General features: G+C 42.3%; 2 protein-coding genes across 2 annotated transcripts; both read right to left on the bottom strand.

The window, feature by feature from the left end:
- Positions 1-8,328: 8,328 nt before the first annotated feature.
- LOC142651779 (olfactory receptor 6B9-like) lies at positions 8,329-10,225 on the bottom strand. Its single transcript, XM_075826904.1, has 2 exons — positions 9,426-10,225; positions 8,329-8,476 (listed from the first exon to the last, which is right to left on the bottom strand). The coding sequence occupies exons 1-2, from the start codon at positions 10,223-10,225 to the stop codon at positions 8,329-8,331; spliced, it is 948 nt and encodes a 315-aa protein (XP_075683019.1).
- Positions 10,226-26,864: 16,639 nt separating this feature from the next.
- On the bottom strand, positions 26,865-45,156 carry LOC142651712 (olfactory receptor 2AP1-like). The gene is made up of 2 exons (XM_075826776.1): positions 45,093-45,156; positions 26,865-27,823 (listed from the first exon to the last, which is right to left on the bottom strand). The coding sequence occupies exons 1-2, from the start codon at positions 45,154-45,156 to the stop codon at positions 26,865-26,867; spliced, it is 1,023 nt and encodes a 340-aa protein (XP_075682891.1).
- Between the last annotated feature and the right edge of the window lie 26,933 nt (positions 45,157-72,089).

Below are 72,089 nucleotides of genomic sequence, written 5' to 3'. Positions count from 1 at the left end.
TATTGCTGGTGATTCCATTTAGGATGTGGGGGCATATGTAAGCTGGGCAGAGTACATCAGGGGCATAGTCAGGTGGTATAATAATTGGGTTAAAAAAAAACAGTAAAATAATCCATAGATGTGTGTTACGCTGTGAAGAATCCTTTATGCACAGGCCAGTGTCGCACTGATAAATGTCCTTACTTATCCCCTTTTGGTCCACACTCTGCACCTTTGCAGTTTGGGAAATTTTGCTGAGCAGTGTTGTCCTGCTATAATACGGACGCCCTCGCTTCCATCAGAAATGTTTGGGCCCTCCCCTTCCTGGTACCCTAATTTTAGGGCCTTGATAAATCGCCTCTTGAAACAGAAGAAATGTTCCCCTCGGGCCTGCACAACTGCATATTTTTTTTTTTCCTGACTTATTTGAGCCTTAACTAATTTTATTTTTTCATAGACGTAGTGGTATGGGCGATGTTTTTTTGCGGGACGAGCTGTAGTTTTATTGGTACCATTGGGGTACATGCGACTTTTTGATCACTTTTTATCCTATTTTTTGGGAGGCGAGGTGACCAATAAAATTGCAATTCTGGCATAGTTTTTTAGTTTTTTTATACAGCGTTCACCATGCGTTGTAAACTACATGTTAACTTTATTCTGCGGGTCAGTCCAATTCCGGCAATACCACATTTTGCACAGTAAAATTACTTTTGTAAAAATATTATATTTTTTCTGTCGCCATGTTGTGAGAACCATGACGTTTTCATTTTAAAAAAAATCATCGACAAAGCTGTATGGGGGCTTTTTTTTTTTTGCGAGCCCAGCTATAGTTTATATAGGTACCATTCTTGGATACATGTGACTTTTTGTTCCAATATGTGTAGGGTAAAGTGACCAAAAAACAGAAATTGTGGTATTGTTTTTTACGTTTTTTTTTTTTTTACGCTGTTCACCACGTGGAATGAATAACATAATATTTTTATAGTTCAGGCCATTACGGTCGTGGCGATACCAAATATGTATGGTTTATTATTTTTTTTTCAATAATAAAGGACTTGAAAATGGAAAAGGGCGATTGTGTTTTATTTTATTAATTGAAACTTTTATTCTAAGTTTTAAAACTTTTTTTTACACTATTTTTATACTCTTTTTTTTTTATACTTTTTTTCAAGTCCCACTAGGGGACTTGAAGGTCCATCTGTCTGATTTTTGTTTCTAATACATTGCACTACCTATGTTGTGCAATAAATTAGATCTGTCAGTCATTCACTGACAGCAAGCCAATTAGGCTTCGCCTTCCGGCGGGGCCTAATCGGCTTCCGTAATGGGAGAGCAGGAGGCCATTGTTAGGCCTTCTGTTGCCATAGAAGCAGTCGGCAGCCCTGATTGCATGGCGGGGCTGCCGATCTGCTAGCAACCTCGATGCAGCAATCACTTTCAAATGCTGCATCTAAGGGGTTAATGGCAGGAATCAGAGCTAGCTCTGGTTCCTGCTATTAAAGGTGGTTCTCAGCTGTAACATACAGCTAGCTGACATCCACTGTTAATGACGCCAGCTCAGCTCCTGAGCCGGCACCATCTTGCCGTCAGCTACAGAAGCCTTTCAGACTCCGCCTATGGGCGGGACCTGAACGGCTTCCATGCTAGGCAGACCGGTAAGCCAGTATTAGGCCTCCGGTTGCCATTGCAGCCACCGAAACCCCTGCAGTTTGATTGCTGGGGAGCCGATGAGCTGCAAACAATTTAAATACATCAATCGCTTTTGACCGCTGCATTTAAGGGGTTAATGGCGGGGATCAAAGCTAATTGTTGTCCCCGCCATTACAGCTGGATGTGAGCTGTAATACACCGCTGACATCCGGCAATGATGGCGCCGACTCAGTTTAAGAGCCGGTGTCCACCATTTGTCGTGTTGATAATGCGGGAAGCACTAGCTTTCCATGTCATATCTATACGGCAAATTTCGGGAAAGGGTTAAAAGATGGGAGCCTATAGCTGACGAATGCCACAGTATAGCATCCGTCAAAGGCATCTATTGAATGGATATGTCATGAGTTTTCTCAATACTCTCTCTTTTCATGACATATACGTTAAACGGATGCCATTATAGTCTATGGGTGATATATGCCACCAGGAACGGATTATAATGAGGGCAATCTGGGCACGTGCCCAGGGCACGAGGCTGGAAGGGGGCCCAGTTTGCACCTGTTCTCCCAAACCGGTTGTTACAATTCCAGCCGGTTCAGATAACCGGAGTGAAGCAGGACCTCTCACCTAATTGTATCTGCGTCCTTTGGATGTGGATACAATTGATTACTAACGCACTACCGAGACGGGAACTATTCGTTCCTGCCTCGCCATTCGGCGCTTTAACAATGACGCAGTCGGCACGATGATGTCATCACACCAACTGTGCCGTTACGCCGGATGACGCTGCCTGGTGTCTGACCAGTACTGTGTTGCTGGAGGATGGCGTGGGAACAAAGAAAGGTGAGAATTTTTTTTTTCTGTGGGCATCATTGGGGGCAATATCTACAGGGGGCATTGTGACTGGCATTATCTACAGGGGGCATTGTGACTGGTGCTATCTACTGGCACTATCTACAGGGGGTATTGTGACTGGTTTTATCTTAGGAGGGCATTGTGACTGGCACTATCTACAGGGGGCATTGTGACTGGCGCTATCTATAGGGGGCATTGTGACTGGTCTTATCTACAGGTGGAATTGTGACTGGCGCTGTCTACAGGTGGCATTGTGACTGGCTTTATCTACAGGGGGCATTGTGACTGGCACTATCTACAGTGGCATTGTTACTGGCGCTATCTACAGGGGGTATTGTGACTGGCACTATCTACAGGGGCATTATGACTGGCGCTATCTACAGGGGCATTGTGACTGGCGCTATCTACAGGGGGTATTGTGACTGGTGCTATCTACGGGGGTATTTTTAGTGTGTGTGGTGTTTTACTTTACAGTGTTTGACACAATTTACTTCATGGGGACAGAGTATGGTGCTATTATATTCAGGAGTGAAGTGTGTGATACTATTATATTCAGGGGCGCAATGTGTGATACTATTATATTCAGGGGCATAGAGTGTGGCAACATGAATTTTATCTTTATTTATAGGCGGAAATGTTGGAAAAGTGAGGAGCCGAAGACATCTGAGTGGCAAACTGCAAAAAAGGGTCATGGCTGGGAGAAGTCATCATAGGATTTGGACCGGATGGAGAAGAAAAGAGAAATAATATAAAAAAAATGTTTATTCTCCCTGTGACTGATCAGTACTGTAGTAACTGTATGATCTGCAGCAAGATTACGGATGGTAGCGTTCTTTTTTGGAAACAACAACCCCCAGCGTATCCTAACCATTGTTCAGGCTATACTGGGGGCTGCCGTTTTAAGTCGTACACACTTATATGGTAGAGGTTAAACGGAATTTGCAAAGGATCTCTGTAATAAGCTGTATTTGTGCTGGAGCTGTATATATGTACCAAAAAAAATCACTGAAAAAGAACTATATTAGTTTAAAATCACTGAATTTGGCCAAACTTACTCATAAAGGCAGGACGCAGACAAACCACAATGCTACATACGGGAGATTACACAGGTGCAATATACTCATATACATTTGTATATATATATGTAGTGAGCTTTATTCTGGTGCTGTATATATGTAATGAGCTTGTTTCTGGTGCTGTATATATGTAATGAGCTTTGTTCTGGTATTGTATTTATGTACTGAGCTTGGTTCTGGGGCTGTATATATGTACTGAGCTTAGTTCTGGGGCTGTATATATGTACTGAAATTTGTTTTGGTGCTAAATTTATGTACTGGGCCTGGTTCTCGTGTTGTACATTAGTGTTAAAAAAAATAGCAGTGACTTTAAAAAAGCAAATAAAGTGTAAAATCATTATAAAACTTTTATTTGCCTAAGTGCAAATGCACTGGAAATTCTACACATTCAATTTCAAATTAAAACAATAACATTTATCCAGTTTGTGTTAATCCTTTACAGAAAGTAAAGAAACATGAATATTAGGCTGTTCAAAAAGCATAGCAGTGGCAGCATTTTTCTTTAAAAACTAAAAAAATGTAATGTATAAATGAAAAACAAAATTTGATTTTGCTTTACCAAAATAATATTTAGTGGCATAACCATTGTTTCTGAGAACTGCTTGACATCTGTGTTGCGTAGACTAGACCAACTTCTGCCACCTCTGAACAGAATTTTTTATGTCACCCCACAAGTTCTCTACGGGATCGAGGTCAGGGGATTGGGCTGGCCACGCCATTACCTCAATCCTGTTTGTCTGTAACCAAGATGTTGAGCGCTTACTGGTGTGTTTTGGGTCATTGTTGTGTTGAAACACACAGTTCAAGGGCAATTATTCTTCGGCATAGGGCAACAATATATTTTGATATATTCAAACTAATCTATTATCCCTTGTATGCAATAAATAGGCCCAAAATCATGGTATGACAAACATCCCCATATCTTGATTTTTGCTCTACCATGCTCTACGTCTGACATACTGTCTGCAGCCCCTAGACCCAAAAAGAACAATTTTGATTTCATCAGTCCACAAAATAATGTGCCATTTCTCTTTGGGCCAGTCAATATGTTCCTTGGCAAATTTTAACCTATTCAGGACATGACTTTTGTTTAACAACGGGACTTTGTAGGGAGTTCTTGCTGGTAACTTGGCTTCACTTAATTATCTTCTGATTGTAGCAGTACTCACTGGTAACTTCACATCTTCATTGATCTTTCTGGAGGTGATCATTGGCTGAACCTTTGCCATTTTGGCTATTCTTCGATCCATTAGAACAGTAGTTCCCCGCTTCCCTACGCATCTTTCAGGTTTTGGTTGCCACGTTAAGGCATTTGAGATCATTTTAGCTGAGCAGCCTGTAATTTGCTGCACTTTTTCATATGTTTTTCCCTCTCCAATTAACTTTTTAATTAAAGTACGTTTTTATCAGAACAATGTCTGGAACGACCCATTTTCTCCAGTATTTCAGAGGGGAATGCACTATATTCAACATGTGCAACATTTGCCACCTTCCTGCCTTAAATAACGGCCAAACTTGACAGCTGTTATTCCACGGAATTAAGTACTTCACCAATTTAACCCCTCACTGCTATTATTTTGAACAAGCCCCTTTCAATTAATCATTCAATTATTCAGAATGAGCAGCATGCATGTCCTGACTGTTGGCTCTGTTTTTCTTTCTACTACTTTACTACACTTAGGGATCATTCAGACGAACGTGTATTACGTCACACGGACTCATGTATTTCAATGGGGCCGTTCACACGACCATTGTTTTACAGAGCAGCACGGTGGCTTAGTGGTTAGCACTATTGCCTTGCATTGCTGTGGTCCAATCCAACCAAAGGTCTTCATCTGCCTGGCGCTTGTATGTTCCCCCCCTTGTTTGCGTGGGTTTCCTCTGGGTTCTCTGGTTTCCTCCCAAAAACATACCAATAGGGAATTTAGATTGTGAGTCCCAATGGGGACAGTAAGTGAGTACTTTTGTACAGTGCTGTGGAATATGTTGGCGCTATGTAAGTAACAGAAAAAAATAACAAAATAATGGTCCTTGAAAAAATAGGACATGTCCTATTCTAGGACATGACTTTATTCTATGAGGAGTCCGTGACGTGTCCCCCACAGGTGCACCACGGACGTGGAAATTACTACCAAAGAATCCGCATGAAGACCGGAGGCTGCAGCACATGTAATAAAGCAGCTGCTACCGCCCAAGGTGAAGAGATACCGCCAACCAGTCATGACATCTACATTGCGAAAATCGCTCAAAAATCACACAATTTGAACGTGATTCCAAGAATCGCAGCAAAAATGCCATGGTATTACCACGATTTTGAAAATTGCGGCACAAAACGCAAACAAATCCCTAAGCCATTGACAGGCTTAACTTTTGGAGGACAATTAGGGTATGTTCACACAGGGCGGATGCGCTGTGTAAAAGCACACAGCGTATTCACTCTGGTGGCCGCAGGGTATTCCGGTCGAAAAAACGCACCAAATTGTGGGCCTGTTCACATTATGTTTCCCTTCTATTTGGTCTTTCCATTCATCTATTCCGTCAGAGGAACGGATGAGCGGAAAGACAAATGTAAAGTATCGTTTCTGTTTGCATTACCATAATTTTTTCGGTTTCAGTTTGGTTTGCCTCATTTTTTGATGGAAACAATAGCGTAGTGTGCTGCGCTATTCTTTCCATCAAAAAAACGGAAACCTATCGGAACGGATGCAAACTGAAACAAACGGAAGCAAAAAAAATACCATTGAAATCAATAGTAATGCAAACGGAAACTATACTTTACGTTTGTCTTTCCGTTCATCTATTCCTCTGATGGAACAAATGTACGGAACGACTAAATGGAAGACAGACGTAATGTGAACAGGCCCTTAGCTTCCTTGAATTACAAAGGGGTTAATCTGTGGCAGAAATCCTAGTTTAAGATGCAAGTTTCTGCCACAGGTTTTCAAAAAAAAAATCAAAGGCTGACTTTGCCTGTGGCAAATCCGTGCTATGTGAACATGGTCTACGGCCATGTTTATATGTTCAAAACCCCAAGAACGATGAGAAAATCAGGGCAGGCTGCAGATTTTTACATCCACAACACACCTTTTATATTGCAGAATTGCTGCAGAGTTTCACAGCAGATTTCACTCTTTACATTGCATTTGCAACAAATTTGTGGCAAAGTTTGCGTGTGACGCGTGGATTTTGTCAGCCATTTGTAGCGGATTTACAACATACTCACAGCAAAATCCGCTGCCCATGACTCTGTGTACTATATCTGTCAGCAGTTACTGTAGTAACTGGGACCTATGTCGTGTTACTACAGTAACTCCTCGCTTCTAAATTGGGTCCTCTTCGGCTCCAGGCAAAGTGCTGGGTCCTGACGCCATTCAGTGTCAGTAAATTGTATACTTGACGGACATAACGTCCTAAAGCTGTATGATGTGAGAACCCAGGACTGCGCCGGAGCTGAAGAGGACCCTACAGGAGCGAGGAAGGTAAGTATATGGATACTGCTGAGCCACCGTATATAAGCCTCTTTTGTGATAATGTCTACTCAGCAGCTGTAGCTAAGCCCCTCATGTGATACTATATACTGAGCCACTGTATCTAAGCCTCTCGTGTAACACTGTCTGCTGAGCTGCTGTATCTAAGTCTCTCATGTGTGATACTGTATGTTGAGCTGCTGTATCTAACCCTATTATGTTTGCTACTGCCACCTAAACCACTGTACCTAATCCTATCCTGTGGCATAGCTGTTGTTGGTTTTTTTGGGGGGGGGGGGCAAAACATATGTCTTGAAGCTTGTACCCCTGATCTTTTAAGACCCTTACATTGTCTCTAGCTGCTAGTGCTGCATGGATTTGTCACTTTAGAGACCCAGAGGTGTAGCTTAATATAATGGGTGGGCCTCTGCCATCCGCCATGAAAAGAAGTTGTGTGGGGGCTGGGGGGGGCGCAAGCTGAGCTTTTGCACCCGGGCCCATGAGCCATTAGCTACAGCCCTGTATCCACGGGATAGGTCATCAGTATATGACCGGTTGGGGTTTGACACCCGGACCATGCACCAATCCGCTACTCTGACTGCCTCCGGTCACAGGATAGTGGCGGATTTGCAGTATTCTAGTGAATAGGAGCAGATTTTCAGTTCTGCAGCAAAGCCGCTATGCAATGTATGGAGCCATATGCTTCTGCCTCCGTATACTGCATAACATCTGGTGCCCGGGGCATCCTCAGCTACTGATCGGTGCGTGGTCTGGGTGTCGGAAACCCCACGATCATATACTGATGACCTATCCTGTGGATAGGTCATCAGTTGTCTGTGCCCAGACAACCCCTTTAAGTACTATATGGCCTGGCTGCAGCAGTTGTGTGGTCTAAATTTTTTTTTGTACATTTTCACGGCAACATGTATTGTACTAGAAAACTGGAAAAAAATATTTGTGGGGTAAAATGTGAAAAAAACAGCGATTCCTCCATTTTTTTGGGGATCTGTTTTTACGGAATACAGCGTGCAGTAAAAATGGCATGTTAACTTTATTCTGTGAGTCAATATGGTTACAGCAATACCAAATTTATATTTGTTTTCATTTACCGGATTGACTGAATGTAACTATGTTCTTGGTACATTATTTTAAAATTTGGGGCCCCTTTTGTAATTTTGCCCAGGGCCACATTTTGCCTAAATCCAGCCCTGCTGGGATCTCAAGCTACAGCTCTGGTTATATGCCCTTTAAACTATAATACATTTTGTATCTAATTTAAATTCTGAACTTTGAATTTCCAACTGCTAATAGGATTGGTAAAATAATTTGACTAAAGCTAAATGTTTTTTGACTGACTCTTTCACCTCTTTATTCCGCAAGCAATATATGATTGGGTTAAGAATGGGTGTAACCACAACATAAAAGACTGACACCACTCGATTAAGAGTAAATGTAAATCCCACTTTGGGCGGGTTCACACATGGCGGAATTTCACTTAAATTCCGCTGCGGACACTCCGCAGCGTTAATCCGCAGCGGAGCCGTTTCTCCATTGACTTTCACTTTAATTTAGCAGTGTTCGTTTACACGATGCGTACAATTCCGCTGCGGAGCATAGGCTGCGGAGCGGAATTTGGTGTCCGCAGCATGCTCTGTCTGTTGCGGAGCAGTGGCGGACTGGTTGCGGACTCATGGCGGAATTTCTCCATTGACTTCAATGGAGAGTCAAAATTCCGCAATGAAGTCCGCAGATCTTATGTGTGCTGCGGAGCATATTGTTTTTACTACCATGACATTTCTTCATTCTGGCTGGACCTATGTATTTCTAGGTCTACAGCCAGACTGAGGAAGTCAATGGGGCTCCCGTAATGACGGGAGCGTTGCTAGGAGACGTCTGTAAATAGTCACTGTCCAGGGTGCTGAAAGAGTTACGCGATCGGCAGTAACTGTTTCTGCACCCGGGACAGTGACTACCGATCTCAATATACATGTATCTGTAAAAAAAAATATAAGTTCATACTTACCGAGAACTCCCTGCGTCTGTCTCCAGTCCGGCCTCCCAGGATGACGTTTCAGTGTAAGTGACGGCTGCAGCCAATCACAGGCTGCAGCGGTCACATGGACTGGAGCGTCATCCAGGGAGGTCGGGCTGGATGCCGAAAGAGGGACGCGTCACCAAGACAACGGGCGGTAAGTATGAATTTCTTTGACTTTCACTAGGGAAAGTGCTGTCCCTTCTCTCTATCCTGCACTGAATAGGGAGAAGGGAAGCACTTTTCCTGCAGTCCGCAGCGGCCAGTCCGCATCAATTTTCTGCACATTTTGTGCAGATCCGCAGCCGTAATCCGCAACCCGGATTAGGTGCGGCATTGATGCGGACAGTTGCGGAGGAATTCCGCCATGTGTGGTCATGCCCTTTTGGTCTTACATACATAAAAATAACAGTTCCATAATAGATAATAACAACAGTTAAATGAGACCCACAAGTGGAAAATGCTTTGCCTCGACCTTTAGTTGTAGGGATTTTTAAAACTGTCATAATAATATAGATATAAGACAAAAGAGTTACAGTGAACGATGTTACAATTATTAGAGAAGCACATATAAAATCTAAAAGGTCATTTAAGGAAGTATCCACGCAGGAAATCTTTAAAAGTGGAGGCGCATCACAAAAGAAATGATTAATACTATTACTGCAAAATGGAAGCTGAGAGATGAGCAAAATTGGAGGAAAAGTGGTTGTAAAACCAACAATCCAGGAACATATGCTAAGATTATTACACAAGGATATGGTCATCAGAGACGGATATTGTAAAGGATGACAGATTGCCAAATAACGGTCAAAAGCCATAACACCAAGTAGAAAACATTCTGTGGAACTGAGGAAGAAGAAAAAGAACAGCTGAGTTATGCAGCCAGTAAATGAAATTAAGCGTCCATGAAAAGTTATCGTAGCTAAAATCTTGGGGACTGTCACAGTTACATAACAGACTTCAAGAAATGAGAAATTGCGGAGAAAAATATACATAGGTGTTTGAAGACATCTTTCTTTCCAGGTAATTATCATTATCATAAAGTTGCTCAAAAGTGTTAATAAATAAGAAACCATGAGTAAAGTAAAGAAGAGATATTGTAGACCTGAAGATCCAGGAAAACCCACAATCATGAATGTCATCATTAGGCTTTCATTATTTTCCACCATCCTTACTTATGAACTATATAATAGAAGATAATGAATTTTAATACACCTGGCTTGTCTATGTCAATATGGAGGATGATAAAGACAAATATTAATATCTTACATATAAAGAAAACATTAATGTTAGATGCCCACAATTCCCTATTGTTTTTGCTGTAGTACAGGTCATATACATAGAAAAGTTAAAAGCTATCGACTCCTTTGGTAATATTTTTACATACAGTACTGTATTTTAGTAGGTACCTGAAGTTAAAAGTTGCGCTAAGTTTCAAGCTGTAATCTTCATTCCCATTCATTTTCAGACGCCCTGATATGCAGTTTACAACATGCTCCTAGTTTCAGACTTTTCTCACGTGAGCATGTCCCTGCCAGTAATACATGCTGGATGTGAGGTTTGTATGTCCAGGATGCTGCTGCTTTCACTAGTGTTTTTTTATTTTATTTTATTTAGTTTTTTATTTTGAAAAACGATACATTTTGATCAAGTTATGCCCAATTTTAGACTTATGCTAATTACTTTCTTAATAGACAACTGGGCGTGTTTTTACCTTTTTACCAACTGGGCGTTGTAAAGAGAAGTGTATGACGCTGACCAATCAGCGTCATACACTTCCCTCCATTCATTTTTAGCAGTACTCGCAAATTTTACCGAGGTGTCTTGAGAGTGAATAGACATTGCCTCCAGCCAGGACGCAATGTCTATTCACACTCCCGACACTTCGGTACAGTTTGTGTGGGACTTACTCACACAGCACAGCGTGATCTCGCGAGATCACGCTGTGATGTCATTCACAGAAACATTACCGAAGTGTCAGGAGTGTTAATAGACATCACGTCCTGGCTGAAGTCAATGTCTATTCACTCTCAAGACACCTCGGTAAAGTTAATGTGTGAGTATGTGAAACTACAGCGTGATCTCGCGAGATCACACTGTGTTGCGAGTACTGCTAAAAATGAATGAAGAGAAGTGTATGATGCTGATTGGTCAGCGTCATACACTTCTCTTTACAATGCCCAGTTGGTAAAAAAGTAAAAACACGCCCAGTTGTCTATTAAGAAAGTAATTATCAGAAATCTAAAATTGCTCATAACTTGCTCAAAAATGATAGTTTTTCAAAATAAAAACCACTGTTGTTATCTACATTACAGCGCCGATCACATTATGTAGGAGATAGGGTATTTATAATCTGGTGACAGAGCCTCATTAACTGTGATACAGTACAACCTGTGTACACAATGCTATGGGTTCTTCTCTTCCTATCTACAGTCTGTTTTATCTCCCCCCCCCCCCCCCTAGCCTTGCAGATCCTACACTGGGTTATCTTCTCCCTCTCAAATACAACCTGCTCTGCTGCCTACAGAGACACGCAGGACCAGCACTCACCGAAGCTGTCAGTCTCGCTGACCTGACGAATGTGGCTGTGATCGCAAGATACAGCTTCTATGCATCCAGGATACATAGAGGCCGTATCTCAAAAAGTAAACATTCCTTTTAATAAAACCCAATTGAAAACTTGTTTAAAATACAATAAAACATTGAGTCATATATATATATATATATATATATATATATACATATATATATATATATATACATATATATATATATGTATATATATATATATATATATATATATATATACATACATATATATGTGTATATATATATATATATATATACTGTATATGTATATATATATATATATATATATATATATACATACATGTTTTCAAAGGTTTACATCGTCTTTAAATTCCAATGGCATATAGTTTCAGTTTGAAAATGAAAGAGGCTTTTTACATGGTAAAATTTCGGATTCTACAGGTCCTGAACGTGTGAAAATGGCCAAGATCAGTTCCAAGAAAGGACAGGTTCACTTTTAGTGCTAACCATTAACCACATGCCTGTTAATAGAACATACTGTTTCTTGTATCTCACTGCAGCATATCAACATCATCCCCAATGTATATGTTATTCAGGCATATTTACCCATAAATTCTAAGGATATTTAAATTTGAAGGCTTCCGTTCTTGTTTTTGCTCTTTATCCAACTCTTATTTTTTCCACTGTTAAAAATAAATAGATAAATAAAAAATCAGGTTCTGTTAGCTGCAATGCACAATGCAACACATTTAATTGAAGTAATTTTATCTCACATTTATATATACATTTGTTTCTGTCCGATGGGATATATTTCATTATATTTGGAGTGTTTTTTTATTCCTCCTGGGTACTTAACATGTTTATTTTTATCTCCCAAAGAGTCCAATTATTGTAGCAAGACTAATTTACCTAGTAATTTAACCATTTTGTAGTTGTTTTTTTAAACCTTAACCCCTTAACGACAGCCGATATACAATTATGTCGCTGTTGTTAAGAACTTAACGCGGGTTCCAGGTCGGACACGCTGCGTGATTTTTACACAGCGTATCCGTCCTGTGGGAACCCAGCCTAACAGTGTCCAATCATCGCTGACAACATCAGACTGTTTAGAGATACATCCTATTGACAAGGGGAATGGTAACACATCGAGTGACAACTGAAGTACACAATTTTGCATGCAACTCAAAGTACGCTTTTGTACTGCAGCTGTAGCTCTATAGTTAAAATGAATTAATAGCATTATAAAATGTCTCCAGTTAGGCCAGGCATTATTCATACATTTCCAGGAGGACTAACAGAGGAATATCACAACACCGAGCTCTAAGCAAAGATGCTCCAGAATGGTTAATGGGAAATACAAGGATTTAATATAACAGATATGTCAGTAGATCTCCCAAATTAAATCAGACCCAAATCCAGACCCCCAAAATAATTCGGATCAGAGACCAGAACACCCAAATCAAATCAGATCCTGGACAAGACCCCTGTATAAATTTGGACCCCAGACCGGACCCCAAGTGAGGCACCAGACCAGACCCCATTAATGACCCCAAAGATGACCTCAGACCAGATATCAGACCAAACCTCAGAGACCAAACCCCAGAGATGACTAGATTAACGTTAATCAAGTGTCTTGATAATGAATACACATGACCATCCAGCCTGGAAGTCATGTGTATTCAGAATCCTGACACTTCTGACTCTTTTCTCTGAGATTTCCAGCAAGCCACGCGTAATCTCGTTTACCTCCGTAATCTCGCGAGATTACGAGTGGCTTGCTGGAAATCTGAGAGAAAAGATTCAGAAGTGTCAGGATTCTGAATACACATGACGTCCAGGCTAGATGGTCATGTGTATTTATTATCAGGACACTTGTGTATGTGGCTGCACGTCGTTCTAGTAAGAACGCTGTGCAGCTGTGTAAATGAATGGAGAGGAGTGTATGACGCTGACTGGTCACTGATTGGTCAGCGTCATGCACATAAACACGCCCAGTTAAAAACACAATACACGCCCAGTTGGACATATAGAAAAAAAACGCCCAGTTGTCCATTTCAAAGCTAATTTGCATATATATATAAAATAGCTCATAACTTGGCCAAAAATGAACGTTTTTAAAAAAAACAAAACGTTACTGTTATCTACATTGCAGCGCCGATCACATGCAAAAGGAGATAGGGGTTTGAGAATCTGGTGACAGAGCCTCTTTAACCATGTCCCGCCGCAGCCATTTTTTAGATTTTCATTTTGATTATTTTTTTTCCACCTTCCAAAAGCCATAACTTTTTTATTTTTCCATATATATAGCCCTACGAAGGCTTGATTTTTGCGGCACGAGGTGTAGATTTTTATGGAACCATTTATTGTACCACATAATGTACTAGGAAATGGGGAAAAAATAGTTGTGGGGTAGAAAATGAAAAAAACAGCGATTCCTCCATGTTTTTTTTGCGCTTCGTTTGTACAACATTCACCATGCAATTAAAACAACATGTTAACTTTATTCTGCGGGTCAACACGATTACGGCGATACTAAATTTATATTTTTTTTTTCGATTTTACTACTTTTACAAGGAAAACCTAACTGTTAAAAATTTAATTTATTTTATGTCGCCAAATTCTGAGAGCCATACCTTTTCTATTTTTGTGTCGATTGATGGCATATTTTTTGCGGGACGAGCTGTAGTTTTTAATGGTACAATTTTGATCACTTTCTATTCCATTTTTGTGGGAGATGAGGCGTCCAAAAAAAACAGCTGCAAAATTTCTGCATCGGAATTCTGTGCAGAAATTCTGCAACATTTACAGTAGCAGCAAAGTGGATGAGATTTAGAAGATCCCATGCCTACGATGCAGGGAAAAACTGCAGCGAAAACATTTATAAATTGACCTGCGGTGCGGATTTTAAATTTGCAGCGTGTCAATTTGTGCTGAGTTTTTGTTGCGTTTCTATTGCGGTTTTTCCTCATTGAATTCAATGAGTATGTAAAACCTCCAACAGATAGCCAAGTGTTGCGACTTTTACGGCGGGAAACACTGCGATTCTGCCGTATAAATCACAACTCAGGAAAAAAGACTTTTTTGGGTTTAAAATTATTTCAAAAGCTTATACTTACCACCAGGATGTTGTCATAGCAATGTTTTCCTCTATTCGTCTTCCAATAACAGGCTGCAGCGGTCACATCGGCTGCAGATGCATCCCAAGAGGCTGGACAGTACAGACAACGGAGGGACTAGTCGCCATGACTATGGTCCGGGGGAAGTATGAGGTGCATTTATTTTCAGACGGAATCTTCTGCGACTTCTATGTCGGATACGCTGCGTAGTTTTACGCAGCATATTCGACAAGTGGGCACCCAGCCTAAGAGTCTGCATCAACACTCCCCCAACTGATACATTTCTAGGAGATGGACAGAGAATACCAGCAGAGGTGGGAGGTATAGATTAGTTAAGTATATTAAAATGTTTGATTTTATTTTCATATTTTTACCTCAAAAAGATTTTAAACCTCCCTAAATGTGTTCAAAAGTGTCCACAAAATAATTGCTAGTGAATGTCAATAGGGTCGGCTGACAACCGAATGTGTATGAGGCAGCCCAACTGTTCCCTTATGTCTGCTATTAGTAGAAACAGGGATTGGGTATGTTGGATTTTACCTTTGTTCACCTGTAATATAATAACAACCAGAGGTGTGTGGCAATTCCTAATCTCCCTATAGCAAAAATCATGCATATCACCGGGCAGATGTAACATGAGAACGCAGCTCTCCTGACACATATTAAAACTTTTGTTTTGGAGATATGCAAAAAAAACAAAACATATCAAACTCAAATGTGTTGTCTAGGAAGTGCTTGACCAAACTAGTAAGTGGAGGCTCATGGGTAGTTTAACCTTTTGCCCTAGCTATTATTCAACCTTGCAGCGTGTCTACTAAGAAATCCAAGAGGTCCCAAAAACACAATTTCTCAAGTTGAGAGCACGTAATGTTCCTTGAGTACATAACAATACTCAAACATGAATAATTGCAAAAACAACAAACAGGATTTATGGATAACAGAAAGGCAGACGAGACAGTGTATGACTAATATTAACGATATTCTGTAAAACAAAAATTACATACCAGCTATTATTATTTTATTGCCTAGTTTCAGAATTGCTTGAGTCATATCCCTGTTCCTAAGGCCTTATTTACATGAGCGTGTTAAACGTCCGTGTGACGGCCGTTGAAGCAACGGCCGTCCCATGGACCTATGTAATTCAATGTGGCCGTTCACACAGCCGTTGTTTCAACGGACCGTGTGAAGGGTCCGTAAGAAAATAGGACATGTCCTATTTTTTCACGCTTCACGCATCCCTCCATAGACTCTAGTATATGGGGGATGCGTGATATCACGTCCCGCAGTGCAGAGCACGGATACACCTCCGACGCGAAAAACCGAGATGCGCAATGCTCGTATGAATCCGGCCTAAGTGTGTATATGAGAGGATTAAGTAAAGGGACAAATATGGCCTAAATAACAGAAATAATATTATCTTGGCTGAAGAAAAACCCAGATTTTGGTTTAATATAGGCAATGAACAATGTACCATAGTAAATAATGACAAACAAAATATAGGAAGTGCATGTAGAAGTGGCTTTCTTCCTCCCTTCAGTTGAGTGGATATATGAGATGCTTAAAAGGATAAAGAAATATGAAACTGATATAAAAACAAAACACATAACTCCTAAGACAACATCTGTTACAAGTGTAAACATTTCATTCAGAAAAGTGTCGGTGCATGATAGTTTCAGCAATGACGGTAGCTCACAGAAAAAATGGTTAAACTTTTGGTTAGCACAGAAAGACAGACTGAACGTCAGTGATGTATGAACCGCTGAACTAAAAGCCCCTAAACTCTAAACAGTCATGACTGCCTGGAAACAAACTCTCGGAGTTATGATGAAAGTTTAATGCAGTGGTTTGCAGATTGCAGTGTAACGATCAAATGTCATGTAGGTAAGAAGTAGAAGTTCTGTAATCTCGATCCAAGTAAAAAGATATAGTTGGATTGCACATCCATGATACGTGATAGTATATGAGGCTTTAGTAAAGTTATACAGCATCTTAGGTACTGTAGTGGAAATGCAGCAAATATCAAGGATTGAAAGTTTGTCATAAAAAAGTACATTGGGGTTTGAAGACTGGAAGACAATGAAATTGTTACAAGTATAGTGAGATTTCCAAGCAATGACATAAAATATGTTAAAGTAAACAGATAAAATAGAGGAATGTCAAATGTTGAATGAAATAGAAGTACACAAAGAATAAATTCTGCTTGATGGGATGTGTTTTTTCTCTCCATTTGGAGTAAATATGACTTTATATGAAGTAACTGTAAGTATTTTAAAATAGAGGAACATTAAGGGTATGTGCACACGATAACGACCATTACGTTTGAAATTACGGAGCTGTTTTCAGGAGACAACATCTCCTGCATTTCAGACGTAATTGTTCATACTCGCGTTTTGCGAGGCGTCAATTACGGGTGTAATTTGGAGCTGTTCTTCATTGCATTCAATGAAAAACGGCTCAAATTACGCCCCAAGAAGTGTCCTGCACTTCTTTGCCGAGGCAGTCATTTTACGCGTCGTCTTTTGACAGCGACGCGTAAAATAAAAGGTCGTCGGCACAGTACGTCGGCAAACCTATTGATAGCAATGGGCAGATGTTTGCCGACGTATTGAAGCCGTATTTTCAGGCGTAAATCGAGGCGTAAAACGCCTCGTTTACGCCTGAAAATAGGTCGTCTGAACCCAGCCTTAAAAGAGAGAACCTGCAAATGCATAAGCAGACTTGTGCTCTGTTATGAGTCTACCACCCGTAGTCCATTGTTAGTGTAAAGGATCTGCCAGGCACAGCTTCTGTGTCAACGCCCATAGGTAATCAGTCTGCACCTGCTTCCATGTCTGTGAGACTGACTCCATCTTCCACCACTCAGGATGGCAGGCTTAGGAGTGGGAGAGCCTATCACAGCCTGGCCAGACGGAGCTAGCTCCCGCCCTCTGTCTATTTATTCCTGCCTTTCCTGTTCCTCCTTGCTTGTGATTCTTCTCGTTTGGTTTCCTGGCCCTGCTGCAGTTTCTTGAACTATTTGACCCTGCTTCATATTGACCCTGGCTTACTGACTACTCTCCTGCTCTGCGTTTGGTACCTCGTACACTCCTGGTTTGACTCGGCTTGTTCACTACTCTCCTGCTCTGCGTTTGGTACCTCGTACACTCCTGGTTTGACTCGGCTCGTTCACCACTCTTGTTGCTCACGGTGTTTCCGTGGGCAACTACCCCTTTTCCTTTGCTTCTGTGTACCCTTGTCTGTTTGTCTGTCGTGCACTTATTGAGCGTAGGGACCGTTGCCCAGTTGTACCCCGTCGCCTAGGACGGGTCGTTGCAAGTAGGCAGGGACTGAGTGGCGGGTAGATTAGGGCTCACTTGTCTGTTTCCCTACCCCCATCATTACAGTTAGATTATAGCAGTCTTAGGCCTCATGCACACGAACATATTTTTGTCCTCCCATAAATACTGGCGTAAATACGGGTCCTTGGTCACACGTATTCGACCCGTATCGCACCAGTATTTACGGACCCGTGTCCGTAAATACGGGTCCGGTGTCACCCGTATTCCACCCGTATTTACAGGCACATTTTCGCTGCAAAATTACACTGCAGTAATCGGCAGCCCTTCTCCCTATCAGTGCAGAATAGAGAGAAGGGACAGCCCTTTCCGTAAGAAATTCATACTTACCCGGCCGTTGTCTTGGTCACGCGTCCCTCTCTTGACATCCAGTCCGACCTCCCTGGATGACGTGGCAGTCCATGTGACCGCTGCAGCCTGTGATTGGCCTGTGATTGGCTGCAGCTGTCACATGGGCTGAAACGTCATCCCAGGAGGCCGGAATGGAGGAAGAAGCAGGGAGTTCTGGGTAAGTATGAACTTCTATTTTTTTTACAGGTTTATCTATATTGTGATCGGAAGTCACTGTCCAGGGTGCTGAAACAGTTACTGCCTATCGTTTAACTCTTTCAGCACCCTGGACAGTGACTATTTACTGACGTCACCTAGCAACGCTCCCGTAATTACGGGTGCACACACGTAGTCACCCGTAATTATGGGAGCCCTATAGACTTCTATGGGCCTGCCCGTGCTATAATTACGGCCTGAAATAGGACATGTTCTATATTTTTCAACGGCACAGGCACCTTCCCGTAAGCATACGGGGAGGTACCCGTGGCCAATAGAAGTCCATGGGCCCGTAAAAACGCACCGTAATTATGGACCGTAATTACGGGCGTTTTTATGTTCGTGTGCATGGGGCCTTAGGCTGGGTTCACACGAGCATGTTACGTCCGTAATGGACAGAACGTATTTCGGCCGCAAGTCCCGGACCGAACACACTGCAGGGAGCCGGGCTCCTAGCATTATAGTTATGTATGACGCTAGGAGTCCCTGCCTCTCCGTGGAACTACTGTCCCGTACTGAAAACATGATTACAGTACGGGACAGTTGTCCTGCAGCGAGGTAGGGACTCCTAGCATCGTACATAACTATGATGCTAGGGCTAGGAGCCCGCCTCCCTGCAGTGTGTTCGGTCCGGCACTTGCGGCCGAAATACGTTCCGTCCATTACGGACGTAACATGCTCGTGTGAACCCATCCTTAAATAGTAGCTTGTAGTATACTCCTGTTGCTAAACCGTGCGTTGTTTTTTTTATAATAACACTATATTAACCAGTTCAGGACCGGGCTATTTTGAGCCTTCAGGACCAGACACCGTTTACCCTTTTTAGCACACGTTAGTTAAATGGCTATAACTTTTTTATTTTTTCGGCTAGCGATGTGATTTTTGCAATGTTTTTTTCCCTAGACAATGCAGGTTTATTTTTTTTATCATTTTTATACACATCCTTTTTTCTATTTTAGAATTTTGCGGCCGTCCGACCCAAAAATCACGGCCGTGCACATGGCTACGGTCGTGTGCATGAGGCCTAAGATAAGTAAAACATAAAAACTGTAAGATGGTGTATTCTGTCCCAGACCTTAGTTATTGCAAGTATAAAAACATTCCCTCTTTTTTTCTCTTCTTTCCCAAAAAGATGATGCAGAATTTTATTAAAGAGAGATTCACGGCCATAAATATGCATGATACAAAGGGACAGATACAGAAAAGGCATGTGTTAGACAGAGTTAATACCCTTGCTTAAATAAATACATAAAAAAATTATAAATAACAGAACCACACTGTACACCTAAACAATATTGCTACACTGCACACCTCGGCATGATATCAGGTTGCACACTTTAACCCCTTCGCGACATTTGTCGTATGGATATGTCATGGAAAGCCAGTGCTTCCCGCATTTTGCCGTATCTATAAGACAAATGGATGGCACAGGATCAGAAGCTGAGTTTGTGCCATCATCACCGGATGTCAGCGGTGTAATACAGCTGACATCCGGCTGTAATGGCAGGGACCAAAATTAGCTTAGATCCCCGCCATTAACCCCTAAATGCAGCGGTCAAAAGCAATCGCTGCATTTAAGGAGATTGCAGCTCATCGGCACCCCAGCAATGAAATTGCCTGGACTCCGGTGGCTGCAATGGCACCGGAGGCCTAATACTGGCCTCCCGGTCTGCCTTTCATGCAATTTGTTCAGGTCCTGCCAGGAAGCGGGTCCTGAAAGGCTTTCGTAGCCGACAGCAAGATGGTGCCAGCTGACATCCACCTGTAACGGCAGGAATCTTAGCTAGCTCCGATTCCTGCCAATAACCCCTTAGATGCAGCGATCTAAAGCGATCGCTGCATCGAGGTTGCTAGCAGATCGGCAGCCTTGCCATGCAATCAGTGCTGCCGACTGCTGCTATGCCAACAGGAGGCCTAACAATGGCCTCCTGCTCTGCCATTATGGAAGCCGATTAGGCCCCACCGGGAAGCAAAGCCTAATTGGCTTGCTGTCAGTCAATGACTGACAAATCTAATACATTGCACTACAATGGTAGTGCAATGTATTAGAAAAAATCAGACAGTTGGACCTTCAAGTCCCCTAGAAAAAGTATAAAAAAGTGAAAAAAAGTGAAAAAAAACAAACCATAATAAATGCTTTGTAAAAAAATAAATAAACCATACATTTTTGGTATCACCACGACCGTAACGGCCTGAACTATAAAAATATAATTTTATTTATTCCACGCGGTAAACGGCGTAGAAAAAAAACGTTACCAGAATTTCTGTTTTTTGGTCACTTTGCCCTACAAATATTGGAATAAAAAGTGAACAAAAAGCTGCATGATCTAAAAATGGTACCTATAAAAACTATAGCTCATCTCGCAAAAAATAAGCCCTTCATACAGCTTCACCGACGAAAAAACGAAAACGTTATGGTTCTCACAACTAGTCGACATGAAAAATACATTCTTTTTACAAAAGTAATTTTATTGTGCAAAAAGTTGTAAAACATAAAAAAGTGCTATAGATTTGGTATCGCCAGAATCGGACTGACCCACAGAATAAAGTAACGCATGGTGAACGCTGTATAAAAAAAACAATGCCAGAATTGCAGTTTTTTTGGTTACCTGACCTCTCAAAAAATAGGATAAAAAATGATCAAGAAGTTGCATGTACCCCAAAATGGTACCAATAGAAACGAAAGCTTATCCCGCAAAAAAAACAGCCCTTATACCACTACATCTATGAAAAAATAAAATTAGTTAAGGCTCCAATAAGTCAGGAAATAAAAAATATGCTGTTGTGCTGGCCCGAGGGGAACATTTCTTCTGTTTCAAGAGGCAAATTATCAAGGCCCTAAAATTAGGGAACCAGGAAGGGTAGGGCCCAAACATATCTGCTGGAAGTGAGGGAGCCCGTATACCAACCAGGATAACACTTCCCAGCAAAATTCCCCAAACTGCATAGGTGCAGAGTGTGTAGAAAAAGGGGGATAAGGAAGGACCTTTACCAGTGCGACACTGGCCTGTGTATAAAGGATTGCTTCACAGTGTAACACACATCTATGAATTTATTTTTTTTATTTTTTTTAACCCATTGTTATACCACATGACTATGCCCCTGATGTACTCTGCCCAGCTTACATGTACCCCCACATTATAAACTGAAATACCAGTAATACTTCAAACACAACTACTATCAAGCAAAATCCAAATTTCAAAGGGCGATGCCTCCGCTCCTAACCCTACGGCGTGCCCAAACAACAGTTTACTTCCACATATATGGCATCGCCATACCCGGGACAACCTTTTTAACAATTTTTGGGGTGTGTGTCTCCAGTGGCACAAGCTGGGCACAACATATTTGCCACTGAAATGGCATATCTGGAAAAAAAATTATTTATTACTTTGCACCATCCACAGCGCAATCATTTATGGAAAACACCTGTGGGGTGAAAATGCTCACTACACCCCTTAATAAATGCCTTGAGGGGTGCCGTTTCCAAAATGGGGTCACTTCCCAGGGGTTTCTTTTATTATTTCACATTAGAGCCCTGCAATTGTGAATCAGTTTGTAAATTGCCAAGTTGGGCCTCAATTTAACATGGTACTCTTTCACTCCTGAGTCTTGTCAAATGTCCAGGCAAAAGATTAGGGCCACATGTAGGGTTTTTCTAAAACCGGGAAACACAGCATAATAATTAGAGACCTGTCTTTTCATGGTGGCACAAGCTGGGCACCACACATTGGCATATCTATAGAAAAAAAAATCCCATTTTCTCTCTGAAACATCGAGTGCACACTAATTTCTGCAAAACATCTGCGGGGTTAACCTGCTCACTACACTCCTAGGTGAATACCTTGAGGGGTGTAGTTTCCAAAATGTGGTCACTTCTGGGGGGGGGTTCCATTGTTTTGGTCCCACAGGGGCTTTGTAAATGTGACATAGCGACCAGAGACCTATCCAGCAAAATCTGCACTCTAAAAGCCAATAGGCGCTCCTTCTCTTCTGATCCTTGCCGTGTGCCCAATCAGCAGTTTATGACCACAAATGGAGTTTTGCCATACTCGGGAGAAATTGCTTTACAAATGTTAGGGTTCTTTTTTCCTTTATTTGTTAAGAAAATTAAAAATTTGGAGCTAAAGCTGCGTCTTATTGAAGAAAAAGGATTGTTTTTATTTTCACTGCCCAATTCTATTAAGCTTGGTTCTGGTACAGTATATATGTATGAGCTTGTTTCTGGAGCAGTTTATATAAAGGATATATTTATAATAACAAAATTGCAGGGCAGATGGAATTGTTTTCAATTCATTATATATTGAATGGGAACCTGTAAACTACCTGAGTTTTAACCCCTTTGATTCGCCACCATGCAGTAATATATGACCTGACAATATTTCCAAACATTCCCCTGTAGGTATTTTTCGGATGCAGCAAAATCTATAAAATCAACTTTTAAAACAGTGCACACTATATGCTAATTACTCATTAAAGGGTCATGGGGCGATGCCGCTATCCTGAAGAGTCACATATTCCTGCCTCCAAACTCACCTTTCCATGCTTGATTGACATTTCCTTGGCTGTTCTACATCACTGGCAGCCTCCTACAACTTTCTTGGATGCGCCATTGCCTTGTACTTCTTGGGCGCGGCCGTGCAGTGAGTTGTACTCTGCCCGGCTACATTGCTGCACTATGCATGTCAGTGGAGTACAAGGCAATGGCGCATCAGCAAGAGTTGGAGGAGGCTGCTAGTGATGTAGAGCAGCTAGAGGAATGTCAATCAAGATTTGGGGGGTTCCATTTCAATTTTCGCCTCAGACAGCGGAAAAGCTAGAATTGACCCTGCATACATACATACATACATACAGTCCCTATATAGATACATTACACAAATACACACAAAAAGCATCTCTCCTGGTAGAAGTTCCAGATTCCATGTGGTGTCTCCTGTAGTAGTGCTCTGTTATTGGCCAGAAATATTGAGATGAGGAGGTCCATCCCATGGATCCTCCTTGTGTACACACCTGTGTGAGTTGATGGAAGAGAAAAATTGAGAGGTGTTTATTAACCCCTTAACTACCAAGCAAATTTTCGTCTTTTCGGTTTCATTTGTTCCTCCTTGCCTTCCAAGAGCCATATCTTTTTTATTATTCCTGTGGAGCGGACTTGCAAAAAAAAAAAAACTGCAATTCCTTCATTGTACTTTGGGTTTTGTTTTTATGGCGTTCACTGTGCGGTAAAAACAACATGTTAATTTTACTCTGCAGGTCAATACGTAAGCAAAAACTAGACTACACAAGAATAAATCAAACATCTTGTGATGCAAAGTTATGAAACTAATGGACTAATAGTGAATGATTTTAGTAAGTAAACAATTTTGTAGAAGATTAAGACAAAAAAGTTCTCAGCATTCTTTCAAAAATATTTGCCATATTATCCAATAGTCACATAAGATGTACTCCATGATTTACGCATATCTCATACAAAAAAGGAGTTTCCCGCCTTAATAAATTATATACAGTGAAGGAAATAAGTATTTGATCCCATGCTGATTTTGTAAGTTTGCCCACTGTCAAAGACATGAACAGTCTAGAATTTTTAGGCTAGGTTAATTTTACCAGTGAGAGATAGATTATATAAAAAAAAAAAAAAAGAAAATCACATTGTCAAAATTATATATATTTATTTGCATTGTGCACAGAGAAATAAGTATTTGAGCCCTTTGGCAAACAAGACTTAATACTTGGTGGCAAAACCCTTGTTGGCAAGCACAGCGGTCAGACTTTTTTTGTAGTTCATGATGAGGTTTGCACACATGTTAGATGGAATTTTGGCCCACTCCTCTTTGCAGATCATCTGTAAATCATTAAGATTTCGAGGCTGTCGCTTGGCAACTCGGATCTTCAGCTCCCTCCATAAGTTTTCGATGGGATTAAGGTCTGGAGACTGGCTAGGCCACTCCATGACCTTAATGTGCTTCTTTTTGAGCCACTCATTTGTTGCCTTGGCTGTATGTTTCGGGTCATTGTCGTGCTGGAAGACCCAGCCACGAGCCATTTTTAATGTCCTGGTGGAGGGAAGGAGGTTGTCACTCAGGATTTGATGGTACATGGCTCCATCCATTCTCCCATTGATGCGGTGAAGTAGTCCTGTGCCCTTAGCAGATAAACACCCCCAAAACATAATGTTTCCACCTCCATGCTTGACAGTGGGGACGGTGTTCTTTGGGTCAAAGGCAGCATTTCTCTTCCTCCACACACGGCGAGTAGAGTTAATGCCAAAGAGCTAAATTTTAGTCTCATCTGACCACAGCACCTTCTCCCAATCACTCTCAGAATCATCCAGATGTTCATTTGCAAACTTCAGATGGGCCTGTACATGTGCCTTCTTGAGCAGGGGGACCTTGCGGGCACTGCAGGATTTTAATCCATTACGGCATAATGTGTTACCAATGGTTTTCTTGGTGACTGTGGTCCCAGCTGCCTTGAGATCATTAACCATTTCCCCCCGTGTAGTTTTCGGCTGAGCGCTCACCTTACTCAGGATCAAGGATACCCCACGAGGTGAGATTTTGCATGGAGCCCCAGATCGATGTCGATTGACAGTCATTTTGTATGTCTTCCATTTTCTTACTATTGCACCAACAGTTGTCTCCTTCTCACCCAGTGTCTTACTTATGGGTTTGTAGCTCATTCCAGCCTTGTGCAGGTCTATGATCTTGTCCCTGACATCCTTAGAAAGCTCTTTGGTCTTGCCCATGTTGTAGAGGTTAGAGTCAGACTGATTAATTGAGTCTGTGGACAGGAGTCTTTTATACAGGTGACCATTTAAGACAGCTGTCTTTATTGCAGGCACCAAGTTGATTTGGAGCGTGTAACTGGTCTGGAGGAGGCTGAACTCTTAATGGTTGGTAGGGGATCAAATACTTATTTCTCTGTGCACAATGCAAATAAATATATCTAATTTTGACAATGTGATTTTCTTTTTTTTATTTTATATAATCTATCTCTCACTGGTAAAATTAACCTAACCTAAAAATTCTAGACTGTTCATGTCTTTGACAGTGGGCAAACTTACAAAATCAGCAAGGGATCAAATACTTATTTCCTTCACTGTAATCTTTCTTAAATGTAAGTTAATACATAAGGAGTTAATTAATCACTTTTCTGACAGATTTGCCCTTATAATCAAAAGGGAAATAAACTGGTCCTTATTTAAATTAACATATAGTGACAATATACTGTGATATTACAAAGTTTTAAATTAGCAAATATTGACAACTAGAAATTGACAAATGGAAGAAAACATGCCTTGTGGCGCTTCGCTGTTGGTCAAATTTCCTATAAGCCAGGTTTCCGCTCTATAAAATAATAGAATCTTAAATGCTGAAGTACAGATCAATATTTTAACCTCCATAGTCTTATAGAAGATAAATACGACTTTATAATAGAAACATTGCCCATCTGTGAAGCAAAATGTCAAAGTGAAATTTCAAAGTTTTGCTCACCTCTAGTGAAGACGTATAATAGCAATTATCTACTTCTAAAAATGCTGAGAATGTACCAAACTAGTTACTAACCTATGAATGGAGCTTCCAGGAAAGGAATCTGCTATGATCGGAGCGCCCCTCTCCAACTCATGCTCAGCTTGTGTTTCTTCCAGGGGGATGTCTTTAGGCCCACCCAGCTTTTGATTGCTCCTTGGATATTTTGAATTATGTATTATTTCACATAAGACAATATATTAAGTAGAATTCTAACTAGATTTCGTAATAATAAAATATGCGACTAATCTTGGTAAAAAGAGTTTGCATCATTAGCAATTACAGTAACGGGAGAAGAGTAATCTCATCAATAGTATTAGGTGTCATGCACATGGCAAAGACATGTGTACAGAGACTGTACATAGGCACATAGAGACCCTTCATCTCCATTCTACTGAGCAATAAAGACCCCATTTGTCAAAGTGCTAAGGCAAAATACCTCTGTAGTATGGCGTCTGTGAAAGCATGGCACTTTCTTTTTTTCCCTTTGAATTCATGTGGCATCTGACAGAAAAAAAACAAAAAAACTTTTTATTCCTTTATATGAAGCAGGAGGCAAAAGTATAGTAGAGCCCCATACACCTCTAAGGATATGGCTTCGTAAAAATTCATAGGTTGTGCAGAGTCGTAATATGGTCGTGTGCATTAATGATAAGTTATTCTGAATTAGTGTTGTTATCTTTGGGATATGATTTGCCTACCATCAATTTAAAGTTATAAAAACAAGGTAAACCATCAATTATTGCTTCTAGTAAGATTGGAAATGCTTATATTTAATCTCCTTCTCACTGATTTCCTTACTTCTTTATTCCTCAAACAATAGATTATGGGATTAAGAATAGGAGTTATTATGGTGTAAATGATTGCCACCACGCGATTAAGTGTGGAAGAAAAACTCACTTTTGGTTTTACATACATAAATGTAACAGTGCCATAATAAATAGAAACAACAATTAAATGCGTGCAGCAGGTAGAAAATGCTTTACTTCTGCCTTCTGTAGGTATAGTGATAACTGTTGCAATTATATGAAAGTATGAAAGTAAAGTTACGAAGAATGAGGTTAATATTACCAAAGAAGCACAGGAAAAATCCAGTAGGTCAATTAGATATGTGTCTGCACATGCAAGTTGTAAAAGAGGGGGGGAGTCACAGAAGAAATGGTTAATTACATTACTTCTGCAAAATGGAAGCTGAGAGATTAAAATTATATTGGGAAATGTAGTTACAAGACCCCCAATGATTGCGGTAATAGTAAGGCTACGGCACTTGTAACTATCCATAAGTGTTGCGTAATGCAGTGGATGACAAATGGCAAGGTAGCGGTCGTATGCCATGACACCAAATAGAAAACATTCTGTGGAACTCAGGAAAAAGAAAAAAAACAGCTGCGTTATGCAACTGGAAAATGAAATAAATCTTCCATGGGATGTGATTGTATCCAAAACTTTGGGAACTATTACCGACACATAACAAACTTCTAGAAAAGAGAGGTTGCGAATATAAAAGTACATTGGTGTGTGTAGACTTCTCTCAGTACTAGTAATAATAATGATCACAACGTTGCTCAGAAGAGTTAATAAATAAGTCATTAATAATAAGAAAAAGAAGAAATATTGGAAAATAGGTGTTCCAGAAAACCCAACAATTAGGAATTCATCAAACACACTTTTATTGTCAAACACAATTTCATAGTCTGCAAAAAAAAAGAAGAAAAATAAATATCTATATATTAAAAATAATAAAACATGGAAAGAGCATTACTGAAGCATACGTAGCACATGCTTTGATGATTTGAATGTAAACAGACGTATATTCCTAAACATACAGCATACTACTTCAGAAAAAAATCCAAATATGAGGCCACCTTAAGGCTAGGTTTGCGCAATCTAATGTGTTGCAGTATATAGTCTTTCTGACAGGCTTCTATTAAAGAGGCTCTGTCACCAGATTTTGCAACCCCTATCTGCTATTGCAGCAGATCGGCGCTGCAATGTAGATTACAGTAACGTTTTTATTTTTAAAAAACGAGCATTTTTGGCCAAGTTATGACCATTTTTGTAGTTATGCAAATGAGGCTTGCAAAAGTCCAAGTGGGTGTGTTTAAAAGTAAAAGTCCAAGTGGGCGTGTATTATGTGCGTACATCGGGGCGTGTTTACTACTTTTACTAGCTGGCCGTTCTGATGAGAAGTATCATCCACTTCTCTTCAGAACGCACAGCTTCTGGCAGTGCAGATCTGTGACGTCACTCACAGGTCCTGCATCGTGACGGCCACATCGGCACCAGAGGCTACAGTTGATTCTGCAGCAGCATCAGCGTTTGCAGGTAATAAGAGCACAAGAGGGGGTCGTCTCCTTTTTCTAACGATTTAAATGCTGCAGTCGCTATTGACCGTGGAATCGAATGGGTTAAACGAGCGGGTATGTTACTGTAAAGTGTCAGTCGTAACATACGGCCAACAACCGCATTGTATGGAGCGGGATCACGGGCAGTACATACTACCCCTACCCGTCAAATGTCGGGAAGGGGTTAAAATTACAGAGTCTATAGAAATACTGCATAGATAAAAACATATAAAGGCAAAAGGTTAGATTTACTAAGCAAAATGCATACGCAGCCCATCATTCTGCCAGAATTCTGGCTGTTTTATACACTTTAATGGTGTGTGCAATTATTTTTGTGCAAAATATTGATGCAAAGTATGCCATTCATGAGGTAACATAAGGAAGAGATAAATGTCTAACATTTAGGCTGGGTTCACACGAGCACATTAACGTCCGTAATGGATGGACGTATTTCGGCCAGAAGTCCCGGACCGAACTCAGTGCAGGGAGCCGGGCTCCTAGCATCATAGTTATGTACGATGCTAGGAGTCCCTGCCTCTCTGCAGGACAACTGTTCCGTACTGTAATCATGTTTTCAGTACGGGACAGTAGTTCCACGGAGAGGCAGGGACTCCTAGCGTCGTACATAACTACGATGCTAGGAGTCCGGCTCCCTGCACTGAGTTCGGTCCGGGACTTCCGGCCAAAATACGTCCGTCCATTACGGACGTTAATGTGCTCGTGTGAACCCAGCCTTATAGCTAAGTGTGCTAAATGTATCATATTTCATGAACCACTGTGGTTAATTTGGTGCAGTTTCTGCTTGACTACTCTAGTTTTATCCTGTCCAACTTTAATGGCTAATTCACACGAGATTGTTCGGTCCATGATATATGGACCGTATTTCGGCAGTATTTCCCGGACCGAACACACTGCAGGGAGCCGGGCACCCAGCATCATGGTTATCTATGACGCTAGGAGTCCCTGCCTCGCTGCGGGAAAACTGTCCCATTCTGTAATCCTGTTTTCAGTCTCGGACAGTTTTCCGTAGTGAGGCAGGGACTCCTACCGTCATGGAAAACTATAATGCTGGGAGCCCGGCTCCCTGCAGTGTGTTCGGTCCGGGAAATACTGCTGAAATATGGTCCTTATATCACAGACCGAACATGCTCGTGTGAATTAGCCCTAAGGGTATGTTCACACGGCAACATAAACGGCCAAAAAACGGCCGAAAAATCGGAAGCAGAACTCCTCCAAACACCTTCCCATTTATTTCAATGGGAAAAACGGCATTCTGTTCCGATGGGCCATCTTTATACCCGACTATTTTGAAAAAAGTCCTTTAGAGAAGCCTATAAGAAGAAGGCCAGAAGAAATGCAACACCCAGAGCATGCTACGTTTTGAGCCAAGAAGGCCACTGACCTCAAAAACGTCACAAGCCAAAATGCTTTTATGCAAATCCAGCCATAGACAGTATTAATCAATCTGCCCCAGTGTGTCCAAACACTCTAATGTATGGACATGCTAGAAAAACAGCAGTCTACAAAAAAGCTTGCTTTCTGAGACCTCAGCTTGGGGATCACTTTGAGATAGGGTATACTGCAACATATAAAATTATGTTTTATGTATAAATACATACAGTAGCCTGTTTACTTATCTTTATATTCTTTTTCCCGCATCCTTCCAATAGATGATCCGTTGACATGACATTTAGAATTACTAAAGGTGTAATTTATATATAAAGACAGTGAACCTAATTATTGCAAAGTATTGTAACCTATCCTCAAGGGCAATTCTTATTTTCTCTTGAGTGTAAATACTAATACGTATCACTAAAACTGCTTTTTATTTCTAAGTAGAGGTAACTACATGATAATAATAATAAATTAAGGGGGACTTATTAGCTGATTTCTACATGGTTCTCCTTATGCAAAAAGAACAAACAGAAGCAGAAATGTTTTGTCTTTAGTCAAGCTACAGTAAGGGTATGTTCACATGGGCTATTTTCGGACGTTCTTAAACGGCTGAAAAATCGGAAGCAGAACGCCTCCAAACATCTACACGTTGATTTCAATAGGAAAAACGGCGTTCTGTTCCGACGGAGCGTTTTTTCCGCGTCTAATTTTCAAAACGTGGCCGCGAAAAAGAAGTGCATGTCACTTCTTCAGCTGTTTTTGGAGCCGTTTTTCATAGACTCTATGGAAAAACAGCTCCAAAAAACGGATTTTAAAAACGCACCGAAAAACGCGACTTTGAATAAAAAAACATCTGAAATTTACGAGCTGTTTTCCCTTGAAAACAGAACCGTATTTTCAAACGTTTTGGATTTTGTGTGTGCACATACCCTAAGGGCACGGCCAGATGTGGCAGAGTTTTTCCGTTGCAAATGTTGGTGCAGATTTGGGGCAATTACGCAACGAATCTGCACCAACATTTGCATATTTGACAGGTAATTCAGACGTTGCAGAAAAGACAGCAGACATGCCACAGATTTCAGTTTTTGCATTGCAAAGGCTGAAATCTGCAGTGAAATTCCGCTTCTTCTCGGCAACAGTCAGTGCATGCTGCGGAGGGAAAATTCCGCACTGCAGCCTATAGTCCGCAGCGGAGTTTTCCGCAACGTCTGAACTAACTTGCCTAAAAATGTATTGAAACAACTGTAAAAAACATCCGCTGGAGAATTCCACTGCGGACTGTCCGCAGCGGAATTCCACAGCAATTCCGCCACGTCTGGCCGTGCCCTAAGAGTAGTTTAACACATGAAGGTTTTTGAGAAAAAAAAGGCGTGTTTTTGTGGCATTTTTCCTGGTGCATTTTATTGCGTTTTTTTTAGACTAAAAGCACTCACAAGATGTTAGCTGAAAGTCTATAGAGAAATATAGAATGTACTACAAACAATGCTTTTTTGTTTGCGGCGTTTTTCAGTGCATTTTTGTGACAGTGACATATTTTTAAAACGCAGTATGCTCTAGGTATGGCGTGTTTTATGGCACTTTTTCCAATATGCTTCTTTATGACTTGTTACAAATGTAATGAATAGAAAAAACACCACCAAAATCATAATGAATAGAAAAAACACCACCAAAAACACTATTAAGAAACACAAAGAAAATACACTTCCCTTATGTCCTACTAGCAGCACAATAATGGGGTATTTCTGCCTCTCTGTACTAGTACGACAGATGGAATTTTAAATTTAATCAAATTAAACACTAATTAACTAGAGCCTCCCCCCTACAAAGGGACGTCTAGACCTTTCTACCTTGTGGTTTTTTCTGTGCTGTGGACTTGGAGAAAAGGTTTGCTCAGCTTGTTTGCTTAAAAAAGATGGGGACGTATGGGCACCATTATGTAAGAAAGAAATCTATATGGGGTGCTGCAGTAACATGCAAAAAATATGCATATTAGGAGAGAGAAAAGGCATATGTACAAAATTGTGCACACCCAAAATAATAATAAAGGGATTCGAAAAAACAGAAATGAAAAGACCAAACTTTATTATACACTACATACAAAATCTAAAACCATTTAAAAAACAGAAAGAATCAGCAAACCTGTAAAAATGAAACAGGAAGCAAACCACAGACAGAAATCTCAAATAGGCTTCCAAATGGGACAATATGAGCCAATATCAAAAGAATACAATAGCCATATAAATGTATTATGTGCAACTAGTAAACCTGGAATGTAACCACATGCTGAACCACACAAGAATATAAAGTGCAAAAGTGCAAGATAATATCTATACCCCAATGAGAGGAAACTATAGCCACATAAATATGAAAATATACATATATAAATATATATATATATATATATATATATATATATATATATATATATATATATATATATATATATATATATTAGCTTGGTGAACCTATCTGCAATAGGTGGGTACAGCACTGACCACTCGTCGTGAGAAGCAGTATGGTCCTAACAAGGCACAAAAAGCGTATGCTATTGGATCTAAAGAGAAATGATCATGATAGAGAAAATTGATACATGACCCAAATAGGCTGTGGAATAAGGATAGACAGCTCCACGCGTATCGCTGCCACTAGGTGTAGCTTCGTCAGGGGTGAGTCAGATGCAGCTTCTTTGCTTAGCATTATGTTTCTGTTTTTATTTATTATGCTGGACTTCCTAGATTGAATTTGGAGGTGTACAAAGGGTGTTTCTTAACCCTATGTAATCTGTGAAGCTGCTGCTTGCAGCCTGCTATTGAATATTTTAGCTTGTTGTTGCACTAATGCACATTGACCTTTTCCTCCCTCTAGGAAGTTAGCGTCCCTTGGGATGTTCTATGTGTTAAGGCAAAGGCGCCCTGAGTTTATATTTGTTTGAAGAGGAAGCCTCTTCTTTTGTTTTTTGACTGCATCCTATTCTTTGAAATATTTCCTCTTTGGAAGTAGGTTCGGCCAGTTCCCACTATTTAACCTGGGCATAGTTCTGCACTGCCTCATTGAGCGCAGCTATCACTTGGTTTTATACTTATTTTCTGTAAAACGAGATATGGTTTTTTTCTTTCTTGGTATCAATTTCTAATTAATCTATTTCTTAGATGTCTTCAGGTTCTGGCGACAGAGGTTGGAAGAAAGCACATCAGCAGAAGCAGTTGCCTGCCAGGGAAGGGCAACGCCCCCAGTCAACTTATCATTCTAATGAAAATTGTTGAAGCCCATCTGGTCAGGGGTCCAGGATGTTGACCAGGGGGAAGCTCTAGTCTCCACCTCTCGTGGACCTAGGGCCTTTAAAGTGGATGAAGCTATGAAAAAAGTTATGATGGCAAAAGTGGAAACATCCTGCGTTCGGTCCAGGTTTCCTGTGAATGAGTTACACTTAAGCAATGGAGTCCCCCTCCAAAGATTTATATGGGACTCACCTTATAGAGGTCGCCTTATCGTGGCAGGTGGGCTCACACAATTTGATCAAAATGTGCGCTAAGAACCTCACTATTGTAAGAAGATTCAACAGCAATGCATATTTATTTTGTTATAGTGTTTAGGTGGTATTAATGTTCACAGAGTGCTGTCACCATTTTTGTGTATTGTATTGTTTTGCAGTCTTAGACTTCCTTGCACCTGTATACACGTTTTGTTTAGTTTTGTTAGAATATGCTGATCAAACTTTGTTGTCTCTTATGTATTGCATATATGTGGGGTTAACTGCTTTATTTTTTAGTCTTGCACTCCTCCCTTTCTGCCCTGGGTGATTTAAATTAGTTTAATGCTGGTTCCTACCATCCCCAAGTATATGTAGGCTTAGTCCCAGTTCTGGGTATATGAGCAGTGTAGGGACCCACCTTATAGAGGTCGCCTTGTCATGGCATGTGGGCTCACAGAATTTGATCAAAATGTGCGCTAAGAACCTCACTATTGTAAGTAGATTAAGCAGCAATGTATATTTATTTATTTATGGTGTTTAGGTGGCATTAGTGTTCGCAGAGTGTTGTATATTGTATTTCAAAGATTTATATGGCTATTACCAATATTGTCCAGGCGTACTATTTTATCTGCTAAGGTTAGGTCAAATCCTGAAGTGTGCGCTCTGAAGTATCTAATCTGCTGGGCATGGCCACTGGCACAATGGATTACATGTCCGGCTACGAATAACAAGATTGTGAGTTCGATTCCTACCTGGATCGATAACGTTGCCTTATCCTTTAGCTAAGCTAAGTGTGCCTGATCACAGATGTTGCTGTAGGCCTGAAAGGTGTCGGCATGGAAGACTGGCTGGAAATCCCTGGTTCCATTGACTTCTGGAAATCTCCAAGGCTCAATAAAAATGGATCCTTCAGATTCAAGTAGACATAAATGCTGGAATTGCACATGATGATATCAGTAATTGGGCGCCTGACTATCTGGGTTATACTAAATCCCAACAGGTAAGGTTGTCAGACAAGACTATGGCCCAATCTACCACAGGTATACGTTCTCTCTGGCTTAAATTTGGAGTTGCAGTCAATGCTTCTAAATAGACTCTTTTGCTCCGAGCTAATTAAAATCATGGAGATCTTCTCTGACAAGAAGGAGTCATCATTATTGCAGTTATTTGAGGTAGACATAGACCCTTCAAATGCAGAAAAACTTCCTCTGACTCCACAGAAGTCAATACCGAGGCAGACCAGGGTTCCACAGAGTGAGATTAAAAGGCCCCATAACCCTTAATAAAGTCAATCAGTATGGCCGAGCAGTCTAGGGCTCTGCGTTAAGGTCACAGTCCCCGCTGGAGGCAGTAATACAGATTCCATTTCTGACATCAGAAAGACCAAACTCTAGCGCCAGATCCCTTTCTGTAAGGGGCACCTCCAACTGTCTTCTCTTCTGAAGCTGGCACAGTATAAACTTTCCTGGTGTTGAAGATCATGCAGTCCAGATAATCGCTTCCTCCAGGAGGATTTCACATACTGCTCCTTTACATCAGGTCACCTTGGATTTCTTCCCTCCTCAGTCCAAGCCAAAAGTTTTGAGACTGACACAAATTTTGGTTTTCACAAAGTTTGCTGCTTCAGTTTTTATAGTAGTAATTAGCATTAACTATAATTTGTTATGAATAGTGATCAGATGAATTGCAATTAAATGCAAAGTCAATCCTTGCCATGAAAATTAAATTAATTACAAAAAAAAAACATTTCCACTGCATTTCAGGCTTGCCACAAAATGACTTGCTAACACTATTTCAGTGATATTCTCATTAGCTCAGGAGAAAGTATTAACGACGACAAGGCAGCGGATATCACTTTGTCATGCTGATTGAACTATAAGAGCAGATTGGTTGCTTTAAAAGGGGGATGGTGTTTGAAATCATGGTCTTCTTCTGTTAACCATGGTTACCTCTATGGAAACACGTGCAGTCATAATTGCTTTGCATCAAAAGGTCTTTACAGGCAAGGATATTTCTGTTTGTAAGATTGCCCCTAAATCAACCATTTATCGGATGATCCAGAACTTCAAGGAGAGAGGTTCAATTGCTGTGAAGGCTTCAGGGCGCCCAAGAAAGTCCAGCAAGTGCCAGGACCATCTCCTAAAGAGGATTCAGTTATGGGATCAGTTCAACACCAGGGCAGAGCTTGCTCAGCGATGGTAGCAGGCGGGTGTCAGTGCATCTGAACACACAGTGAGGCAAATTCTTTTGGAGGCTGGTCTGGTGTTAAGAAGGCCAGCAAAGAAGCCACTTCTCTCCAAGAAAAACATCAAGGACAGACTGACATTCTACAGGAAGTACAGGGATTGGACTGCAGAGTACTAGGGTAAAGTTATTTTTTCTGATTAAGCCCCCTTCAGACTGTTTGGGACATTTGGAAGAATGATTGTCCGGAGAAGAAAAGGTGAGGGCTACTATGAGTCCTGAGTCATGCCAACAGGACTCATGCCCCCTTTTGGGAAACTAAACCACTTAAGAAATCTATCTAGAGGTTAAGTGAGCATTTATACCCCACAGGTTTTTTTGAGAATTTATTAAAAATAGGCCGTGAAAATGAACATCAACATTATTTCCACAAAAATGTAGATTTTTTTCATTTTCACAAAGAATAACAGAGGAAAAAGCACCCCAACATTTGTAAAGTAATTTCTCCCGAGTACGGCAATACCCCACATGTGGTCATAAATGCTTTTTTTATTAGAAATTAATTAACCCTTTCCGGAATGATCTGTTTTTTGCTTTTTCTTTTTAGTTTTTCCCTCCACGCTTTCCAAAAGCCTTAACTTTTTTATGTTTCCATCAATAAAGTGGTGTGAGGGCTTATTTCTTGAGGGAGGAGTTGTAGTTTCTATTGACACCATTTAAAGTACCATAACATGTACTGGGAAACTGAAAATAAATCCGTTGCAGGCAGAAATTGGAAAAAACTGTGATTCCTCCATAGTTTTTTGGGTTTAGTTTTATTGCTTTCACTGTGCAGTAAAAGTGACAACTTAATTTTTTTCTGCAACTCAATACATTTACGGTGATACCAATTTATATAGTTTTTAAAAAAAATATTTGACTACTTTTACAAAGTAAAAACTATTTGTTAAAAAAAATTGTTTTATTTCACCACATTCCAAGAGGCATAACTTTTTTCATATTTTGGGAGGTGTGAGGGCTTATTTTTTGCGGGACGAGCTGCAGTTTTTATTGGTAACATTTTTTTCTTTTTTTTTATACGCCGTTCACCGTGGGCTATAAATTAAAATGTTACTTTATTATTTGGGTTGGTACCATATGTATATATTTTTTTTTTATTGTTTTGCAGTGTTTTTGCGCAATAAAATCACTTTTTTTATAAAAATATACAATTTTTGTGTGATCACAACTTTTATAATTTTTCAATCAAAAAAGCTGTGTAAGGACTTGTTTTATGCGGGATGGGCTGTAGTTTTTATTGGTACTATTTTAGGGTACATGCAAATTTTTTGATAATTTTTTATTCTAAATTTTGGAATGGGTGGTCACCAAAAGATAGTGATTTTGCCAATGTGGCGATACCAAATATGTGTACTTTTTTTAACGTGTTCATTTTTTTCCTATAATAATAGTTTTATAGGAAAAAAAATATTTTTTGTTTTTGTAACTTATAACTTTTATTTGTACACTTTTATAAAACATTTTTATTACCTTTTGTTTACTTTTTTTTTTTTTGTCACACTAGGGGATTTGAAGACTTGCAACTCTGATCGCTGCTAAAATAAATTACACTACGTACGTGTAATGTATTCTAAGGGTATGTTCACACGCTTAACCAAAAACTTCTGAAAATGCGGAGTTGTTTTCAAGGGTAAAGAGCTCCTGATTTTCAGACTTTTTTTAGCAACTCGCTTTTCTCGCAGCGTTTTTTACGGCCGTTTTTTGGAGCTGTTTTTCTATACAGTTAATGAAAAACGTTTCCAAAAACGGCTCAAGAAGTGACATAAACGGCCCGTTGGAACTGAATGTCGCTTTTCCCATTGAAATGAAATGGGCAGGTGTTTGGAGGAGTTCTGCTTCCAATTTTTCTGCCATTTCGAAATACTGCTTATTTCCGGCCGTTTTTGGGCCATTTTTCGTGCCATTTTTCGGGTCGTTTTTCGGGCCGAAAATGGCTGAAAAGCAGCAGAAAAATCGGATGCAGAGCACCTCAAAACATTTGCCCATTGATTGCAATGGGAAAACTTCATTCTGTTCCGACGGGCCGTGTTTTTTAAAAAAAACGGCCACGAAAAAGAAGTGCATGTCACTTCTTGGGATGTTTTTGGAGCCGTTTTTCATTGACTCTATTGAAAAATTGCTTCAAAAACAGCCGTAAAAAACGCTGTGAAAAACGCAAAAAAATAAGTCTGAAAATCAGGACCTATTTTCCTTTGAAAACAGCTCCGTATTTTCAGACGTTTTTGCTCATAGGTTTCCATACATGGCTGCGCGGAGGCCATTGTCTGGCTTCCGGTTGCCATGGCTAACAATGTCATAGTGGGACTAAAACAAAACTTTAAAAAAAATAGATGAACTAGGTTTATAATAATAAAAACTCCCAAATAAAAAAAAATAAAAAAACTTGTTTTCACCTTTCAAAATGCTTTATTCTAAAGGGAAAAAAGAAATAGACAGACATAATTGGTATCGCCACATCCACAATGACTAGAAAATATCATGTTATTTAAGACGCACAGTGAACACTGTAAGGGCATACCCAGACGTGGCGGAGTTCCTCCGCCACTGTCCGCATCAATGTCGCACAGAATCTGCGTTGCAGATTCTTTTGCGTCTTTGCCTGAAATGGGCATTAAATTGATGCGGACTAGCCGTTGCGTATTGAGGGGAAGAGGGCTTCCCTTCTCTGTATCAGTGCAGGATAGAGAGAAGGGACAGCCCTTTCCCTAGTAAAAGTAAAAAGAAATTCATACTTACCCGGCCGTTGTCTTGGTGACGCGTCCTTCTTTCGCCATCCAGCCCGACCTCCCTGGATGACGCGGCAGTCCATGTGACCGCTGCAGCCTGTGATTGGCTGCAGGCATCACTTGGACTGAAACATCATCCTGGGAGGCCGGACTGGAGGAAGAAGCAGGGAGTTCTCGGTAAGTATGAACTTCTATTATTTTTACAGGTTGATGTATATTGTGATCGGAAGTCACTGTCCAGGGTGCTGAAACAGTTACTGCCAATCGCTTAACTCTTTGAGCACCCAGGACAGTGACTATTTACTGACGTCGCCTAGCAACGCTCCCGTAATTACGGGTGCGCACACGTAGTCACCCGTAATTACGGGTGCACACACGTAGTCACCCGTAATTACGGGAGCCCCATTGACTTCCTCAGTCTGGCTGTAGACCTAGAAATACATAGGTCCAGCCAGAATGAAGAAATGTCATGGTAGTAAAACCAATACGCTCCGCAGCACACATAACATCTGCGGACTTGAAGTCAATGGAGAAATTCCGCAATGAGTTCGCAACAAGTCCGCTACACGTCCGCAACAACCAGTGTATGCTGCGGACACCAAATTCCGCACCGCAGCCTATGCTCCGCAGTGGAATTGTCCACAACGTGTAAATGAACCCTACTAAAAAGCTGTGGAAGGCAATGGAGAAACGTGTACGCTGCGGATTTCCGCTGCGGATTTCCGCTGCGGAGTGTCCGCAGCGGAATTCCAGAGCAATTCCGCCACGTCTGGTCATGCCCTAAAAAATAAAATAAAAAATAATACCAGAATTGCTGTTTTCTGTCTATTTTGCCTTCCAAAAAACTCAATAAATGTGATCAAAAAGTCGAAATGGGACTAATAAAAAGTATGTCATCCCGCAAAAATTAGCCCTCATACAGTTAAGTTGACAAAAAAATAAAAATCCTACGGCTCAGGAAATTTGGTGACACAGAAACAATAACTTTTTTTTAAAAATAGTGTCTTTGCCAAAAAAAGTTAATAAAAGATAATTAACTCCTTACTGACCAGTGCTTTTTGCATGTCAATGACTAAGGATTATTTTTTGTTTTTTCACGGTCGCATTCCTAGAGTCGTAACTTTTTTTATTTTATCTACATAGTTGTATAAGGGCTTGTTTTTTGCGGGACGGGTCGTATTTGTCAATTGCACCATTTTTGGATGCATATAATATATCAATTAACTTTTATTAACTTTATTTTAGGAGAGAATTGAAAATAAGCAGCTATTCCAGCATTTATTTTAACATTATAAATTTACGCCGTTTACTATGCAGCGTAAATAACATGTTACCTTTATTCTATGGGTCGGCATGATTACAGGGATACCAATTATATAAAGGTTTTATATGTTTTCCTACGTTTACACAGTAAAAACCCTTTTAAGAAATGTACTTGTTTTTGAATCGTCGCATTCCAAGAGCCGTAACTTTTTACATTTTTAGTCGATATGGCCGTATGTGAGCTTTATTTTTGCGGGGCAAGGTGTAGTTTCCATTAGTACCATTTTGGGGTACATGGAACTTATTGATAAACTTTTATTTTATCTTTTTATGGGAGGAATGGGAGAAAAAAAAGGAATGTTGCCGTAGTTTTTTACTTTTTTTTGGACGCCGCTTACCCGGTGGTTTTATCAATGTACTAACTTTATTGTTCGAGTCGTAATGTTCGTGGTCATACCATATTTGTGTATGTGTTATTTGCTTTGAGACTTTTACTGTAATCTTTTTTTTTTCATAAACTTTATTTAACTATTTTACGCCTTATTCACACGAACGTGTCCGTTTTGCGCGTGCAAAAAACGCTGCCTTTTTTGCGTGTTGCAGTTCCATGTGTCATCAGTGTTTGCTGCGTGGCTGTGTGATTTTCACGCATATGCCATCCTTATGACATGCGGTTTTGATGTTTAGAAAAATAAATGAAGGAAGTGCTTTTATTTTTCCCTTCATTTCTTTATCTACTGTTGCACGAATCACGTGCGACACACGGAAGTGCTTCCGTGTGCTGCGCGTGATTTTCACGCACCCATTGACTTCAATGGGTGAGTGATGCGCGAAAATCGGGCAAGTATAGGACATGTCGTGAGTTTTACGCAGCGAACATACGCTGCGTGAAAATCACGGACTGTCTGAATGGCCCCATTGACTAACATAGGTCCGTGTGAAAATCACGCGCCTATCACGGACATTAAACACGTTCATGTGAATAAGGCCTTACTTCTTTTTGTCCCACTAGGGGACCAGAAATTGACATATGGTGCGTATTTTTCAGACCGCAGCATGTGAATTTCTGCTGCAGAAAGTTGCCAGAATTGCTGTGTTTTTCAGAGGAGATGTCTCCATCTCCCAGCATTGTGAAAAACGCAGCAAAATAAGCACCATTTACAGAAGTAAAAAAACGCAAGTAATGGTGCGTTTTTTACGCAGCGGAGAGTCTGCTACTTTCAATGGAATTGCTGCACAAATTTTCTGCATCAATGACGTTCTGTGTGGACAAGTTCGTAGGTGCGCATTTTACCTGCAGAATTACCTGCACTTAAATGCAGTTTTGATGCAGATTTTCTGCACCAAATTCCTCAACCTGTGTATGTAGCCTTTACAGATTTTGCTAGGGATTTGCAGCAAATTAACCCTTTGCATTGTAAAGGGTAAAATACGTTCCAATTCTGCAAAATAATAGGCATGCTGCTGATTTAAAAATCAGCACCACATCCTAAATTCCATGCAGATTTTTTCTGTTGCATGTGCATGGGGTTTTAAAAACCCCATTTACATGAGTTAGGGCTTATTCAGACGAACGTGTTAGGCTATGTTCACACGCTAAAGTAAAAAACGGTTGTAAAATACGGAGCTGTTTTTAAGGGAAAACAGCCTCTGATTTTCAGCCATTTTTAAAGCATCAAACGTTTTTTGATGCGTTTTTTGGAGCCATTTTTTTGGAGCTGTTTTCTATTGACAGAATGAAAAACAGCCGCATAAAAAAAGGCCTGTCTAAACGAAAATCAATGGGCAGATGTTTGGAGGCGTTCAGCTTCCATTTTTTCAGGCGTCTTTCGAGGCGCTTACGCCCCGAAAAAAGTCTGAAAATACAGCGTGTGAATATTCTCAATACTACGTTATTTTATCCCCTTAATGACCGGGCCTGAAAAGACCTTTATGACCAGCTACATTTTTCTGTTTTTAAACAGAATTGAGGACAAGGACTCAGAACGCCATAAGTAATAGAAACAAGCACAAAATTGTATTTATTACAATAACATACAAGGAAAAAACAATTAAAAACAATAGCAAGGATCTAAAATACAGTGTATGTGTGGACCACTCAAAAGATATTAATATTACCACAGGTATGATGTATAAAACACACACTCTAAACGTGTGTGTACCAGGCAGTAGCGGAAGCCGTAGGTCAGTGATATGTCACCGCAATGTCTCACCTGTGCTATAAGAATAAATGATCAACAAAAGTGAAATTCAGTAATAAGTAAATATCAAGAATTTTGGACATGAAAGACACTGGGGGCAAATATCACACCGAACATTGCTACATAGTTCACTATACATAGGTCAAAAGGGAAGTATCCTGGCATGTCCTATGATGTAAATCAAAGCCTGCCTGGAATTTCAAAGAACTTTGTACAGACAGTCTTACCCATGGAAGTGGAGAGAGTAAGGTGGTCCACGCAGTATAACTAAGTGCAATGACGCCGCGACGCGCGTTTCGCTGGTACTTCTTCTTCAGGGGGACTTGAATACTATATGTGAATGTCCAGTTTATATATGTGTCCCCCTGTGATCAGCGGGTGTGTTCCGGTGTATCCCATCGTCCGGTCTCTGGCGCATGCGGGTGATTATACCTGAGGCCGCGAGATCTCTGTCGCCTGTCTTCACACCCCCACTGTGCTTGCGCGTCTCCAAGGACGCGTCTCTAGGGAGCCTGCTCAGGCGCAGCGCCCGTGTATAGACGAGAGGAGAACGGAGCGGGCCCTCAGTCTCACCACACCATGTGCAAGCCCAGGGAAAAGAATTCTACCGTGAGTATGTATGTGTCCATTTAGTCTAACGGTGTAGTGTATGGTAAGTACATGGCAAAGTAAATCCCCTAATTATATCGAAATAACAATATAAAGACGTGATGACAGAAAAATGTGTGCATAGTTAGCCAACCAAATACATATAAAGCATATATCAGAAATAATATCAATATAAACTAAAAAAATAATTATATCAATGATAAAGTGTGATTATATACACAGGAAGTAGTACTACCGTGCAAAAAAGTGTTAAATATACATAGATTGCGAAAAAGTGAATAGTGCAATAAATACAGGCCAAAAGCAACAAACAAAAAAATATAATAAAAAAAATATTAATAGGAAACAAAAAAACATGAGTTAAGTACATGGATACCATGTAGAGAGGACGTGAACTATAAAAAAGCATTAAACCCACAAGAGTTTAAAATATGTATTAACTGTTGTCAAAATAGAAAATACAAAAAATCGGACATGATGGTTACATTTGAGAGACATAATAGATAGCGAGGAAAAAAGTATCTTGTTATAAAAATGTTGCTAGATGATCAAAGAGCGTATCTGATGACTCCTCGTACTTAATGCGTCTTCGAAGACACCCGAGAATCGGACACTATACAAATCCTCTAACGGAATCTGGACATAAGTATAAAACAAACAATTAATAACACATAATAAAAACAGCAGACAGAGGAACTTATAACCAATTATATTTTGGCAAAGGACAAAAGCAGCCTTATAAAAAAGCAGCAAAACTTAATTTCTCATTGAGACCATGTGGAGCCATAGTTCCCAGGGTGACAATCCACCTACATTCCTTCTGTGCAAGCATCATCTTCGCATCTCCACCTCTGACACCACAATGTATCCTATCTATACCCCATGACAAAAACGTTTTGGTGTCACACCCAGGATGTAATTTGAAGTGTTTAGGGATGGTCTTCATTAGTGTTAGGTCATTGATCTCCTTTGCGACGATTGTGTCCCGTGCATGCTCCCGTATGCGCATTCTGAGTTGTCTAGAGGTTAGGCCTAAATAGACCTTTGGACATCCGCATGTCGCATAGTAGATGACATGAGTTGTGCTACATGAAATGTAGTGCAAGATTTTAAACCGCCATCCATTTTTAATGGAATCAAAAAAAGATGTTCGTGATACCTTAGTGCACGCCACGCAATCCCTGCATGGAAAGCAGCCTTGAACTGGACTTCTTGTTGAGAAGGGGTTCGGCTGTTTTGATATATAGTGGCTATTAAATAACATGTCCTTAAGATTTTTGCTCCTTCTCTCCGTCATCTGAGGGTTTGATGGTAGGGCTGTAAAATGGGCCAATGTTTTTGTAGTATGGTTCTCATTGTTTGCCACTGGTTATTATAAGTGGAAATAAATCTGATCTTATTGTTTGCCACATCTTTCTTTTTAGTTCCTGTCGGGTGCAATAGTTGTTTTCGTTCCATTTTTTTCGCCCGACTATACCCCTGCTTAATGCATCTCTGACTATAGCCTCTCTCTCTAAATCTTTCTTTTAAGTCTAGTGATTGGTTCTCAAATTTTGTCTCAGAGGAGCAGATCCGCTTCATCCTCAGAAATTGACCAACCAGGACAGCCTTAACAGTGGAGTATACATGTGCCAAGGTCGCATGCAGGAGGGAATTGACCGACGTCTCTTTCCTAAAGACGTCAGTCTGTAGTATTCCCTCCTCATCGGCCTCGATGGACACATTGTCTATCAAGGATGTAGGTGAGTTTTATGTTCAGGGTATTAACATTTAGTTCCTGCATGATGCTAATCAGTTGTGTTTCTGTGCCTTGCCAGATGATGAACACATCATCAATATAGCGCAGCCAGCACTGCATATGGTCAGCGGTGCGGGCGCCATCACCATGCATAACATGTCTTTCCCAAAAGCCAAGGAACAGGTTTGCATATGACGGCGCGCACGCCGCACCCATGGCAGTGCCTTGCTTTTGAACATAAAAGGCACCCTTGAAGACAAACAGGTTGTGGGTAAGAATGTATTCCAATAGTTCAACAACGAAATCACATACCTGGCTGTCCCGGTTGCTCATTCCCAAGAAGAAGTGAACCGCATTGACCCCATCCTGGTGTCGAATACTCGTATACAATGACTCCACGTCGACTGTAACTAGGAACATATCTGCCTCCAAAGATATTCTATCTATTCTTGGGAGTACATCGGTGGTGTCTTTCACGTATGAGGGTAAGCCTTCAACTAATGGCTTCAAATAGAAATCAATGAACCTACATACCGGGTCACATAGCCCCCCAATCCCCAACACTATCAGTTGACCTGGTGGATCTACCAGGCTTTTATGGACATTAGGAAGGAGATAAAAAGTGTGGATTCTGGGGCATTTTACTGTAAGCCCATCAAACACCTTTTTAGGAATTATCCCTTTGTCCAAAGCTGTACTTAGAATCTCATCCAGTTCAGAGGAGAAGGAGCATATCGGGTTGTATGTAAGTTTCCTTGTCTCTCAAATGGCGAAATGCTTCTCTCTCGTATAATTTGATTGGCCAAATCATAATGTTCCTCCCCTTGTCCGCTGCTTTATATACCACATCATCAAATGGAGATTTGTTTAAAGTCTTCCATCACTAGCTTGGTAAAAATCTCAACTTGTGGGCAGAGGGACAGGGGGGTGAACCTTGTTGATTTAGGAACAATCGAGGTTGGAAACCCACCTTGTTCAGAGGGAATTTGTTCTTGTAGTAATTCTTCCATGGCTAACATTGCTTCTTTTTCCATCATGCTATTAAGGCCATCGTCAATTTCACCCCTACCGTGAAGTTTTTTCAAGATCAGCTTACGTGAGAACAAATAAAGATCTTTTACCCATGTAAAAAAATCAAATGAATAACTCGGGGAAAACGTAAGTCCCTTATTAAGGATATCACATTGTGTGTCAGAGAGGATATGCGTTGATAAATTGATTACCTCCAAATTCTTAGATTTTTTTATTATCTCTCTGGAACTTCTTACACAGCGTTCCAAATTATTATGCAAATGTAATTTTTTGCTGATTTTCCTAAATAGTCGAAACGAATGACAGTCAGTATAATCTTCAAGCCATCAACCGTTGGAGTATAATGCAAATTTTATTGAACAAATCTCCTAATGATAACAGATTTTTTTTTTAGAAGTAAAAATCTCAAAATGCACTGTTTCAAATTATTATGCACAACAGAGATCCAAACATTTTAAAGGTTGTAAAGAGAACTAAAATGGTAATTTGTTGAATTTGCAGCATCAGGAGGTCATATTTACAGAAATCAAAAGCTCTTTCAATCAAAAAAATACTTAACAGGCCAAGTTACATGTTAACATAGGACCCCTTCTTTGATATCACCTTCACAATTCTTGCATCCATTGAATTTGTGAGTATTTGGACAGTTTCTGCTTGAATATCTTTACAGGATGTCAGAATAACCTCCCAGAGCTTCTGTTTTGATGTGAACTGCCTCCCACCCTCATAGATATTTTGCTAGAGGATGCTCCAAAGGTTCTCAATAAGGTTGAGGTCAGGGGAACATGGGGGCCACACCATAAGTTTCTCTCCTTTTATGCTTATAGCAGCCAATGACACAGAGTGATTCTTTGCAGCATGAGATGGTGTATTGTCATGCATGAAGATAATTTTGCTACGGAAGGCACGGTTCTTCTTTTTGTACCACGGAAGAAAGTGGTCAGTCATAAACTCTACGTACTTTGCAGAGGTCATTTTCACACCGTCAGGGACCCTAAAGGGGCCTACCAGCTCTCTCCCCATGAGTCCAGCCTAAAACATGACTCCGCCACCTCCTTGCTTACGTCGCAGCCTTGTTGGGACATGGTGGCCATTCACAAACCATCCACTACTCCATCCATCTGGACCATCCAGGGTTGCACGGCACTCATCAGTAAACAACACGGTTTGAAAATTAGTGTTCATGTATTTCTGAGCCCACTGCAACCATTTCTGCTTGTCAGCATTGTTTAGGGGTGGCCGAATAATAGCTTTATACACACATGCAAACCTCTGCAGGATCCTACACCTTGAGGTTTGCGGGACTCCAGAGGCACCAGCGGCTTCAAATACCTGTTTGCTGCTTTGCAATGGCATTTTAGCCGCTGCTCTCCTAATCCTATTAACTTGTCTGGCAGAAACCTTCCTCATTATGCCTTTATCTGAACGAAACCATCTGTGCTCTGAATCAGCCACAAATCTTTTCACAGTACGATGATCACGCCTAAGTTTTCTTGAAATATCCAATGTTTTCATACCTTGTCCAAGGTATTGCACTATTTCACGCTTTTCGGCAGCAGAGAGATAGTTTTTCTTTCCCATATTGCTTGAAACCTGTGGCCTGCTTAATAATGTGGAACGTCCTTCTTAAATAGTTTTCCTTTGATTGGGCACACCTGGCAAACTAATTATCACAGGTGTCTGAGATTGATTACAATGATCCAAAGAGCCCTAAGACACAATACCATCCACGAGTTTAATTGAAAAACTAATAATTAAATGTTTATGACACTTAAATCCAATGTGCATTATAATTTGGAACATGGTGTAGTTTCGTTTTAATACTATATGTGAATGTCCAGTTTACATATGTGTCCCCCAGTGATCAGTGGGTGTGTTCCGGTGTATGCCATCGTCCGGTTTCTGGCGCATGCGCGTGATTATACCTGAGGCCGCGAGATCTCAGGTATAATACGGCCTCATACGACCTCAGGTATATTCACGCGCATGCGCCAGAGACCGGACGATGGGATGCAACACACCCGCTGATCACTGGGGGACACATATATAAACTGGACATTCACATATAGTATTCAATACCCCCTGAAGAAGCTGTACCAGCCAAACGCGCGTCGGGGCGTTCTTGCACTTGGTTATGCTGCGTGGCCCACCTTTCTCTCTTCACTTCCATGGGTAATACTGTCTGTACAAAGTTCTTTGAGATCCCAGGCAGGCTTTGATTTACGTCATAGGACATGCCAGGATACTTCCCTTTTGACCTATGTATAGTGAACTATGTAGCAATGTTTGGTGTGATATTTGCCCCCAGTTTCTTTCATGTCCAAAATTCTTGATATTTGCGCTTTGCTTATTACTGAATTTCACTTTTGTTGATCATATATTTTTATAGCACAGGTGAGACATTGCGGTGACATATCACTGACCTACGGCTTCCGCTACTGCCTGGTACACACACGTTTAGAGTGTGTTTTTTATACATCATACCCCTGGTAATATTAATATCTTTTGAGTGGTCCACACATATACTGTATTTTAGATCCTCACTATTGTTTTTAATTGTTTTTTCCTTGTATGTTATTGTAATAAATAATATTTTGTACTTGTTTCTATTACTTATGGCATTGTGACTCCTTGTCCTCAATTCTGTTTAAGATTTATTGGAGTTTTGCTATGTTGTACATATACCTTGGAGGTGCCTCGACATCTGTTGGCTGCACCTAACCAGTGATTTTGACCTGTGAGACGTATTTTTATATTTTTCAGTTTTTGCCTCTCTGCATTTCAGCAACCATAACTTTTTTTTTATTGACGTGGCTGTATGAGGCCTTGTTTTATGCGAGAGTAATAGTATTTTTTTCCACGCAGTTTGGGGGTAAAAATATATTTTTTTAAAGAAGTGAATATAGGAAAAAGCAATTCTCGCCATAGTTTTTCTTGTTTATTTTTTATCCCGTTCACATTTCACGCTAAATAACCCTTTCAAATTAATTTGTCAGGTTATTACGGCCGTGTAGATACCTAGTATGTGTAGGTTTTTTGTTTTATTTATTTTATTAAATTTATCCTTAGATGAGGTTAAAGCAGTCTACAGTTCTTTGGATGGTGTTTTGTGTCTTTTGTTCCTCTTTGGTCATTGTACTCTTGCCATAACTTTAAACTTTCCACTCTGTGACTTCTTTTTTTTTTTGAGACAGTGGTTTTCAGTTTAGTCAGATGGATTCACAGAGTCTTGGAATTTTACTTCTAAGGCCTTCCAAATGCATCTATTTCAACAGACTTTTTTTTTAGTTATTGAACAAAATGTGTGGGGGCTACTTTACTTTAATCTCATGGTAAAACTCAATACATAGGGAGGTTTAGACTTAAGAGAACGGTGAAGGTGGTTGCAGTGATAAAGGTTGCGCAACCAGTTCAATGGGCATTTCTTTTTACTCATGGGTGTTGGATAACTTTGTTTCTTAACCATTTAAGCCTATAAAAAAAACAAAGAGAAGTAGTGTGACACAATCAAAACAATTAATGCATATAAAAACATGGTTTTATTGAGGCACATGTTTAAAAATACACAAAATACATAAAAGGAGGGAGGTTAATTAAAAAGAGGGTCATTATCCTCTCCCCCTGATGAAGCCTTGCGGCGAAGCGCGTTGGGTGTAAGTGGGCTCCTGGCATATCTCTACTTTTTACCTCATTGTTCAGCTGCATTTGTTTGGTGCCTGTTTTTCTAATTTTTTCCTGCTATTATGCTGTTACATTTATCCTTATTCTTTTGGTCAAACTGCTTTTTTCCATATATACTTACTTTTCGGCTCACTCCTGCAGGCTATTTACAATGTATCAATTTATGGTATAAGTGTCATTGCCAGTAGCCCACCCAGTTATTTCTGATCTGTGTGGACTCTTTTTCATTAACCTCCCTCCTTTAACCCCTTAATGACCAGCTTATTTTAGACGTTAATGACCAAGCTATTTTTTCGTCACATTCCAAGAGCTATAAATTTTTATTTTTGCGTCGACATAGCTGTATAAGGTCTTGTTTTTTGTGGGACAAGTTGTATTTTTTAACAGCGCCATTTTGAGGTACATATTATTTATTGATTAACTTTTATTAACTTTTTTTGGGGGGTGAATAGAAAAAAATCTGAAATTTCGCCACACTTTTTTGCGTCCTAAATCTACGCCGTTTACCATGTGCTATAAATAACACAATAACTTTATTCAGCGGGTTGTTACGATTGCAACGATACCAAATTTGTATAGTTTTTTTATGTTTTACTACTTTTACACAGTAAAAACGCTTTTTTTTCAAAATTATTTGTTTTTGTGTCTCCATATTTGAAGAGCCGTAACGTTTTTCGCCGATGCAGTTGTATGAGGGCTTTTTTTTTGCGGGACGACTTGTTGTTTTTATTGGCACCATTTTGGAGTAGATGCGACTTTTTGATCACTTTTTAATCACATTTTTTTAAAGTCAGGATTCACAGAAAACAGCAATTTGTCCATATTTTTTTATTTAATTTTTATTTGCGTTCACCGTGCGGGTTAAGTAATGTAATAGATTTATAGTCGGGGTCGTTACGGTCGCGGCGATACCAAATATGTGTAACTTTTTTACTTTATTTTGTTTTTTTAATACTAAAGCAGTTGGTAAGGGGAAAAAGTGTGTTTTTCATTTTTTTTCACATTTTTTTAAAATTAACTTTATTAATTTTTTTTTTTTACTTTTTTACTAGTCCCACTAGGGGACTTTAATATGCGATTCTGCGATCGCTATTATAATATTATAATACACTGCAATACTTCTGTATTGCAGTGTATTATGCCTGTCCGTTTAAAACGGCATGATCTAGCAGGCATTCGCTCCAGGCAGACCTGGGGGCCTTTATTAGGCCCCCGGCTGCCATTGGAGACACAGACACTCGGCGATCGTATCGCCGGGTGTCGGTGGGAGAGAGAGAGAGCTCCCTCCCTCTCTCCAAAACCACTCAGATGCGGTGCTCGCTATTGAGCACTGCATCTGAGGGGTTAAACGGGTGAGATCGATACTAATATCGATCTCACACGGCAGAGCAGGGACGCCCGCAGCCCTCAGCTACCTCTGGCAGCTGAGAGCAGGGAGATTTGACAGCTCCCTGCTCTGTTTACTTATTCCAATGCCGCGACGTAAAAAGTCTATGGCATCGGAATAAGGCCCGTTAGTGACCGATGTAAAAAGATTATGGGCCGGTCACTAACGGGTTAAACATGTGCCATAATAAAATCATGTTTTTATAGGCATTAATTATTTTGGTCGTGTGACACTACTTCTCTTTGGTGTTTTCATATGATTTTGGTGTTGACCTCTTACCTATTATGGCTCCTCTTCGTGTCCAATTTAGCCTATATTAGCGTTAGAATAACTGTCATTTCCGGTGACTTTTTATAATAAGCCGCTTTGTGCATGCACATGAGGAAAAAAACAACATCTGACCATTATCTGACTTGTACCTAGTATTTAACACAAATTTTCCCCTCTGCAGGCTGTATGCTCCAATTTTCAGTCGTTTCTGAACTCAGCTGCACAGTGGGCGGAGACTAACGACTATGATGTATGTCTGCAGCCGCTCCATCCTCCTACTTCCTCTTCCTTCTCCATAGACTGCTGCAAGGTTGGACTGGCCCACGAGAAAAACCAGAGGATCCTCCGGTAGGCCCAGGCTCTAACACAATAATGGGCCTTAAAGGTCTAGCAGAAAACAATCCCATTTGGAGCTCTTTGGAGCCTATCACTTGCTATTAAGGTCTATTTCTTATGGGATGATTCACAAATTACCAATTTGATCTTATTGATGATATGTCCTGTGTGTGCAATGATAACAACAGGGACTGTGATGAAATAAAAAGTGGACATGTACATGTTCTATATAAAGAAGGAGGGTGGACCCTCAGAATTATCTCCTTTGTTGGGCCCCAGCAACCCCAGTCTGACGCTGGACTGCTGTGAGCTCCAACTGTAAACTGATCTCTCAATGAGTCTGATAAGGGTATGTTCACATGCTTATTAAAAAACGGGTAAAACAGCTCCTGATTTTCAGAAGTTTTTTGAGCCACTCGCGATTTTCGCTGCCATTTTTTATGGCCGTTTTTGGAGCCGTTTTCTATAGAGTCAATGAAAAACAGCTCCAAAAACGTCCCAAGAAGTGACATGCACTTATTTTTCGCGGCCGTTTTTTCACACAGCCATTTTTCAATACGGCCGTGCCAAAAAACGGCCCGTCGGAGCAGAACGCCGTTTTTCCCATTGAAATCAATGGGCAGATGTTTGGAGGCGTTCTGTTTCCGATTTTTCGGCCGTTTTTTGGTTTTTACGGACCGAAAAACGGCCGTGTGAACATACCCTTATTATTCTTCATCACTGCTTAACTGAAGAGAGATTTTAGCAGTGAACTGAGAGTGAATATTTAGCGCATGAAGCAGGGCAGGGAGGTTTAGAGAAAGAGGCATTTTTCTGTAATGATATGTATATTATATAATTTCTCATCTAGCCTTGTACTATTCATGGAAAAAAGGTTGAAGCGACGTTCGCTCGCTAAATACAGTAGTATCTTTTAATTATTGTATTGCTGCATTCTGAGAGCTGTCATTTTTTAATTTTCCGTCTACATAGCTATATGAGGGCTTATTTCTTGCATATGAGGTATGTTTTCAATGGCACAATTTTAAGGTACTTATAATTTAGGAATTCATTTGTAATTTTTTTTACGAAAAATACAGCAATTTTTTTTGGCTGTTGTTTTTTGCTTTCATATTTTTGCTGTTTCAAAGCAGTGTAAATAACATGACCATACGATCTGTATTTATTGGGCTGAATAGAATACCAAGTATCACATATTATATCTCAGAATAATGTTTTTGGTTGGACTCTATTCAACAATACGTTTTGAACATACTCTAAATTTTGATCATTTTTTAGCTCTTTTCATGGGGTACTTATTTTTATTCGTGTGTTTGTGCACACACTGCACACATATTTATTATACATTATTTATTATCCACTTTATATATCCTTATATAAATTTTGTCATCACACTTGGTATGTTGTGTATATATATATATATTTTTTATATTTATATTTTTATTTATTCACATTTATGTTTACACATATTCACTCTCAATATATTTATATATATTTTTTACACGCTTGTTATTTATATACATGCTAACAATAAAATCACATATGTCTTATCATTATAAATTTTTTTGAGCATATTAGAACATATCACATTGTACATCTGTTACATTATTGTATGTATTATTTATATTAATAAATAGAATTGTATTTTAACTGTGGTTTTGTCACGTGTGTTTCACTTTATTTATTTTGTTTTATTTTATCACCACACTGTGCACGTGTGTTCACTCACTTCTCACTATCATTTATTATTTATTATTATTTTTTATGAAATAATATTCTTTCATAAATTGTTTCCCCGGTTTACTATATGTTATATATATTTATTTTTGTATATATATAAGTCAATATATGGTCTTTTTTGTATTGATGGTTTTATGTAATGACAGTATGACACTATGTTTGATGTATTATCAAATTATGTATATTTTTTCTATATATGTATTATTGCTTATATTTTGAGACATTAGAGTTCCATTGGATATTTATATTCTGTTTCTCACATAAAAAATCGGATCGTGATACATATGCCCTATACTGGTTTTTGCCATATAAGTTGATCTCTTATTGTCCTTGCCCATACTTAAAATAGCCACTATGATGTGATACGTCATATATAAGCTATTACATCTGTTGTCTGCGGCGCTTGCGGTCTGATGCGCACGCGCATGCGCGTTTACATTCCTTGAGACGTACACTGGACATTTGCAATGGTGGTGTTTGCTGCTTACCGATCAGCATTCAGGTAACTTTAGACATGCTGATTCACCAATGTAGAACACCTGGTACATTTCAGGTGTTCAGCATTGGGGATTTGAGAATGTCGTGCTGCTATTTGCTATCTCTGAATAAACCTCTCCCACCACTGAGTATAAATACAACGCCGGTCACCTTACTAGTCAGTACCCCTTGAAAAAGCTACCGCGAAACGTGCGTCGGGGCTCTTGCTGTGGAGCTCATTTTTGGCTTGATATGCAATACACGGGTTGGTATGGCTTCTGGGACCTACTCTGATTTTTGGTGATACCCTGGTCTCTATACCACTTTATTTACACTGAGATTTCAGTGTTAGCTACAAGTCTCTCGTGTATACTATTTTTTACAGGGTCTGTATTACATTGTTCTGTTTCAGCATGCTTTTTGGAGACACATTTTGTGGTGTCGGTTATCCTTGTACTGTACATTTATAGCATGACTGTCATAGTGACCCTGTCTGGTATTATTGAATGTTGAATATAGGCCATTCTGAGTAGCCTCATGTTCTCCACATTGTATATTTTAATTGTCTGTGGTTTTTAGGTCCTGATGGCCAACATGTTCTAATGTATATTGTAATAAAGAATTTATATTTTTTGCAAGTTACTTACTGTACTTGGTGTCATTATTTTTCCCTTTTGGGAGATTTGATTTGTCTTCACATACAGTTATAGGTATTTATTTAGTGTAAATAACATGTTAACTTCAACTCCTCTGACATGTGTTTGGTTCAATGTTGAACCTGCTAACATATGTATAATTTTTTTTGTTTGTTTTGTTTTTGTTTTTTTGCTTTAACTTGGCACCAGCACTCCACACATTTCTCCCAGCTGATTTTAATTTAAGAATGACCTCATAAGGGTATGTTCACACTGAGTTTTTTGCAGGCAGAAAAATCTGCCTCAAAATTCTGTCTGGATTCTGATCTGCCTAAATGCCATTTGCCGCATATTTCGCGGCGTTTTCACCCACGGCCATTGAGCGCCGTAGGCAAAAAACGCTGCAAAATACGCGTTCTCTGCCTCCCATTCATGACGTAAACGCCCAAAGATAGGCATGTTGCTTCTTTTTTCTGCAAGACGGTTTTTCCGCTCGCGGGAAAAAAAACTCCTCCGCCTCCCATTGAAATCAATGAGAGGCATTTTCCGAAGTTTTTTGGCGCATTTTCCGACACGGTTTCCGCGTAAAAAAAAGTGTAGAAAAACTCAGTGTGAACTGTCCATAATAGTGTAATGACGGGGTAGGGAGACAGACAGGTGAGCCCTAATCTACCCGCCACTCAGTCCCTGCCTACTTGCACGACCCATCCTAGGTGACGGCGTACAACTGGGCGACGGTCCCTACGCTCAATAAGTGCACAACAGACCAACAGACAAGGGTACACAGAAGCTAAGGGAAATGGGGCAGTTGCCCACGGCAACACCGTGAGCAACAAGAGTAGTGAACGAGCCGAGTCAAACCAGGAGTGTACGAGGTACCAAACGCAGAGCAGGAGAGTAGTCAGTAAACCCAGGGTCAATTTGAAGCAGAGGACAATAGTACAAGCAGGAGCAGCAGAGCCAGGAAACCAGACAGAATCACAGGCAAACGAGGAGCAGGAAATGAAGGTATAAATAGACAGAGGGTGGGAGCTAGCGCCGTCTGGCCAGGCTGTGATAGGCTCTCCCACTCCTCAGTCTCACAGCCTGAGTGGTAGCAGATCTAGCCACTCTAACAGACCTAGGCACAGATGCAGGCTGATTAAACACGGGCGTCGTAAAAGAAGCTGTGTCAGGCAAATCCATTACAAATAGTTTCTGATTCTGCTTGTGCTCTCAGATGTTCACTGGGTTTGCATGGTAAGGTGAGCTTATTCCATCTGTTCACATGTTGTGGTACTGTGGGGTGGTATCTGTTGAAGTAGTGTTGCACTTGTGGGGGGACGTGACCCAGAGCCAAGGAGGCTTGGCACAGCCTGATATCATGGGTGCTTTTGGGCCCCTGGGTTGCTCCCTCTGCAGGAGTGATGCTGCAGTGGCAGTGGCTGCCATGCGGTGCTGCAACCAACAGAGTAGGGACCCACTTTAAAAGAGGTTCGCCGTCAAGTGGCAAGTGTGCTTATACAGTTTGATCAAATTGTTAACAAAGAACCTCATGTTCATGTTTATAAATTATACCTAGCAGCTTAGATCAAAGTATATATTGGGGATGTGCGGTCCATGTCTAGTCTCAATGCTGATATTTGCAGGTAGGGGCCTTCATTTCACACTTGCATTCATCTAGGAGTCACAGACCTCTCAGCAACCCTGGTGGGAAATCGGGAATGGGACTGCCACCTAAAGGGCTATTTTTGTATACAAATCCTGACTTGTATAGCCATATTTTGCAACCTGACTTTACATGTATCATTATTTAAAGATAATTTTTGCTACTAGGTGTAATGACTGGCAGGTATGTGTTCCCACTGGGCCACTTCGCCGCTGCTGATCAACAAAGTCTATGGCAGTCAGTGAGGAGAAATTACCCGGATAGTTGGAGGTGGGTTTGCACCAGACAATCAGAGGAAGCAGGCTCGTGTAGGACAATGGAACTTGGCTAGGATACTGGACAGGAGTAGTGCAGTCGTCTCAGACACTGGACTTGGCTAGGACACCAGGCAGGAGTAGTACAGTCGTCTAGGACACTGGAATTGGCTAGGACACCAGACAGGAGTAATGCAGTCGTCATGGACACTGGACTTGGCTAGGACACCGGACGGGAGTAATGCACTCATCATGGACACTAGACTTGGCTAGGACACCAGACAGGAGTAGTGCAGTCATCTCGGACACTCGAATTGGCACGGGCACCAGACACAGATGATAAAGTTGTCACGGACACTCGACTTGGCACGGACACCGGACACAGATGGTGAAGTCGTCATGAACACTTGACTTGGCACGGGCATCGGATACAGATGGTGAAGTCGTCACGGATACTGGACTTGGCACGGGCACTGGGGCAGGGAGCAGGTAAAACTGTATAGCCCAGGGTGTACAGGGATAGGCTGAGGAAACTTTTAGTGGTGCACGCTCTGGCGCTTTAAGAGACCACCAGAGCACGCGCGCACCCTACAGGAGCTGGGAGCAGGAAGCAAAATGTGTCAGCGTCCTCGGGGAGGAGGAGGGAGACGCCGGCAGTGATTATAGCTAAGCTGACGTCCGGAGGGGAAGGTAAGATGACTGAGGTCAGCGGCCATCTGCACGCCAGTATCCCCCATTTATACCCCCGCTTCTTAGGACAAGAGCGTAGGAGGAATCTTTTGATGAGCGCAGAGGCATCAATGTTCTCTTCAGGTTCCCACAACGTCTCCTCAGGACCAAACCCTTTCCAGTCCACCAGGTAGAAGGTCTTCCCTCCTACCTTCTTGTAGTCTAGGATCTCCTTTACCTCAAAGACATCTGTAGCACCACTGGGAGACATTATGGAGCCAGGGGATTTGCTTTATCGGTTCAGGACCACAGGCTTCAGGAGGAACACAAAGAATAAGTTGGGAGTTTTGAGAATAGGAGGTTGCCGTAACTTATAAGACACAGGGTTAATCTGTTGTAGGACTTCAAAAGTATCAATAAATCGGGAGCGAATTTGTAGGAGGCGATCTTCAATCAAATATTTTTTGATGACAACCAGACTTTGACACCGGGAGGAAACTATGCAGGAATTCTTCTTTTCCTATCGGCATATTTCTTCATGCGATGCACAGCCTGCAGGGTCACGGACTTGGTTTGCTGCCACATGTGAAGAAAGCTTCCGAAAGAAGAATTGGCTGCAGGCACTTGGGATGTAGCCGACATAGGAAGAGGAATGTAGCATCCATGGCCACGGGACGTCGGGTTTACTCACGTCCCGACGCCCGCAGCCATGGATCCATGAGCGCTGGTCCCCATATTCTTCCTAGGAGACACCAGCACTCACTTCCGCTCCGGTTTGCTGTGTCCCGAAGGGTGCGCGCGCATGCTTGTGCCCGGCCTTAAAGGAGATTGTCATCATCATCAACTGCCACAATTTCCTGGTCAATAAGAAGGCTCCAGGCCTTCTGATCCTTGCCTGAGCGTTGTTAGTTTTCCCAGTCTGTGTTGCAAAAGGTCCCTTAGTGTTTCCCATTCCAGTTGTTACCTGTGCCTTGTTTCCTGTCCCTGTTCCTGTGCCTATTAGTGTCAGAGTCGTGTCACGTCTTGTGTCACCTGCCACATCCGGAGTAATCCACCACGTCCTGTGTTATCTGCCATGTCCGGAGGAGTACGTCACGTCCTGTGTCATCTGCCACGTCCAGAGGAATCCGCCAGATCCTGTGTCATCTGCCACGTCTGGAGGAATTTGCCACGTCTGGCGCAACCTGTGTCACCTGTGTAATCCGCCACGTTTGGCATTACCTGCTGCACCCATCTCCATCTGTAACAGAGCTGCGGCCACTGTCTGGACTATCCAGGTACCCTTGTGCTGGACATTGTATTGCTGGGGTTTTCCTGTTGTTTGGCCAGCTGCCTTCCCGCTACGGCGGTATGGCCTAGTGGGTCCACTAACCCGCTATGTGACAGTACGCTCAGGCCATGGACCCGGCTGGTCAACCTGAGACCTTGAGGACACAAGCCATGCTGGCCGAGATGGAGGATCTCCAGTCACGTCAAGACCAACTCCTCCTGTCGGTGAACGCCATAGCCCATCGGCTGCTTGTTCCTACAACAGTCGTCATTGCACCCATTCCTACTGTTCCTCCTGCTACTCTTCCTGTCTGTACCAGTGCTGACCCCTTGTGCTTCTTGCCGCTACCGCCACGTTATGACGGAGACCCGAGGACCTGCAGGTGACGTATCTACCAAAGTCTGGCTATCCTCTCGGAACATTCGTTTGAGGGTGCCTTCATACAAGTTTGTTCCCAGGTTCCTTGGTCCTTTCGAGATTCTGCAACAAATAAACCCTGTCTCCTATAAGCTGCGGCTGCCTCCTGCCCTCAGAATCCCCAACTCCTTTCCCTCCCTCCTGAAGCCTGTGCTCCTGAACCGCTACAGCAAGACTTTTAGTTCCACAGTTGCTCCTAGCGGTTCTTCTGATGTGTTCGAGGTGAGATTCTGGACTGCAAGAGGAAGGACTTTCTATTTGGTGGACTGGAGAGGGTTTGGTCCTGAAGACAGGTCCTGGGAGCCAGAAGAGAACCTCAGTGCGCTTGCTCTTATAAAAAAAATGCCTCTCTCGCTCTGGCCCCAAGAGGAGGGGGCGTAAGAGGGGGGATACTGTGGCATCCATGGCCATGGGCCGTCAGGTTTACTCACCTCCCGACGCCCGCAGCCATGGATCCGTGAGTGCTGGTCCCCAACTCCTTCCTAGGAGACGCCAGTGCTCACTTCGGCTACGGTCTGCTGTGTCCCGAATTGTGCACGCGCACGCTCGTGCCCAGCCTTAAAGGGCCAGCGTGCACACAAAGGAGATCGACATCATCATCAACTGCAATAATTTCCTGGTCTATGAGAAGGCTCCAGGCCTTCTGATCCTTGCCTGAGCGTTGTTAGCTTTCCCAGTTTGTCTTGCAAAAGGACCCTTAGTGTTTCCCGTTTCAGTTGTTACCCGTGCCTTGTTTCCTGTCCCTGTATCCCGTGCTGGTCTTGTTCCTGTGCCTTTTAGTGTCGCAGTCGTGTAACGTCTTGTGTCACCCGCCACATCCGGAGGAATCCGCCACGTCCTGTGTCATCTGCTATGTCTGGAGGAGTCCGCCACGTCCTGAGTCATCTGCAACGTCCGGCGGAATCCCCCACATCCTGTGTCATCTGCCAAGTCCGGAGGAAGTCGCCCCGTCTGGCGCAACCTGCGGCACCTGTGTCATCCACCACATTTCGCGTTACCTGCTGCACCCATCTCTATCTGTACCAGACATGCAGCCACTGTCTGGACTATCCAGGTACCATTGTGCGGGACATTGTATTGCTGGGGTTTTCCTGTTGTTTGGCCAGCTGCCTCCCCGCTACGGCGGTACGGCCTAGTGGGTCCACTAACCCGCTACGTGACAAGGAACACGTGGATGTTGGCTATAAACAATGAGAATGGAGAACAGGCAGTAGACTCACTCTTGTGATTATTATAAGACAATTCTGCCCATGGAAGAAGATGTACCCAATTGTCGAACGGAACAGATAAAAAATTACGAAGATAATTTACTAGTACTTTATTAATTCTCTCAACTTGGCCTTTAGATTTTACACAGGGCTTTCCAGAATTTTGACTTAAATTGTACACCTGGATGAGAGACGATGTGGAGGCAGGGCCGATTCTAGCTTTTCTGCTGTCTGAGGAAAACATTTAAATGGCGCCCCCAAATCTTGCTTGACATCCCCCTGACTGTTTTACATCACTAGCAGCCTCACAAAAAAATCACCTCATACCACCCATTATCTCGCTGCAGATCATACAGTGACTACAGTATTGATTAGAGGCAGTATAAACATTTACATTGAGTGACTTACAGGTGACGATTTCTCAGATTCTAGCTGTTCTTTTTCTCTTTTCTTCTACATCCGGTCCAGACCTCTATGATGACTTCTCCCAGCCACAGCCCATTTCCGCAGTTTGCCGCTCAGATGTCTTCAGCTTCTCATTTTTCAAACATTTCTGCACCTATAAACGAAGATAAAATTCTTATGGTGCCACACTCTTTGCCCCTAAATATAATAGTATCATACACTGCACTTCTAATTATAATAGCGTCAAACACTGTGTCCCTGATTATAGTAGCACCATACACTGTGTCCCTGATTATAATAGCACCATACACTGTGTCCCTGTATATAATAGCACCATACACTGTGTCCCCCCACACACACACAGTGCCGCCTATAGATAGTTCCCCCATAGAGCCCTCTGTAGACAGTGCCCCACATACATAGTGCCCACTATAGAACCTCCTGTAGATACTACCCCCACTAGAGCCCCTGTAAATAGTGCCCCCTGTAGATAGTGTCCTACATATTTCTGATTGTCAGAGTTCCTTACCGACACAAGCGGCTTGATGATGTCACTGCGCCAATTACGTCATTGAAAGCTGCTGAATAGCGTAGCACGGGACGTGTTCTTCCATTCAGCGCTTATGCATGTAGTTGTATCTGCATCCTATAGATGCATGTACAATTATAGTGCAGGAAGGGGTGGCAGCGGATGGTTTTAGTGGTGCCACGCCCCCTCAGAGAGGCAGCAGGGCTCCGCCTGAGGCGAGATGCTCATCTCGCCTCTTCTACGGTGCAGCCCTGTATGGAGGAGTAGTCAGTGCAGACAAAAGATATGCTGAACAAACAAATTTGTCAGATGATGAGCTAAGAGGAGGCTAGAGAGAGGGACGAAATGTGCAATTTTAGAAAATTTGTTCACCACAACCAAGACAGTTTTACATCCAGCTGAAGGAGGAAAGTCCATTATAAAATCCATGGCAATATGCTGCCAGGGACTATCAGGAACAGGCAGAGGATGGAGCAGACCTGCAGGCTTGGAATGGGTAGCCTTGTTTTGGGCACAGTTTGCACACAAAGAGACATAGTCCACAACATCTTTTGGCAGCGTTGGCCACCAGCAGTGACAGGAAATAAAGTTCAGAGTCTTACGCGCACCAGAGTGTCCAGCCAACTTGGAATTATGATCCCAGATGAGAATATTTTTTTTTTCTATCGGCAGGACGAACAAAAATGTTTCCAAGAGGAATGTCTCTAATCTGCAGAGGGTTAACAGAAATAATCCTAGAAGGATCAATGATATGTTGAGGATTGTCTTCTGAGTCATCTGTCTCAAATGACCGAGACAGGACATCGGCCTTTATATTTTTATCTGCATTACGGAAGTGAAGTAGGAACTGGAATCTGGCAAAGAACAGTGATCATCTGGATTGACGAGGGTTCAGTCATTGTGTGGACTATATATAAGTGAAATTCTTGTGATCAGTGTAAATGATTATAGGATGAGCAGCCCCCTCTAGCAGGTGCTTCCACTCTTCTAAGGGTTATTTTATGGCCAGTAACTCAGGTCCCCAATGGATCAGTTGCACCCTGCAGGAGAGAAGAGTTTAGAGAAGAAGCCACAAGATACCCTTGGAGTGTCATTGAAAGACAAGTGCTCCAGCACCAATGGAAGAAGCATCAACCTCCAGCGAGAATTGTCGAGAAACACCAGGATGGTGAAGAGCGTGAGGCTGGTGAATGCCGACTCTGCCTCAGGGGTCCAGACCTTAACGTTCACTCACTTCTTGGTGGGAGCTGAGATTGGAGCAGTCAGAGATGAGAAGATAGGGATAAATTGACGGTAGAAATTAGCAAAACCAAGGAATCTCAGTATGGCACGGAGACCTTGAGGATTTGGCCACTCTAAGATGGACTTCACTTTCTCCGGATACATCTGGAGTCCACAATCATAAATTCTATAGCCCAGAAAGGGCAAGGATTTTTTTTTGAATATGCACTTTTTGAGTTTGGCATAGAGGTTAATCCCCATTAACAGCGACAGGACTTGGTCAACATGCTTCTGATGCGTCGTCAGATCTATTGAGTAAATTAAGATGTCGTCCAGATATACCACCACACAGACAAACAGTAGATCCCGGAAAATGTAGTTTACGAAGTCCTGGAACACAGCTGGAGCATTACACAGTCCAAAGGGTATCACAAGATATTTGTAGTGACCATCTCGGATGTTGAATGCGGTTTTCCATTCGTCACCTTTGCGGATACGGATCAAGTTATAAGCCCGCGTAGATCTAGCGTTGTGAAAATATTAGCCCCACGTATTCTGTCGAAGAGCTCAGAGATTAGTGGCAAGGGGTGTTTATTCTTGACGGTGATTTGGTTTAAGCCACGGTAGTCAATACATGGCCGGAGAGATCATCTTTCTTTTATACGAAGAAGAATCCGGCTCCGGCTGGAGAATAAGACTTCCTGATAAACCCCTTCTCGAGTTTCTCCTTGATATATGCCGACATGGCCTGGGTTTCAGGCAAGGAGAGCGGATAAACCCATCCACGAGGAGGTGAAGCTTCAGGGAAAAATTCAATTGGACAATCGTAGGGACGATGGGGAAGAAGGACCTCAGCCTCTTTCTTGCTGAGGACATCCGCAAAACAGGCACACTGTGGAGGCCTTCCAGAGAGTGACTGAGGCAATGGGGACAGGACAGGCCTAAGGCAGGCAGCGGTGAAGACATCGGGATCCCCATTGGAGGACCTCCCCGGAATTCCAGTCGAGGACAGGAGGGTGTTGGCAAAACCATTGCAGTCCCAGCAGGATGGGGTTATTAGATTTTGGCAGGACATAGGAAGATATTTGTTCCTAGTGCAAAACTCCCACTTGCAACAAAAGAGGTTTAGTGATGCAAAGAATTGGATCTGGTAGAGTTTGACCATTCACAGAAATGACCGCCAGAGGTTTATCCAGAGAAACTATGGCCAAGTTGAGACTATCTACTAAGGTCTGTTGGATTAAATTTGCAGCCACTCCAGAATCCAGATAAGCAGGAATAGAGTGTGATTCTTTACCAGTGATTATTGCCACAGGAATAGATAGTTTGGTAGAGAATTTTGCAGTTGGCATTGCTCCACCTAGGGTAGTCTCTCCTATCAACCCTAGGTGCTGGAGTTTCCTGGTTTGTGGGGAAATTTATGCACAAAATAGCCACAAACACAACCCTGCGGAATGCCTGCACTTCCGCTACTGGTCAGACAGTCTGAGTCTGTCCACCTGCATAGACTCTTCATGGGGAACCACCGAAGAAAGCAGTAGAGGTGTCTGGAATTTGGGTGCCAGTCTATAGGAGCTTTTTCCCAACGAATTTCCAGGGCGCGTTATTGGAACCTTATGTCGATCTATGTAGCCAGAAGAATTAAGGCATTCAAGGTAGACGGGAGGTCACGAGCCGCAAGCTCATCTTTTATTTGAGGGGCTAATCCAGAAGGTTGCTACCAAGTCTTCATTATTCCAGGCAAGCTCTGCTGCCAAAGTTCAGAATTGGACGGTGTACTCCCCTACTGTCGATTCCCCTTGATGGAGAGTCAGAAGTGAGGCAGCTGAATAAAACATTCATTAAATACAGTACGAAAAGTCTCCAGAAATAATTGTAGGTTTGAAGATTCTGGCCCCTCACGTTCCCAGATAGCGTTCACCCATTCCAGGGCTTTGCCAGAGATGAGGGAGACAATAAAAGCAACTTTGGTCACATCAGAGGGGAAAAAATAAAGCCTCTTGTAATGGCAGGGGGTAGGGAGACGGACAAGTGAGCCCTAATCTACCCGCCACTCTGTCCCTGCCTACTTGCAACGACCCGCCCTAGGCGACGGGGTACAACTGGGCGGCGGTCCCTGCGCTCAGTAAGTGCACGACAAACACGACAAACATACAAGGAACACAAGCAAGGAAAAGGGGCCGTTGCCCACGGCAACACCGTGAGCAACCAGAGTGGTGAACGAGCCGAGTCAAGCCAGGAGTGTGCGAGGTACAAAACGAAAAGCAGAAGTGTAGTCGGTAAGCCAGGGTCTGTATGGAGCAGGATCAAAAATAGCAGGAGCTGTAGCTGGGCCAGGAAACCACAAGGAAAGAAACACAAGCAATAACAAGAACCGAGGGACAGGAAGTGCAGGCTTAAATAGACCGAGGGCGGGAGCTAGCTGAGTCTGGCCAGGTTACGATAGGCTCTCCCACTCCTAAGCCTGCAAGCCTGAATGGTGGAAGCAGGAGTCAGTCTCAGGGATGTATTCTCAGGTGCTGACTGATTAGTTCTGGGAGTTAACCCCGAAGCTGTGCCTGGCAGATCCTTTACAGTACCCCCCTTTTATGAGGGGCCACCGGACCCTTTCTAAGTGGACCTGGCTTACTGGGGAAACGCAGGTGGAACCTCCTGACCAATACCCCAGCGTGAACATCCCGGGCGGGTACCCAAGTCCTCTCCTCGGGCCCGTATCCTCTCCAATGGACCAGGTACTGGAGGGAGCCTTGGACCATCTTGCTGTCCACAATCCTGGCCACCTCGAATTCCACCCCCTCCGGGGTGAGGATGGGAACAGGAGGTCTCCTCGAGGGAGCCAAGGACGGGGAGCAGCGTTTGAGGAGGGAGGCATGAAACACGTCGTGTATCCGAAAAGACGGGGGTAACTCCAGCCGGAAGGAGACAGGATTGAGGACCTCAATGACCTTATACGGCCCAATAAACCGGGGAGCAAACTTCTTGGACGGAACCTTGAGACGCAAGTTCCTAGACGACAACCACACCAGATCCCCGACCATAAACAGGGGGTTAGCGGAACGTTTTTTATCAGCCTGAGTTTTTTGTATGCCCTGGGACACCTCTAGGTTTTTCTGAACCTGGGCCCAGACTGTGCACAGTTCCCGATGAACGACCTCTACCTCAGGATTGTTGGAACTACCAGGTGAAACGGAGGAGAACCATGGATTAAACCCAAAATTACAAAAAAAAGGAGAGACCCCTGACGAGTTACTGACCAGGTTATTAAGGGAAAATTCGGCGAGGGGAATGAAAGAGACCCAATCAAATTGACAGTCAGAGACAAAACACCTTAAGTATTGTTCTAGAGATTGATTAGTCCTCTCCGTTTGGCCATTGGTTTCAGGATGGAAGGCAGAGGAGAAGGACAGATCAATCCCCAACTTCATACAGAAGGCACTCCAAAACAATGAAACAAATTGTACCCCTCTGTCCGAAACAATATTGACAGGGACCCCATGGAGACGCAGGATGTGTTGGACAAACAAGGTAGCCAACGTTTTGGCGTTGGGTAGTTTCTTGAGGGGCACAAAGTGGCACATCTTACTGAAGCGGTCCACAACCACCCACACCACCGACTTGCCTTGGGATGGAGGCAAATCGGTGATAAAATCCATGGAGATATGTGTCCAAGGTCTCTGGGGAATGGGCAACGAACGCAGTATGCCGGCTGGTCGGGACCTGGGAGTCTTGGACCTAGCACAAACCTCACAAGCGGCGACGTAGGCCTTAACGTCTTTAGGCAACCCAGGCCACCAATAATTTCTGGTAATGAGGTGTTTGGTACCCAGGATGCCTGGATGGCCAGATAGTGCGGAGTCATGATTTTCCCTAAGTACCCTTAGCCGGAATTGCAGGGGAACAAACAGCTTGTTCTCAGGAAGGTTCCCGGGAGCTGCACCTTGATCAGCAGCAATATCAGAGACTAAATCAGAATCGATCGAGGAAATGATTATACCTGGAGGCAAAATACAAGCAGGATCTTCCTCCGAAGGAGGGCTGGCCATGAAGCTACGCGACAGTGCATCAGCCTTAATATTTTTAGACCCAGCCCTATAGGTAACCAAAAAATTGAATCTGGTAAAAAATAACGCCCATCGAGCTTATCTCGGGTTTAGCCTCCGGGCAGATTCTAGGAAAACCAGATTCTTGTGGTCGGTAAGGACCGTTACCTGGTGCCTAGCCCCCTCCAGGAAGTGGCGCCACTCTTCAAATGTCCATTTAATGGCTAAGAGTTCGCGGTTGCCAATATCATAGTTACTTTCAGTTGGCGAAAACTTCCTGGAGAAGTAGGCACAGGGGCGGAGATGGGTGAGGGACCTGGTACCCTGGGACAAGACAGCCCCCACTTCCACCTCAGATGCGTCAACTTCCACGATAAATGGCTCCATTTGGTTGTGCTGAACCAGCACCGGGGCCGAGACAAAGCACTTCTTAAGGACCTCAAAAGCCTGGACAGCCTCAGGAGGCCAGTGGAGGAGATCAGCACCTTTGCGAGTGAGGTCCGTAAGGGGCTTAGCGATGACCGAGAAGTTAGCAATAAATCTCCTGTAATAATTAGCGAACCCCAAAAAACACTGTAACGCCTTCAGGGAGGCAGGTTGGACCCATTCCGCCACAGCCTGAACCTTGGCGGGGTCCATGCGGAATTCATGAGGAGTGAGGATTTGACCCAAAAATGGAATCTCCTGTACCCCAAACACACATTTTTCGGTTTTGGCAAACAGTTTATTTTCCCGAAGGACCTGGAGCACCTTCCTGACATGCTCAATGTGGGAGGACCAGTCCTTGGAAAACACCAGTATGTCATCAAGGTACACTACCAGAAAAATCCCCAGGTAATTTCTCAAAATCTCATTTATGAAATTCTGGAAGACCGCAGGGGCATTACACAACCCAAAGGGCATGACGAGGTATTCGAAATGGCCTTCGGGCGTGTTAAACGCACTCATCCCCCTCTTTGATGCGAATAAGGTTATACGCCCCCCGTAGATCCAATTTAGAAAACCATTGGGCCCCCTGAACCTGATTAAAGAGATCAGGAATCAAAGGAAGGGGATACTGGTTCCTTACCGTGACCTTATTCAGGCTACGGTAGTCAATGCATGGCCTAAGACCACCATCCTTCTTCCCCACGAAGAAGAAGCCAGCACCTACCGGAGAAGAAGAGGAACGAATGTAACCCTTGGCCAGGGATTCCTGGATATACACTCTCATAGCTTCACGTTCGGGACAAGAAAGATTAAATATCCTACCCTTAGGAAGCTTAGCTCCTGGTACCAATTCGATAGCGCAATCGTATTCTCTATGAGGAGGTAACACTTCGGAGGCCTCCCTAGAGAAAACATCAGCGAAGTCCTGAACAAACTCGGGTAGCGTATTCGCCTCCTTAGGGGGAGAAATAGAATTAACAGAAAAACATGACGTACAACATTCATTACCCCATTTGGTTAGCTCCCCAGTATTCCAGTCAAACGTAGGATTATGCAACTGCAACCAGGGAAGACCTAGAACCAAATCGTACGATAATCCCTGCATCAACGGTACAGAGCATTGCTCCAAATGCATGGAGCCAACAAGGAGTTCAAAAACAGGGGTATGCTGTGTAAAATAACCATTAGCAAGAGGAGTGGAGTCGATACTTACTACTGGGACAGGTTTAGGCAAATCAATAAGAGGCATAGCAAGGGACATAGCAAATTCCACAGACATGATATTAGTAGAGGACCCTGAATCCACGAAGGCACTGCCGGTAGCAGACCTACCACCAAAAGAGACCTGAAAGGGAAGCAAGATCTTAGTACGTTTCATATTTACGGGAAATACCTGTGCGCCCAAGTGACCTCCCCGATGATCACTTAGACGCGGAAGTTCTCTGGCTGCAATCTTACGCTTAGGACAGTTGTTCACTTGATGCTTGTCATCCCCACAGTAGAAGCAGAGACCATTCTTCCTGCGGAATTCTCTACGTTGTTGGGGGGACACGGAGGCCCCGAGTTGCATAGGTATCTCTGAATCTTTCGGGGAGGAACGAAGCAACAGACCTTCGGGAGGCATCATGGGGGAGTCGGAGGAGAAAACACATAAACGTTCACGTTGTCGTTCCCTGAGACGTCGGTCAAGTCGTATCGCTAAAGCCATAACCTGGTCTAGGGAGTCAGAAGAGGGATAGCTAACTAGCAGGTCTTTCAGGGCATTCGACAGACCCAACCTAAACTGGCACCTTAAGGCAGGGTCATTCCACCGAGAAGCTACGCACCACTTCCGAAAGTCAGAGCAATACTCCTCAACAGGTCTCTTACCCTGACTTAAGGTCACCAGCTGACTCTCGGCAAAGGCAGTCCTGTCAGTCTCGTCATAAATAAGTCAGAGAGCAGAAAAGAAACAATCAACGGAGGAAAGTTCAGGGGCGTCAGGAGCCAAGGAGAAGGCCCACTCTTGTGGCTCTTCCTGGAGCCGGGACATAATTATACCCACCCGCTGGCTCTCAGAACCTGAGGAATGAGGCTTTAAACGAAAGTAAAGCCTACAACTCTCCCGAAAGGAGAGAAAAGCCCTCCGGTCCCCTGAGAACCGGTCGGGCAACTTGAGGTGGGGTTCAAGAGGTGCGGTGAGAGGAACTACCAGGGTAGCATCAGGCTGGTTGACCCTCTGAGCCAGGGCCTGGACCTGTAGGGAGAGACCCTGCATTTGCTGAGCCAGGGTCTCACGGGGATCCATAGTGGTGTCAGGGACCAGGGGTAGACTAGGTATGGGCTTGTTATTATGTAATGGCAGGGGGTAGGGAGACGGACAAGTGAGCCCTAATCTACCCGCCACTCTGTCCCTGCCTACTTGCAACCACCCGCCCTAGGCGACGGGGTACAACTGGGCGGCGGTCCCTGCGCTCAGTAAGTGCACGACAAACATACAAGGAACACAAGCAAGGAAAAGGGGCCGTTGCCCACGGCAACACCGTGAGCAACCAGAGTGGTGAACGAGCCGAGTCAAGCCAGGAGTGTGCGAGGTACAAAACGAAAAGCAGAAGAGTAGTCGTAAGCCAGGGTCTGTATGGAGCAGGATCAAAAATAGCAGGAGCTGTAGCTGGGCCAGGAAACCACAAGGAAAGAAACACAAGCAATAACAAGAACCGAGGGACAGGAAGTGCAGGCTTAAATAGACCGAGGGCGGGAGCTAGCTGAGTCTAGCCAGGTTACGATAGGCTCTCCCACTCCTAAGCCTGCCAGCCTGAATGGTGGAAGCAGGAGTCACTCTCAGGGATGTATTCTCAGGTGCTGACTGATTAGTTCTGGGAGTTAACCCCGAAGCTGTGCCTGGCAGATCCTTTACACCTCTACAGGATATTGCATCTCCATTGTAACAAGGTGGGGATGGCAACGAAATTCCAGACCCAGAACTGACAGGAGTTATAACAGGTGGTGGAATAGAAGGAGCAGCCACAGAAGGTAGATACAAATTATTAACAGTTAACAGCTTGTAGGAGCTGATCTTGTCGTGCACGGCGGTCACGCATGTCCGCTTGCATTCATTGGATCGGCGTCTTGGGTTGACAGCGGGATCCATGGCCTGAGCAAACTGTACGACTTGCAGGTATGTGGAACAATCTATGGCAGTCAGTGAGGTTAAAGTACCTGGATAGTCAGAGGTGGGTTTGCGCCAAACAATTAGAGGAAGCAGGCTTGTGTAGGACAATGGAACTTGGCTAGGACACCGGACAGGTGTAGTGCAATAAATTCGGACAATGGACTTGGCTAGGACACAGGCAGGAGTAGTGCAGTCGTCTCAGACATTAGACTTGGCTAGGACACCGGACAGGAGTAGTGGAGTCATCATGGACACTGGACTTGGCTAGGACACCAGACAGGAGTATTGCAGTTGTCTTGGACATTGGACTTGGCTAAGACATTGGACAGGAGTATTACAGTCGTCTCGGATACTTGACTAGGCTAGGACACCGGACAGGAGAAGTGCAGTCATCATGGACACTGGACTTGGCAAGGACACCGGACAGGAGTAGAACAGTCGTCTCGGACACTGGACTTGGCTAGGGCACCGGACAGGAGTATTGCAGTCGTCTCGGACATTGGACTTGGCTAGTACAAAGAACAGGAGTAGTGAAGTCATCACGGACACTGGACTTGGCTAGGACTCTGGATAGGAGTAGTGCAGTCGCCCTGGAAATTAGACTTGGATAGGAAACCGGACAGGAGTATTTCAGTCGTCTCGGACACTGGACTTGGCTAGGACACCGGACAGGAGTAGTGCAGTCGTCATGGACACTGGACTTGGCTAGGACACCGGACAGGAGTATTCCAGTCATCTCGGACACTGGACTTGGCTAGGATACCGAACAGGAGTAGTACAGTCGTCACAGACAATGGACTTGACACGGGCACTGGACATAGATGGTGAGGTCGTCACAGACACTGGACTTGTCACGGAGACCGGACAGAGACTCGGGTACGGGATTCAGGATACTGGATACAGGATACAACTAGGAACCATTCGCAAGACAAACACTAGGAAGATACAACATTGCTCAAGCACTGGGGCAGAGGGCCGGTCAAACTATATAGCCCATGGTGTACAGAGATAGGCTGGGGAAACTGTTAGTGTTGCGCACATGGGCCCTTTAAGAGACCACCATTGTGTGTGCGCACCCTACGGGAGTTAGGAGCAGGAAACAGAATGCTCCAGCATCCCCGGGGATGATGAGTAGGACGCCGGCAGTGAGTATAGCTAAGCTGACGGCCACCGGGGGAGGGGAGATGCCGGTGGTCAGCGGCCGTCAGCACTACACTAGGACCTCACCAGTGACGAAGCTGACAGCCTGGCGATACGCGTGGGGTCTTTTGGTCCTAATGGTGATATAGCCACCACCATCCCTCTCTCTCACAGTTGTATTTTGGTATACTTTATTAGTACATTGTATGTGCATTTGTTGGATACCTTGCATTGTCATTTTGATATTTTTTATTAGTTCTTTTTAAATGAATTTGTTTGACACCTTGCATTGTCATAGGTTTTTCTTTTACCTCATACATCTTTGTAGGGAGACATGTCTGTGTACATAGAATTATTTAAACCTGGGTTTCATATCTCATACATTGTTTTCTATCTGACCGGTGGTGTATGCTATATAATCAGTCTTTTACCCATGAGTGATCGTCCTATGGCCTAATTAGGGGCCAGGACTGGGATCCAGCACACATTTATGCATTTGTAAGCGTTTTTAGGTTTTGTCTGTTTGCATCATTTTTTGCATTTTTGTTATTTTGCATTGTGGTAATAAAGTGATTTCATTCATATTTAGATGTGCAGTCTGCTATACATGTGCCCTTGCTTTACACATTTCTTTTAATGTTTATTGCACACGTTGATTGGAACTCTTTCAATATCAGTTTGTGGTGCCCTCTGCTCTCTTTATTGTTAGTGATACAATGATATGCAATCTATTAGGTTCCCCTTCTAAAAGTGGATTTACACATGGCATCATTTTATGCCACGGATTTGTCCACAACAATGTTTCAAATGCAATTTTTTTTTTCAGATTTGCATTGCAAAATGGGGAATCCGAAGCAGTCTGCAGAAAAACCATATCCAATCCGCATTAAAATTTTGCAGTAACCTTGCACCACAATTAAACCACATGTAAATCCCCCACAAAAGTGCTGAGCTTGATGAAAAAACATTTTTTTGTCTTGCAGCTGAGGGTTACTGTATGGACCATCAGTTCAGAGGCAGATTTTCAGCTGAAATAAAAGATTTAGTGCACCTTGTCTCTCCTAAAATAATTGACTGTGATGAATTTGTACTCTGAGACTTGAGTAAGCATGCATTTATGGCCAAAATGTACCATATAGTTCCTGGTGTATGTTTTTTAAACGCATTTTGCAAAGCTTACTTTGTTATTAAATAATTGGACAAATGTGATTGTGAAGATTGAGAAAGGGCTGGCATGGGTGGCAATGGCAAAGTATCAAGATTCTTTGGCCTCTTTGAGTAAAATACAGTTAGTGCTTTTTTAAATGCATCTGTCTTTGTTCCTTTTAGAGGAAGTGAATCATCATTGCACATTTGAGGCTCTTCTGCATTTTACATCAAGAATAACTTTGGCACCATCTTTTTGCTGTGCGACTAGTTACTGCACCATAAAATCGTGTGTGTTTTACTGCGAATTGACACGATTTTGTAATGTGGATTATGTCCCCACAGCTTCTAACAGGTGAAAGACTGGAAAAACCCAAAAAACTTGTTTTACCTGGTAGGAGCTCTCCGTCTAAAATCTGCATTGCGAAACCTTGGAAATCTGCAGTAAAACACATACAGTTTCGTGGGCCAGTAATTAGCCGCACAGCAAAAAGACTGTACAGTCACATTCCAAGAAATGTTAGGCACCCTATATTTTTCTGCCTCTGTCTATGTGCATTTCACCGCAGACACCTAGAATAGTAATTCAGTAACAAGGGCCGGCCTAAGGGGTGTGCAAACGTATCAGTACAGCTGATCCACTGGTGTCTCTCACTCTGACAGCCTGTTCTTGTGTACATAGGAATACTGTATTCCTATGTCTAACACTGATCATTGACCATCCAGCTCCCACTGGCCTGAAGCTTCTCTGACATGGGAAGGGGCCCTCCACATAATACCTCGGTGTTCGGAGGTTGCTTCCCTATATAGATTCTAATGCTCAGGTATCTCTGCCATGTCTCAAACTTAGTACCTGCTGCAAGGGAAGCAGAAACACTAGCA

Source organism: Rhinoderma darwinii, chromosome 1 (genome assembly GCF_050947455.1).
Source record: "Rhinoderma darwinii isolate aRhiDar2 chromosome 1, aRhiDar2.hap1, whole genome shotgun sequence".
In the NCBI taxonomy this organism is placed as follows: Eukaryota; Metazoa; Chordata; class Amphibia; order Anura; family Rhinodermatidae; genus Rhinoderma; species Rhinoderma darwinii.
Note: the sequence above shows the minus strand (reverse complement) of the source record. Positions and strands in the feature narration are given on the sequence as shown.

Coding starts and splice junctions, on each gene's coding strand:
- LOC142651779 (XM_075826904.1), bottom strand. CDS start 10,225: ATGGTGGAAAATAATGAAAGCCTAATGATGACATTCATGATTGTGGGT. Junction 8,477..9,425: donor CCAAAAGGGCATGACCACAC/ATGGCGGAATTC, acceptor AGTGGGATTTAC/ATTTACTCTTAATCGAGTGG.
- LOC142651712 (XM_075826776.1), bottom strand. CDS start 45,156: ATGGAAAAAGAAGCAATGTTAGCCATGGAAGAATTACTACAAGAACAA. Junction 27,824..45,092: donor ACAAATTCCCTCTGAACAAG/GTGGGTTTCCAA, acceptor TTTTTTTTGCAG/ACTATGAAATTGTGTTTGAC.